Source organism: Ceratotherium simum, chromosome 16 (genome assembly GCF_057802395.1).
Source record: "Ceratotherium simum simum isolate JZ-2026a chromosome 16, ASM5780239v1, whole genome shotgun sequence".
Taxonomy (NCBI): Eukaryota; Metazoa; Chordata; class Mammalia; order Perissodactyla; family Rhinocerotidae; genus Ceratotherium; species Ceratotherium simum.
In genome coordinates, this window is record NC_141915.1 from 53,231,442 (window position 1) to 53,303,530 (window position 72,089).

A 72,089-nucleotide genomic window follows, 5' to 3' on the forward strand; every position below is an offset into this window, starting at 1 on the left:
TTGATTCAAATAAAAAGTGAGGGCTTTTGGAGAGAGTCGTTCTCTTTGATATCAGATGGATTTTAGTCTATAATTTTCCACTCTGGCTTATGTGAATGTCTAGGCTTGATTCCATCAACTCATTTTATCTCTGATTTCATAAAAAAGCATGTTTTCTGTTTATCTTTGTCCAAACTGATTGCAGTCTGTGCTTTCTAGCTCTTCTAACAATCCCAGCTTTCCAAATTTCATATCAGAATGCTTGTGTGGCATAGTAAATCCACACTTGTCTTGACAGGTTGCAAACTGCATATTCATAGTGAGAAAATTAAGTCACTACTCCCAAAGACACCCACTTAGCTGTCATTTAAAAACAGATCATCACTGTAATTTACGGCAAGCAAGTGAACGGGGCGGGGGGGGGGGGCGGGGAAGAGCAGTTAACACAAATAATCGCTGAGCTACAAGTTTTCAAAAAAATCAATGGGTAGAGTTCCCCCCAAACATTTAATTTTCATATACAAGCTGGTTGCTCAACTGGAGAAAGGTTAGCATTCAACACTCAACAGCTCGTTTGAAACCAACCAAAACCAGAAACTTGAACTGAATTCGCTTATTGCTACATTCTCTATTTCTTGAAGCTGAGAAGACTGATTGCATTTCAAGGAAAGTTTGATAAATAACCATTTGACCACAGAGGCCAAACATTTTAATATTGCATACCCACCAACCCAACATACAGATGAGAACATTGAGGACCATCTTTTGTTACTACTAATGGTCCTTGTTTTTTATAGTTTGGCCATGAATTTATAAAGATATATTCCACTTTATTGTATCCATCATTACACCTAAGAGATTTCCAACATCCAGTAAATAAATAAATAAACAAGTAAATGATTTTTATGGTCACAAACATTTGCTTTCCAAAAACATTTGCAAAATTCTGCTTGTCAATTTCTCAATATATATTTAAAATCTGTCCTATCTCAAATCCTTAACACTCAGAAAACCAAGGCCTGAAACAGGTATTAATTCTCTACCCCTCCCCTCTACACACACACAGCAATAACTTTTGCAAATGAGTACACTGGTGAAGAAAAGAGAGAAGGTACAGTCTACCGCATTTCATGAAACAGATTCACTTAAGTTCACTGTTCATGGGGAATAAAGTCCTAAAAAATAACCTAAAAGGCTCAGGTGAAAAGCAATACTTTTGGTTATTCATTTGTTTTCATTTCCAATTCCTCATCAGTTATATAACTTTGGTCTTTTTAAAAAAGAATTTATTTGTAAATAAGAGTAATGAGTTGGCAATTGGATTCAGGTCTGGCCATTTCACCTGAGCAATGAAAAATTAAATGCCACAGAGGCCTGTAAAACTGCCTAACTCTCCCTTGGAAATCCTCTTGTTTCCTTCTGGGATTGTCTAATTATAGAGTAATACTGGAAGTATTCTTCATTCGTAGATTAATTAGTTGATGCCTAAGCAGTTCTTTGAACATAAAAGGCAACATGTAAATCTAAGTATAATTATTCATCCTCATGCTAATGACCATTTAATTAGTGTTTTCTTCTGGTTTAATGGTCCATAAAGAAGAGGGCAATTTGGGGAAGGGGCTTCTACCATTGCTATAGGAGAGGTTTAGGATTGTAGATCTAACTAGAATGAAAAACAATGTTCAACATTCGAATAAAGATTTTAAAATTGGAAATTGACTCTCTCCTCTCCTGGTGACTAAGAGCCATAAGGGAACTGAAAATGAAACACACCTTTTGCAATCATTTGCATATTTCCAGAATTAGGAATCATGGTTCGAACTGGGTTAATCTGATGTTTTGTGGCAAAACCAAAGACCTATCTTAGGTGACGTTTATAGAGCAGGAAAGATGTTAAATCTGGAGTGTTTGTACACATTATGAAGGTTCTTCTGCCCTCTTAGTAAAATAGGATACAGGTTTTCTGAAAAGGAAATCATGTCCAAGTTGAAAGTCATCAGATAAAGCCAAGTGTTTTGCAAAATACCTGTTTTAGACCTTATGTGGCTTTCTAATTATTTCTCTCTTTATTGCCCCTATTAGATTATACACCCAAAACCAGGTACCTTGTCTTTATCTTTCTATTTCCAGCCTTATCTAGCCAATAGTCAGTATTCATTAAGTGGGTCAATCAATGAACAAATAATAACTAGAAATATACATATACGACTAAGATGAAGAAATGTGCCTCTGGGTATAAGAATTATTCCCATGAACTTAAAAATAAAAAAACTTCTATATTAAAGAAAATGTAAACAGGTCTGTTACATGTTGTCAGTCCAGAAGTCCCTGTTCTGATGCTGAATCATTAACACAAACATCAATACTCGGAGATTGTCCAGACAACATTCTCAAGGAACCTGGCACTGCAAGCAGCTGTATTGGTTTATCTAATCAGTATCTGCATCAAGTGACTTCTTTAAGCCATGGTTTTCTTAGTTATGAATGAGATGGTTGTGACAGTTAAATGGAATGATCAGAAATCTAACAAAGTAATTATTCACTAAGCGTCAGCTATCTTAACATCAGTTGACTTTTCTTTTTACAGGAACTTTCATTCAAGAAAGAAAATAATAAAAAACCTTGCTGAAAATATGTGTAGCCTTACTCTCCTGGGACAAGAATTTCCTTTGCCCACTGATAATTCAAGTAGCACAAAAGAAATACTGGAGTTCATAGTATCGATATTTTGTGGTAATAAGAGGCACACCCCAAACCTAAGCTTTGGGGGATGCTGTAAAATTAAACATTCCAAAAAAGTTAAAAAAAAAAAGCAAAAGCAATCAGAAAGATATCAAGTCTTATTAGCTTTTAATCAAAAGGAGAAAAATTAAAAGAATACAAAAAGTTTAACAGTGAAACACACTAGAGTATAGCTGGAGGGAATATAATAGTAATGCTATTTGAAATTTTACTAAAAGAAGAGTCATTTAAATAATAAATGGGAGATGATTATTTTAAAATACCCGGAAGTCTACCCTGTTTTTCAGAAGGATGTTTTTCATGTTCCTTTTGTAACTCCTGGAAGAATTTCTAAATCCAGTTTCCTCAAAAACCCCCACACCTACAGCAGACAACACAGAAGTGTCAGGCGTTCCTTACCAAATAGGCTGGCAGTACAACAACATGCATTTGACCAGGTTACAACACATGTGTCTTCAAGAGGCTCTATTGGAAAGTTCCTTGCGAAGGATGACCACATGAAATCTGCATTGGCATTGAACCCACAGGTAAAGCACAGGATTGCAAGACTCCTTCACCCCGCACTTTTGTGACAAGCATTTTCTCTGGCCTCCATCTTCTCTTATTTCTTGATCTGCTCTAATATCACCAATGTCTACAGCGTCTGAAAGATCTTGGTCTCTGCACCTGAAATCGTAAGAGAATGGAAGAAAACGTATCTCAATCTGAGGAAAACATCAGTTTTTAGAAGGCCTGAATCTGTTTAAAACAAGGTAGGAGAAAAACAGATACTGCTAATACCAATAACTTAAAACTTAGATCAAGAAAAAAGCCTTCGCTTAATAAACCGTATTTTTGATAAATCTGAAATGTTGTCTAACACTTTTCTTCGGTTCCTTTTCTGAATATGAACGCTTTCTGTATTTGCTCAAGACTATGAGGATTAAAAAAGAAAATCCAAAAACAGAACAAAATTTTTATCTCTGATGATTTCTTTGATTCTTGAGTTTTTTCCTCTTTTTTGAAAACTGGAAAAGTGAAAACCATACACGCACGACAAACAAACCTAAACAAGAGACGCTAGATTCTGCGACATTTACCACTTTGTAGATCTATTGGTAAAAGAAGATAAACCACGTCATCGCCCGCTGACAGAAGTCACAGGCATTACGCACTGGAAGGGAGTTGGCTTTTAACATAGGAAGCCAAGGGAAATAGAGTGAAAACCTAAGTAGATCATCCTCAAATAATTAAAATACAAGTGTATTTCATGAAGACTCTGATTCCAGACAGCTGCCCTCACCGTCCTCCTCCCCTTTTATTGGAATCTCTGAAACCATTTCGCTTGGGGGAGAAAGCAGATTTTAGTAGAGTGGGAAAAATGCCAAACATCCATGGCAACTCAGAATTTTTCCACTTTCTTTACATGTTCAATTGAGACCTTCATAAAATTATAAATGAAAGGACACATTATGAGCACTTTCTTTGAAGGAAAAAAAAGGGTCTTGCCTGGAAGTAAAATTTTGGAGTCTATATCCTTCTTCTGTGGAGAACACTTAGGAGCTTTCTCTGCCAACAGCAAGACCCCTAAAAGAGCTTACCTTTGCCTTCAGAATTCAAAAATGTAGAACCACCAGTTGTTCCCCTGACTGTGGGTGAGACGTTGAGCGCCAGGAGGGGGCTGGAAAGTCTTGGGCTCCGTCCTGGTGTCCCTCAGGGACTGAGGTCAGTGTGTCTTGGCGCCTTCTTTCCAGCCCCCTCTGCCCTCCCTTCTTCCCTCCCCCCACCAGGGATTCACTCCTGTTTACATTGGGGAGACTGCAACTTCTGTTTCTTAACGTTTAAAAGAAGTTTAAAAGCTTATAAAAAGGCTCTTAAGATTTCTTGGACACCAAATGCCTCTTGCAGAACAATATTTTGATGAGTTAAGTGTAAATGAATCAGAAACCTATGTATTAAATTTCCCTTGACATATACATCAGTTTAAAAAATTAATGGAAAAAGTGCCCAGGGCTCAAAGTGTTTGGGGTTTTCTCAAACCCAAAATGCTTGAACATGGAGAGTGGAAATCCATTTGAATCAGCCAGGTTTACTGATCCCCCCACCCCCACTGAGAACACCAGTTATAATGACGAGAGTAGCATATCTGGACGGTGACCGGCTGGCTGGGGACATGTCACGTTCCTGCTCATCATGCTTGGGTTGCAGCAGAAGCCAAAGTCTGGGCTGATGTTGTGGAGATGTCCGGCCACTGTTGAAGAAGGCTGACTCTAAAAGCTGTCTTTTTTTTTTTTTTTTTTTTTTGAGACGAAGGAAACTAAATAAACAATCACAGAAGATCATAAATCACTGACAAGGATATTTAGATTTGAAACAGTCCTAGAAAACAGAATGTGCTACAGTTTGTCCCTCAAAGATTAACTCAGTTCTGGGTCCTATAATTGTGGATCCCACGACTTCTGATTTTAAATGGTACAAGGGTCAAAACTAGAGAAACTGTAGTTTTGGTGGTTTTTTTTTTTTTTTAATGCTGATTCTGGGTCCAAGAAAACACCCACAAGAACAGAAACAACCAAAAATCCTGAAACCAGATTCGATCCCTAAAATCATCCTTCTTCTGATTTTTGAAATTAGTTTTTCATTTCTGTGGATTTTTTTGTGGGAATGGATGACCACACTAGGTGAGCGGCTAACTGGGAAGACTGAGCCAGGTGGGCGAGATTTCAATGCTGTCCTCGTGTGTCATGTAGGTGACCTGATCTTGCAACTTGAGCGATTGCTAACTTTCTGCTGAAACATGTCGTGTGTCCAGTGCTCCACAAGCACCTTCGTGCTACCCAGTAATCAAGAGACTTGTTTTAGGCGTCGTTATCTCCAGCGCTAATCGCAGGGCCCAGCAAAGAGGATCATGGATCTGAGCTCAGGTCTATCTAATTCTCAAGTTAACTCTCATTCTACTAAAGCACATGAAAGCTCTCTGTGAACCGCAATGAGCTACCTCCACAGAAACTGACTTTACTACTATTTTCAAAATTCACACCCTCTATCCCCTTGAGCAGACTTTGCAGTCTCCAGTATTTCAGAGGAGGCCTATAATGACCTCTAAGTCAGGAGGAGTGGGGATGCGAGAGAGAGCTTTCTCCGGATGGATTTGTTTCTTGCTCATCCTTTCCCAAAGAAGCACTCTCTCAAAATCTTGGCAGGGCCTTGGGGGCTGGGGAGGCGATCTTTAGAGAAATATACCTTTTAAAGATAGCATTCAGCCTTATTCCACTCAAAGCATGTGCTGGATACAAGTTTGTTGAATGAGTGAGTGAGTGAGTGAATGAATGAGTGAGTCTGCCAACGATGGCCCTTGCACAGGAAAGTTGCATAGACCAATGAAAAGTTCAAAGACCAGCAGAGACAGGCATCGTGCAAATTCCTTTCACCTCAAATATCGGTCCCCTTACCACAGACCCCTCCTCCACACAAAAGAGTATTAGCAGTTCATAGGAAAGAGGAGAAGCTGTACAGCAATGAAACATCTCAAAGAGAGCAAACAAAAGATTTCTGTCTTTTCTGTACGCCTTTCTGGTGGCCACCAGTTCTTGAAAGCTCCTAAGCCTTTTCACAGAAAATATATATAAGACAGAGGAAAAGCAACCATAGCAACAGCTTCATGGGACTCGGCAGACACAGAAAGACCCAGAAAATATGGAGGCGCTAGGATAACCTGATAACAAGTCGTATTTCCTCTCAGTGAGATTTGGGGACTGGGGCAAATGTTCTCAACAGGGCAGGACAGACATCAGAGATGACCAACTCCAACACATTCTCTCATACTCCTTTCCCAGGCAAACCTCAAGAATGTGCAGAAATAAATAGGTATTCCTACCACTAAACGATCCCTTTTCCTCCTAAGTAATTGAGAGCACATCATTTCCCCCTGGGTGGGCTTTTCTTGGTCCCACCTGAAAATTCAGGACCAAGATTCTTGCCTGCCCTCTAAGGTTTGCTCAGGTAGACGAAGGAGCTAGAAACAAAAAGCAGGCAGTCAGTGCATTACCAGCTGTCCCTTGATGATGTACAAATTTGGAGGCCGGGAGTTTATCCCCTCAAAAGTTCTAGTGCTTGCTCCTGGCTTTTTCTCTCATGCCTTTACATCCTGTCAAGGGAGTGAAAACTTATTTTAATTCAAGTTAGACCCACCCCTCCCCTAAGGGGAATTCTATGCAGGTGAAAAGCAAGCAGAAGAAAACAAAAGTTACACTTGCAGGCCTGGAAGATAACCCCGTGCGAGCCCCTCCCAGTTGCTCAGTCCTCCCTGTACTAATCGCAGCAGATAGAGCCCGACTGGATTCTAATGCGCACATTTGCTCTGAAGAAGAGCCGCAGAAATGAGGTCTAGAAACTCAGCTGGTGTGTGACTGACATCGTTTGGGACTTGGCCCCATCCCCAGTCCAGGACCTGACGTCAGACTGCACAAACTTGTTCCCCTTTTCCTTTGATATGGAGCCTGTGCCTACACTCGGCTCTCAGCGCTAAAGAAAACAGTCAGTCCTTTCGGACTCTGCCTTGCCCCCTGTCCTGACTGCTGTTAATCAGCAACACGCCGCTGCCACAGTCTCACTGCAGATCAGAGTCGGTGTCATGGCGGCGAATGGCAGGGGTTCTTTCTTCTTTGGGTTTGATACATCCTTCCTTCCGCTGCTCCTTGCAATCAGCCACTAGGGGAAGGAGGGAAGCTGGCAGGAGGGAGAGTGGGAGACTTCCGGAAATCTCTTTCCTCCCTTCCCTTCAGAGGTTGCCCCATAATGACCCTGGAGACTTCCACCTGCCCCCGGTGAAGGACTTGGTTACTCTCCTGGAGCCCTCCCAGGCATCGCCCCCTTACTCACTTCCTCTTCTTCCTGCCCCCAACCTCTACCCCTCCAGCCTCCTGTGGCTTCACAGCCAAGTTCCCTTCTCAGGAAAAATGAGATGGAGCTCAGCAGTAGCGAGCTTTCAACCCTTCCCTCCACATCCTTCTTGTCGCCAGACGCACAGACTCAAGCAGTTGCTTTCCACGTATCGTTTGTGACTCTAGAAGCAGGAGAGTGGTTTCAAAGACAGCATGTAGCATATACTTCTTTCTGTTAATAAACAATATTCAAGTGTGCTAGGGGACAAGTGTCTTTTAATTTATATTTTAAAACCGGTTTAGAATTGGTTTGTTTTTAATGTACAGTCTCTCTGTCTGCCCCTGGGGTGAAACTGTGTAAACTTCCAACTTGGGGCTTCTGCAGGTGTTTAATACAGCAGCAGGAGGGACCCACCCACTCACTCACTCGCTCACCAGTTTTGCCAGCCCTGGGTTATACAGCTCATTTCCTCTTCGCCAACCTCTGCAGACCGGAAGCAAAGGCTGATTATCGTTCTCGATTCTCAGCTGACACGTGTACCTCTACCTGCATGCAGCCTGTGGCTGGGTGAGACCCCAAGCAAAAGCACTGGTATTTAGAAAAAGTTTGTTTGCTCCTTTTTGCTTCTTTTATTGGAAGACTCACTATGGCTGGGAGGCAGGTGCACACCTGGGCAGTTGGGGGCTTTTATTAGAGTACTTACAGTGTTTATGATTTTCGTGGCATCAACCCCCTCGTTGTCAATTAATTTCACTGTGTTTCAGGGTCACAGATCATACCTCTAATCCTGGCCAGTTATGTCACCAAGGTGGGTCATAAGGGGCCAGGAGTGAGAACGTATAGATGGCCCAGCATAACCACTACTTCTGTTGGAGAAAAACAACTCAAGGGGGATGTGCTACAAAGAGCAGACCATGTGAGAGGCAGGCATAATTGCGGTCGCTAAATTAGCATGGGTCTCTCAGCCAGGGGCTAATCTAAGCCAGACCTCATGTGATGTCAGGCCATGAGTACATCACAATTGCAATTAAAAAGAAAAGAGAAAAATCACCCTTGCTTCCCAAACATTGATTTTTGACTTGGTAGCTACTTAGAAATAATATGAGATACTAAGGCATCTGGAATAAGCGAGAAAAGTAATTGGGGTTACTAATCTTTGAAAGGCGAAAGGATTTTAAATGTATTTCCAGGGCCAAGCCCTTTGCAGGCTCCTCTTTGTCTCCCCGACGTCAGCCACATCCATCCCACCTCTGTTGCTACATCTTGGTGCTGCCCAAGATCTTCAGTCATGCATGGTCGTGCATAGACCCCCTGTGTCTACACCAAACTTTGCTTCGCTTGACTTTTTAAACTCTTTTCACATCCCACAACCCTTGATTCACGAGTGCAATTTGTCTTTGAATTTGCCACTTGGGTTTTTAAAATCAAAGTGAATATCAGAGACCCATTGTGTTTCTACAGCTCAAATCATACTACTACCATGTTGCCAAGAATTCGTTTCTATGGGTGAATGGGAGGCCTATTTTTCACAGTTTTCTTTTTGTTGGGGACTACTGCCTTGATAAAATGTAGGCCTTTTCCTGGCTAGGACCTAGTAACCCCTCCGGCCATATTACAATGATTTTTGAAGAACTTGGCCAAACATTGGGCTCTAACTGGAATTTCACCTTTTAAAATTTTGGAATAAGTACGCTATCAGCAGGACTGTGGACAATTTTTGATCATACAGAGAAACTCATTGTAATAGGATTTTTTTTCTTTGTTAATGTAATGATTTAATAAAGACATTTGGCACATAAATAAGACTCTCCTAGACCAAGCATTTTTAACAATGAAAGGATTAAGATCAGCCTATAGGGGGTATTTAGCAAAAGTGTCTTTTCTGGCTTTAGTAAAACTCTTCCAACTGTTTAGAGATAAATTCATTACTCTTAACTAAAAATCCTCCAGAAATAGATGTGGGGAAAAACATTCTTCCCTTCTTATGAGACTTTCTGAACAAGCTTGAAATTGCTTAGAAACAAAAGGCAGGAGGAAAAGAAAGGGCCATGTCTCCAGATAATGAGGTTCTGCCTTTGTGTTTTATCTGCAAAATAGCACGGTTTGAAAAGTCTGGATCCCATTTCATTTGAACTAACATAAATGTAGTGCCTGGAATTCTCCCAAATGAATAAATTCTTTGCCGATAATTTTTAAGTGAAGAAAGATCAACAGGATAGGGGCACGAGGGAGGATTACAGTCTGCAGGGTGTGTGTGTGTCTGTGTGTGTGTGTGTGTCAGTGTGTGTGCATGGGGTTGGGGTGGGGGTAATGGAATATAAACGAAACCCTCATCAGATGTGCCCATTGGTGTGGGAAGCAAAAAACAAGAGGGGTGTGTGTGTTTTTGCATCTAGCAGGACAATCGGGAGAGTTCTGGATGTGATTCTTTCTTTTCTCTCTCTTTTTGATGTGCCATCCTGAATTCTGTCTCTCTTTCTTGGAAAACTCCACTAGATTGATTTCCTCTAAGAAAGGAATTCCTGCTCAGTTTTCCTACCCCATCCTCAGGACAGCAACATGACGAACCTCCCTTCCTTACCTCAGTTTCTGATCTTCCTTCGCTGTTTCTATAGTCTGGTTTTTCTCCCCTGGATGGTGGCCAAAATGACGCCAATTTATGGCGAGTAAGAGAATACACCATGGACCATTTCTCTTTTTAATTTTCCTCCATTTTGTGAGGTCTTGCTGAGCACAGTCTACAACTTCTGCAGTGATCCTACAAAAAGCCGCAGGATCATCACGTTCACTCTCAGGATCAAGGTTACTGAAGGCCATACTGCATAATTTGCTTATATAAATCTCTCCATCAAGCCTTGAAAAGTCCTGCCACGAACACAATTCTCTCTTGGTTTAATGCTCTCCTTTAGCTTCTTTGTTTGAAAAATGAAGGAAAACGAAAAGGCCATTGAGTCTCCTTCGCTGACCACTGCAAGAAAGGTACAGAAAAAGAAAAAAAAATTGACAAAGCCAGGACACATGTCCCTCCTCCTTCCTTCCCCTCTCCCCATCCACAGGCAAAATCTAATAAAGATGATTAAATTACATGTCTTTTCCTCCCATTGAAATCCACTGCATACTATTCAAATATTAGAACTCAGGAAATAAGGCAGGACAAGGTCCCTCATGAAACCTTAGAAGGCAGCACAGGGGTCTGAGCTGGAGGTCTGCCTGGCTGGGCAGCTCTAATTAAGAAATCACCCTGCTGAGCAGAACTTAATCTAAATAAAATATAAAAAGGAATTCAGTGAAAACCATTACCTCCTCCCGACACACCTCAGTCCAGAGCCTCCATCCCCCTCAGTCCTAGGAGCTCTCCCTCCCAGCACTGAGGAGTTCTACATTGTTCTATGTGCCCACGGTACAATCAAGTATGAAGACTCAGCTCTTGAAGAGGCAGCTGGGTCTTGCGCTGGCCTCTTGTTGTTTGGCCAGACTTTCTCAGGGCCAGAGGCAGATTTAGTCAATGTTGTTTTGGTTTGGAGTGGGTAGGGGATGGGATTTGATCAAAGATTGATTAAAGAGTTGAACATCTGGCCAACTCCTCTGGTTTGACACAGTGAACTGCCAACCCACAGCCTCTCTGTAGGGTGACTGAGTCTTTCCTGCCCATCTATCAGCTGCTTTTGATGGACTGGCCACTTGAGAGCAGAGACCAAGTCTATTTAACTTGGTTTATTCAATATCCTTCTACAAGTTAGTCCTTTAAACCGTATTGAGTAAGCCTCAGACCTCTGCTCCACCTGGGTCCTGTTATCCTGGGTGACATTTGTTTAGCCTCATTTCCATCTATACCCCATAGAAACCTATTTTGTATTCTCGCTGTTGACCCCTATGAGTGTGTTATTCTCCTTTATACCTTTGTGATTTTGCTCTGGCTGCCAGATCTGGCCACAACAATGATTCTTAAACTGTTGAAAAACCTGTTGAAAGAGGTGGACCTGCTCCCTAGGGTGAAAACACACACACATAGGCACATAAACACAGGTTTTGGCAAACAGTCTCAGGGGGTACCTGAACCCTCTTGGTCTCTGGTCACCAATTTAAGGACCCTTGAAAGATTGTCCTTTTACTCATTTCTCCTCTGACAAAGACTCAGAGACTTTCTCCTTGGACCAAACTTGAGTCAGGCTCCTCGGAGTGCTCTTTCTCACTAGGTTCCCAGCTTGGGCATTGTCCTTGCACCATTTAGTCTAGTTTTAGCAAGAATCCTGCTGGATCAGTTTTGCACAAGTCCCCCACCCTTGATATCTGATCAAATTCCTCATCTCGCACCCTGGGTATCTTATCACCCTGGCCAGCCTGCAGCAAAAATCCTGTCAAGTTGGTTTACACAGCATCCCCCACTCTTGATGTTTCCTCTTAGTAATTTTCCACCAACTGACCGCCACCCTGCTCCTTGGCTATAAATCTCATTAGTTCTTACCATATTCAGAGCTGAGCCTGATCTCTCTCCCCTACTACAAAACCCCATTGGAGTAGTCTCTCTTGAATGAAGACTTCCTTACCATCTTCAATAAGCGCCATGAGTAATTCTTTCTTTAACACCTCCTATTTCAGGAAAACCTCTACTTAGCCTCCAGGAGACCTCCACAAAGCCTTCACTGACCAACTCAGAAACAGTTATGACAGAACTCCTGCCTCTGTGCTCCCGTGCTCCTGATGACCCTTGTCTGTAAGTCTAGTATATCACAGATCAGAATGCAGTAATTATTTGTTTGCATATCAATCTTCCTCTAAACTAGGGGTACAAATTTTCTCTTAAAAGGCCAGATAGTAAATATTTCAGCCTTTGTGGGCCATGCGGTCTCTGTAGCATCTAATCAACATTGCTCTTATAGCAAAAGCAGCCGTAGGCAAATGTAAATAAATGGGCATACCTGTTCCAATAAAGCTTTATAGGCACTGCAATTTGAATTTCATATCATTTTTATGTGTCACAAAATATTCTTCTTCTTTTGTTTGTTTTTTCAAACATTAAAAAATGTCAAAACCATCCTTATCTCACAAGCTGTACAGAAACAGATGGAGGGGGCAGATTTAACCCACAGGACATAATTTGCTGACCCCCGGTCCAGACTGAGGAGAGGCTTTCAAAGGTAAATCTTATTCATTTTTGAGTTTCATTATCTAGTCCCTCAAAGGTAATTCATCTTTGAGTTTCACTGGCTAGTATTAACTGATACATAAAATGAGTGAATAAATAAACAATTAAATGACCAGCTGACTATAAAAATTTCCTTGAGACAGATACTGAATAGAATAACCATAAATGTGACTTGTGGGACAATGTTGAGGTTCTACATTTCTTCATGATTAGGGACATAACATCTTAAGTGGTTAACTACTGTGGCTCCAATCATAAATTCTGCAAGTCTAGAATTATTCCATAAATTACTGGGTAGATGCCAAAACCCTCTAGAGCAGTCCAGTATCAGTATAGTCAGAAAATACCTCCTTTTAAAGATAAGATTTCTTACACCACTGCCTGCTTTGACAGAATCCCGGCTTCTTTGAGCCTCTGTTTAACAATCTCTTAACCTTTATGTGGCAGGCAGCTTCTGTGATAGCTCCCAGGGATCCCCTCTCCTAGTAGTCAAGCCCTTGTGTAATCCTGTCTTCTTGAATGTGGGCTGGACCTAATGACTCACTTCTAATCAATTGAATGCACAGGAAATGATGGGTTGTCACTTCCAAAATTAGTTTATTTAAGATGGTAACTTTGGTTTTGTCTGCTGACTCTGTTGCCTTCCCAGTTTGCACACATTGATGGCAAGCTGCCATGTTGGAGAGGCCCATGTGGCTTTCAGCCAACAGCTGGTGAGAAACTGAGACCCTCAGTCCAACAACCATCCAGGAACTGAATCTTTCCAACCACCACATGGGTGAGCTAAGAAGTGAATCTTTCTCTAGTTGAGGCTTCAGATAAGACCACAGACCCTACGCCAATGCTGTGATTGCAGTCTTGTGAGAAAACTTGAGGCAGAGGACCAGCTAAGCCATGCCCATATTCCTGACTTACAGAGACTGTGCAATGATAAATGTGTCTTATGTTAAGCCACAAAGTTTTGGGGTAATTTGTTACACAGCAATAGATAACTAATACATCTACCTAAATGACAATTGGATCTATATTTACTCATTTTCCCCACCAAAATGTCAAGTTCCTCCAGGGCAGGGGTTAGTTACATCATATTTGTCTTGCCCCATAATACATGTTTAACAAATGTTTGTTAAATTGACTTGTATTTTAGGGGCTGGCCCTGTGGCTTAGCGGTTAAGTGCATGAGCTCTGCTGCTGGCAGCCCAGGTTCGGATCCTGGGCGCGCACCGACGCACCGCTTCTCCAGCCATGCTGAGGCCGTGTCCCACATACAGCAACTAGAAGGATGTGCAGCTATGACATACAACTATCTACTGGAGCTTTGGGGGGAAAAATAAATAAATAAAACTAAAAAAAAATTGACTTGTATTTTGAGTTTCATTGAATTCAGTTAATTTAAATAACAACAGTAATATTTAAATATGTGTCAGTTATAGGACAAAGCAGACAGCTGGTTAGGGCAGAAAGTTTTGGAAATTTGTGAGGGGAAAAGTTATTTGGATTTGTACCCTATTGTACCCAGTTTATGTTTCAAAGTCTTTCAGGGAGTTTTCATTCATTTTCAAAAGACTTCAAAGTTGGTGTCTCCTAAGTATGCAAAAGAGATCTTTGCCCTCATTGACTCAACCACACCAACTTGCCCTTTGGATAATCAGTCTAGTTATTTAGGCATTTCTCCTCCCTTCTCTTGCTCCACATTTTCATGGGCAGTGAGAAATACTATGAGGAGAAAGGAAAAGATGGAAAAAGAGAGAACTGTGAAAAAGTTTTTAAAAAATGGAGAAGAGGAAAGAAAAAAGCACAGAGGACAGACAAGTGGTCAGAACACCCAAGCCAGATGCAGAGAAATGATTCAAAAGAAAATGTCTGATTTTCCTGTCTCTAGTCATAAATATTTTGAAAAGGAGCTTGGCATTTATCAAAAAGGAAGAAAAGAAAAACAGAAGTTGTCTTCCAGAGGACCCAACACTCTTGGAATTCAATGACCTAATTCTGTGTAAGTTTGCAGTGTAAAGATTGCCTCTCTTGTCTGAGTCTCATGGCATTGGGACCTCTGTTTTCTCAACAGCACATGCCACACCACTATCAGAGGTTAGGAATAAAGAACAGAGGATGTGAGGGAAAAGTCTGGATACTATGTTTAGAAAACATATTTTTAAATCACTGTAGATTCTCATTCTCTATCGTACTGGTTGCTTATCTTAGCAGTTAAGTCAACTTTTCATTACTTTTGTAGACATTATATAATATCTTCTTCCCCCTGCCCCAGCCACCAGCTGTTAGCCAGTCTCATCCTAGAATGGGGTGGGGGTTGGGTCAGCTTGAGCTGAATAACTTTCCTGCTGACATTTGAGGGAACCAGTTTCCAGCCATTGAACAGACTTAAATTTTCTGCAATTATCATAGAACCAAATAGATCTCAAGAAAGAAACCTGAGAGTGTCCAAAGATCAAAACTATCTGAACTAGTTACTTTAAGCCTAAATGTTCTCATTTGTAAAGTGGGGACGATAATAGTATGTGTCTCATAGGGTTATTTTGAAGGCTAAATATGTATAAAGCCTCAGTCTACTGCCAGGTTAATCAACTTTAACACTAGTGACATTTCAGGTGGGATAATGCTTTGTTGTGGGGGCCCATCCTATGCATTGTAGGATGTTTAGCAGCATCCCAGCTTCTACCCACTAGATACTAGTAGCACCCTGCCCACATGCCACCACCCCTCCATTGTCACAATCAAAAATGTCTCTAGACATTTCCAAATGTCCACCGGGGGGCAAAATCACCCCTGGTTGAGAACCACTATTCTAGTGCTTGGCCTATAGTAATTGTTCCATAAATATTAGATGTTATTTTTATCACCTTTAAAATTATTACTAACAGCAGCATCACCTTGCTACCGTGACAGCTCCTCTCTCATTGAATCCTTGAAATAGTTGCTGCATTTCTGCATCCTTTCAACGGAAAGGGCTGAAAAGGGGCAAAAATCATTAATTTGATAACAATTCGATAGGAACCCTACTATCTCCTGTGAAGTCTCCTTTCCTAGAAGGAAAAACGGCCGCCATTTTTTTCAGCTCCAGGAATTAGGTTCATTCCTCAGCCTCACAGTTAGTTTGTGGGATGCTACAGATTCTTCCGCTGACAAGAATTTTCCAGCTGTAGGCACTACCAGGGTAGTTGACTCTTGAAGCTGCTCTTGGAGATTTCCGAGGGTACCACCACCGTTACCTGGGAAAGGAAGGAGAGAGATGTTCAAGAAGGAGAACTCTTCAACAGAAGTTACTCTCTGCTGTTTTTTGTGGTTTTGTGCTTGTTTGGGTTTGCAAGTGTGTTTTTTGCCCAAATTGTTCTTGCATATTCTAACAGTGTTTACTTTAGATGTTATGACGCCACGTTGTTTCGAAGGTAGAAATGTTTTTCATGGCATGACTTGTGTTAAGTGTACAAACTGAGAGGTGAATGTTGGTGACTGAATAGAGTGCAGTATTCCTCAAAGCTTTTAACCAAATACATGTTAACAGCAGAGGAAAGTGAAAAAAGATTTCTGGGGGTCTGGGAGTGGCCGGCTGAAAATATGAAATTTCTTTCCACCTCCTATTTTTATGTTTAGAATTCATGCACATTTTACTTTCTATGCTAAGCTATTTTTTCGTTTGTTTCAAAGTAAAATTTGCAAATGGACTCTCCATGCTGGGCCCTGTTTAGACGGTCACTTTTCCTCCTCCTCTTTTTAAAGCAGGCACAATGCACTTGCAAAGGAAAGATCGCGGCCTTAGACTCTGATGGACCTACAAGAAAATTTGTTTTAATTAGCATAGCAAGCACTCAAATCCTACATTTATCCCTTCTTCTTAATTCTGCCCCTTCCACAGCACACAGCTTTCTCTTCCCGTCACGTTAGGTGAATCTTTTTCTATTCCCCATTCCTACCACCCACCACCATGCCAACTTCCTCGTACCCACTCTACACTCTGCTCAAACTTTTCCCCTTCCTAGAGGCCTGTCTCTCTGTGACCTTCAAGTTCTTCAAAGCTGTCTTGAATCTAAACCACCTATGAGGGTTTCTCTGATAAATTACACTCCATGACAGCCGCCCTCCTGTGCATTCAACGTACCTTGTCAATTGAAGTTCTCAAGAGAGAAAAATGCTTAAAAAAAAAATTCACTTTAATGTCAAGCTTTCTTCCCTCTTATTTTAAATTTTTATAATTTTTTAATCTAAGGATGGCTATGAAAGAGTGATGTCTGTTTGAATCTGACAAATGTGTTTGTATTCCACAAATCACATATTTCCTGGTAATACAGACTCCATATTTATGTTTTACAATAAAAATATAAACAAGAGCTACTTATAATCTCTCCTAATGGCTCAATTATAAGCTCCTTGAGGGAAAGAAACTTATTTGCTTTCCTCTTAGCATTTAACTCAGAGATTTGGACATTTAAGACCTTCACACCAAAGACCTTGGACATTTAAGACTGAACCTAAGAATGAATGAGTGGTTGTATATTTCTGATTGATTTTCATGAGTTTTAGTTGAATATTTTGCAAAAGCACCTATTTATGATACATTGCCAATATTGTGATTGTACCATCTGCTTGTTGTCTTCCAATTGTTGGCTAGTTCTAGGCACGGTCATTGAGTCTTCCTTGTTTACACTTGACCTCATCCATGTCCTTCAGAGCACCAAGCATAGGGTTTTGTCCATAGTAGGTACATTGGAAATGTTATGGAATGAATGTCATTCACAGCATAATACAAAGAGCATAGGCAAAAGAATCTAGAGAAAATGTAATCAAAGTAAATAACACCCAACTTGCCCCAAAAATATGTGTAAGGTTAGATCAAATGTTCATAGAGGGAGGGAAAACCACCTGATGAAGAGTGATGGGCAAGGCTGGAGATTAGGATTCCAGGACCTAGACTGGCTTTGCAAATACTGCCACCTTCTCTTCTTTCCAGGGTGCTGGGTTGATGTCTTCTGGACTAAAAACTGGAGTATGATATTTTTTCTAGGTATTTGTGCTTTATTAACTTCTGTCTCCCAGAGATGGGAAAGGTTTGCATTGTGAGGAGGTGGTGGTCTTCTGGGTTGTCAAGAACTTAGTTAAAAATCATAACTTGTGTTAATAATGAGTGTGGCCACAGGCCAACGCCTGTGGATTTTTTCACTTATAGATGCTACTGGGACTTCCAAAATGAAGACAAGCCAGCAGTCACCACAGTCAGAAGCAATAACATCAACTGAGGACAGAGTGTGCTGGTTGATAGAAGAAGTAGTGGGAACTGGGATTGTGATGGGGACCAAGTAATCAAGAGAAACTGGAATTATGACTTTGCCTAGACTTGGTCAAATACCAGGGACTTTGAGCACTTTCCCAGCACTCACTTCCAGCTGGGAAGTTAGAGAGCAGCACTTAAAGCTTATACGCTGGACATTACCTTTACAGGAACAAAAGTTCACATGAAGCATTGTTTCATGGACCCTTTGGACCCACTCTTAACAGTCTCAAGCAATTTGCTCATGACATCTTAAAATCCAATGTGAGTCAACTGGAGACCATGTTTAACAGCCTCTATCTTCTGACCAGTTAAAGATACAAGTGGTCCTCCAGTCAACAGAATCCATCCAGGCATGAGACAAAGACAACAGCTTTTGGGTGAGGCATTTGTTCCTCTATTTGACTAAAGAGTAGTGAGGATACATCACCTTTATCTGAACAGAACTCTGTTACAAATATGTGATAAATGACTGAAAAATCTTCAAGTGGACCTCTCAACTTCAGATATGATCAATTTTTCCAGAAGGAGTGAAGCAAAGCTGCAATTAAGTGGGCAAGTACTCAAGAGAAAAGCTCTCCTATTAGTGATACTTAGTGTAAAGGGAGATATGCCATAGGAGGTATTCTATGCTGACCTTGTCTGGTGACCATAGTTAAGCTGGCACTTAACCTGGCATCTGTAAAGCAGGTCCAATGACACCAACTACATGATATTGTTATAATGGTTGAATGACATAATGTACACAAAGTGACTGGTCAAGTGCCGGGTACACAGTAAGCGTTTAAAAAATGCTCAACCCATGGGAAAGACCAACTCATCTTCAGACCTACGCTTGGACTCAATTTCCACTATCAGCTCTAACGGAACAGTGCTAACGAAGAGGACCAAGCCTGCAGAAGGACAATAGGAACTTTCCTGCAAAGCCAATCTACAGCTCATGGAAGGTGACCAACTAAATCTTTGCCATGTGAGTCTAAGTGATGCGAGGAATGCTCCCTGTGGGACTTTTAAATAACAGTGATTTGCCTACTGCATAATTCCCAGTACTGAAGTTGCTTCCTTCCCTTATAATAACTGTCCACTAGGTAGCTTGTGGCCAGTGGGCTAAGAAACAGAAGGCGGTTGGTGTCAGCCTCCTGAGCTGCCAAGTGGAGATATTTTTCTCAGGTTTCTGGGTGGGTTTTTAAGCCAACACCCTTGAAAGGGAAGCAGAGCCTGCATGCCACAGGCATCTGAGACACAAGGCCTACACAGTATTTTTGAAAATTCAGTATCGCTCACTGACGATAAAGGGGCATTCACTATGGGCAAAGGCACTCCACATGAGTGGGTGGAGTTGGGGCTACCAGGCAGGCCTCGGACTGAGTTTGCAGCCAATTTTCTTTTTCCACCATCTCTAGAGTTGAGTAGGTGCCAAGACAGCTAAAAGCTTTTGGAGACACCCATAGACACAGATAGTGAACCCCCACACCTCCAACCCCCATCTTTTCCATGGAACTTAGCAGCAGCTACCAGGGGCGTCATCACAGAGCATTAATTTTTTCCCTTGCCTGGTTTCCCACATTCTGTGACCACCTCCAAGTGTGCCAGGGAAAATATTGAGAGCCTAGGTAAACGAAGGGGAACCCAACATTCACCAGTCTGGCCTTAAAATAGCCAGTGGAACGCCCCCATCCCAGAGAGTACACAGGCGCTGACTGTTAACCAGTGTGCTCAGAGCACCCGCCCACCCCACCCCACCCCAGCAGCTCACCCCAATGCCGTGAAAGCCTATCTCAGAGAGAGAACAAAGAAGTAGCCAGACTTTGCTGCCTCATTTTCTTTGACCCTCCCATTCCCCCCCACCCTGTGACTTAGATGAATGCTAATGGACACGAAGTGACCTGATGCAAACCAGTGCATGCCTCTGGGCGGGGCGGGGTCCTTGGTGAAACGTATGTCTGGGGTGGGGTGGAGGGTTAAGCAGAACCATCAGGGAGAGCCAAGGGGAAGAGTGTTCCTGGAGGAGAGTGGAGGCCTTGGGAGCTACAGGACACAGGACCCAGGGCTGGGCACTTGGGCAGCAAGAAAAATGTCTCCACACTGACTGCTGGACAGCCTGGGAAACGGCTCGAGAACTTGCTGCTGTGTCGCAAGGCTGTGTATTCTGAATGGAGTGCATGCAGCGGGGAGAGGGGCCCAAGAGGAAGAGAGGTAGACGAAGAGAAAGAAGAAGGAGGGACGATACCCAGGGGAAGATAAGGAAGAGTGTATAGTATACACTGCATCGGCATAGCTTTTCAATGTTTTCTAAGTGCTCTCCACGTACAGTTGCCAGATTGATCAAATAAAAATGCAAGATACCCAGTTAAATTTGAATTTCAGATCAACAAAAAATACATTTTTTTGGAGAGACACATTTTTAAAAAATTTGTTTTTTTATCGTAAAGTTAACATCCAGTTAAATTTGAGTTTTAGATAAACAAAAAATAATTTTTAGTATAAAGATGCCCCATGCAATATTTGAGACATAATTATACTAAAAAATCATTCAGTGTTTATCTGGAGTTCAAATGTAACTGGGTGTTTGATATTTTATCAGCAACCCTATTGCCATGTCTTGCCCCCTCAACTAGAATGAAAACCCTCAAGGGCAGAGACTGTTTCTGCCATACCCTCTCTGCAAAACCTGATGTTGCCCATTCCATGTGCTGCTTTGCTCTATAACGTACAGACAGGCATAATAACTGGGATAAGTATGCACGTTCTGCAAACTGACTGTCCTGGTTTCACCTATTATTAGCTGTGTGATCTTGGGCAGTAATTTAATCACCATTTCCTCCATTTTCTCATCTGCTAAGTGGGAAAAATGATAGTTGCCTGCCTTAGAGAGTTGTTATAAGGAAACAAAATAGGTAAAGCATTTACTATATCCTAGGTTCATAGAAAGTACTCAGCAAATGTTAGCTAGTCTTATCACTATTATTATTAATTATTATTATTATTATTGGATACTTGACCAATAAGGGAACATAATGAAAGAAACCAGCTCGTAGGTGTTAGAGACCTGCCTGAGCTGACCACTGGGTTTCTTCAACCAGCTTTGTGACCTTGAGAGACTACCTTTCTGAGTTTCTTGTCCTTTGGGTTCCAAGATTCCTTTCAATTCTAAAATCCCATAATTTAAATAGATTGAATGGATGAAAGCCAAGCGGAATAAAAACTATGTCAATAGAGATGTGTAAGGGGAGAGAAAGTAGAAGTGCAATGGGGGATGTTTCACTAGACTAATAATAAAGCCTATCCCAAAATGCAAGGCTCTGGCTTTCTCAGTGCTCTGATCTTAGGCAGCCTGGGTTTTTGGAGACTTAGACAAAAGACAACCAACGTGAAAGCAGAGTATTTCTGCCTTGACTTGGATTTGCACCAAAAGGAGCCTCATGTAAGGCTGAGGGGGCGAGCCTTCTAAGTTGGCACCATTCCGGCTACAGTAAATAAATTCATGAGAGTGAACAGTGCCAACTCATCAGAGAAACCACAGTCCCACCATCCACGAAGACTTTTGTGGCCCTGAGTTAGTCTTCAGTGATTTGCAACGTTTCCAGATAATTTCAAATCTCACTAGTGACCTTTATAGCTATTTCTCATCACCTCTGAGAAATTATCACTTAGCACAAAGAAAATATTTGTCCCTCTCATGTTATTTTGAGGAAAGTATGGGCACCAAGAGGCCAGGGATAGGCAGATACCCTGACAGCAATGGTTTCCTCCCTCACGGCTCTGTCCTATAGCAGCTGATGGAGGGGGATGGAGGAGAAGAAGGTCTGCTGGCAACTCTACTAACAATAGGGACTTACTTTACACTGGGTTCAGGAGCCTTTGGGAAATGATACAGCAAAGAGAAGATACAGTCTTCTACCCAAGAATATTCACAATATACCTGGGAGGCAACATCATTCTTCAATACAGCAATGACTTAAGAGGCTGAGCATGGCAACATACAGGCGCAAATAAATATAAGGCAGATGGAGTTCTTTTGTGCTAAAATGACAGAGAATGAGCCACATGGGACTAACCAAGATGCGAGCTTTCAGTAGGTACATGGATAGTTGGGGAAGAAGGTGAGAGTCTTGAAAGAATTTAAAAAATGTTTTATGCAAAGATAGGAAGGTTTCAAGAGCATGCCAGGGAATAGGCATGAACGGGACCCTAGTTAAGGAACTAGGCAGGAGACAGGTGAAGTCTTCAGCATGTGGGCTGGGTTCTAGACTCATTAAATTAGCTCACAGGACAGATTGCACCTGAACAATTGGATTTTCTATAGTTTTTCCTCTTGTGATGTAATTGAAGGAGATTTGCAAAAGTATCGACTGATCTACCAATTGAAAAATATTTCCTGGCCGGCCCCATCGCTTATCGGTTAAGTGTTCGCGCTCCGCTGCTGGCGGCCCAGGTTCGGACCCCCGGCGCGCACCGACGCACGGCTTCTCCGGCCACGCTGAGGCCGCGTCCCACATACAGCAACTTGAAGGATGTGCAGCTATGACATACAACTATCTACTGGGGCTTTGGGGGGAAATAAAATAAATAAATAAAATCTTTAAAAAAAAAAAAAAGAAAAATATTTCCTCCACCAACTTGAAATTCCATCCACTGAATCATTTTGATTATGCATTATGGGAGAGTATAAATTGGTTCACTGTCTGTGGAAAGCAATATGGCAATACCCTGAGAAGTTACAAATCACGTTCTCTTTAAGTAGCAATTCAACTTTCAGGAATTTATCCTGCAGATATATTTGAATGTGTACCAGGTTATTTATTTCAGCATTGTTTATAAGACCAAAACTTTGAAGCAACCTAAATGCCCATCACAAGGGAACTATTTAAAAATCAGTTACAGTATTAATACATGCATAGAACAAATGTGGAAGTTCTTTAAATACTGATATGGAACAATTTCTAAAATAGGTTGTTAAAAAGTAAGGCCTGTAAAGTATGCTGCCATATTGTTAAAAATTATAGGAGACTCAAGGAGGTAGAACATAACTCCTCACCCATTGAGCATGTGCATTTGGTGACTTGCTTCCAAAGAGTACAGGAAAGAAAGAGAGGAGAAATAACTACAGTGGAGAAACCTGGCAAACAGTACCTGGGCAGGTGATCAAGGTTCACATCTTCAGCGATAAGTCAGGTGGATACCATGTACCCTTGATACGGCGATGAGAAGGGCACTTCACCACTGAGGTCATCCTCCCCAAAACCCATAACCCCTGGCTAACTATGAGAAAAACATCAGTCAAACTCAAATTGAGGAACATTCTACAAAACTCTTGACCAGCCTTCCTCAAAACCGTCAAGGTCATCAAAACAAGAGAAGTCTGAGAAACTATCACACACAAGAGGAAGCTAAGGAGACAAGACAACTAAGTGTAAGGTGGTATCCTGAATGAGATCCTGGAACAGAGAAGGGACATTGGGATAAAACTAGTAAAATCTGATAAACTATGGAATGGAGTTAATAGTACTGTACCAATATTGATTCCTTAGCCCTGACAAATGTACCATAATAACATAACATGTTAACTAAAGGGGAAACTGGGTATATAGGAACCAGCATATATAGGAATGCTGTAATAGCTTTGCAACTTTTCTTTAAATTTAAAACTTTTCTGAAATAAAACATTTATTAAAAATCAAAAAGGGGTAGAGATTATATAATTGCTTACATGTGCATAATACATCTGCGGAAGAATAGGCAACAAACTAGTAATTTCAGTTGCCTGCAGAGAAGGATCTGAGTTACTGGAGGAGAAGGTCTCACTCTGTGCACTTTATATTTTAAATTATGAATCATGCAAATTTACTACCTCTTTTAAAATAATAAAATTTACATTTTACAAAAATAAAACAGAATTTTTAATCCAAGTTAAGTTTGTTTTTAAAAGGCACCTCAGGTTTTAAATGCACTCTTTTGGGGTCACACTAAACCAGTAGCCCCCAAAGAATTCATTAATTTGGATTAATTTCTCATATGAATAAGTTGGACAGCCCCAAAGTGCAAGGCTCCAGCGAGAATGGTATGGGGGGCATGGAAGTTTTGAGGGAAAGGAGAGCACTGGGTAATGGTCTGAATGTATGGTATTGCCCAAGAAGATCCTGAGCACTCAAGTGACAAAATGAAGGTAGATGGTACCGGAGGATGCTGGCAAATGGAGAGAGAAGATGCCCAGAACGGGTGACTGGATGCCCCAAAGATAATTTTGCTGATGTGAAATATATCTGAGATTAGCTCTCCCTCTGCTTCCCAATAAACTCTATTCTCTATCTTCCCAGGTTTACAATAAGCCTTTCTCTGCCTCTTGCCTCTTAACCAAGAGAAATATACTAAACTGTTGGACTTTAAAGAACACTCTGGACCATGTGAGAGCTGACTCCAGAGCCATTCTTTCCTGCTCTTACCCACCACCTTGCTGTTTCAGCCACTACGTGGCAAAAACCAACAGGGAGGTGACAGTGAAGTGAATTCAAATTTGACTCCATGAGAGAAACTGGGCTTCAGGCAGAGCCATAAGCCCGAGAGAAAGGGCACAGGATTAGCTGGTCACTGAGCCAGCCAGGGGCGAGGAGCCAGAAGGACACCCACCAAGAGAGGCAGGGAAACGGTTAATAACTCAAGGTGACAAATTAAGCCAGCTACTCAGGGGCTCCAGTTTGGCTGATTGTGAAGTCAAAACAGAACTGTCGGAAACTGGGAAGGCGCTGTCACTTTTACTGTATTTTTCCACACGTATTTTTATTTTTTTTTAATTTGGAAATGTTCGTGGGGAGCTGGAAAACGCAGGCGGGAGAACTCCTGGGGTCTGAGACGGGAGAAACTGTGTCTCTGCTTGGATCTCAATCTAACTCAGATCAGCGGCTCCGCAAGGGCGTCAGGCACTGGTGGCAGTTAGGTTGCTTAGCCTTGCCACCACCCTCCCTACCCTCCGCCCCCCACCCCGTGGAAACATCCTCACCTCCTCTCCTTTTCACTGCCCTTCAGTGCCAGCGTGCAGCCTCCTGCCAAATTACACTAACAGTGTGCTCCATCCACCAGCCACACCAGCCTCCTTGTTGCTAAACCCAGCAGCTGCTTAACAGGGAGCAGATGGAGAGAGACGTGCAACACCCCCAAAGTGTGCACCAGGGAAACCTGGGGCTTCGAGGCAGAGGAGAATGAAAATAGCCTGCACTTATCCCAAGTGATATGTCGGCAAGGCCCCTGCTTTCCCAATGCCTAACATGTGAACAACTAGCCCGTGGAAATTCACTAAGAGGAAAAGCTAGGCTCAGCATGTTGAACATGATCGTGTGTCCCATTTCGGGGAGAGTGAGGAAATCAGCACACACAGTGTCAGAGGCACCGTGAGGTCTACCTTCGCTTTGGATCTTATAACCCGGGAGCTTCTTGTTCTGACCTTCTGGCTAGACGTATTTACTGAGCACTTACTTTCTAAATTATAGAAGCAATCTTGTCACATGTGAACATTTAAATAACACTTTCTACATCAAAGGGTATGTCCTCAACATAGACTAATCTTGTAGATTGTTTTAGCTCCTCATAGAGCTGACAACTTGACTTTAACATTAAAGATAAATGTTTGCCACCCCCGCCCCACCACCACACACAGACACTCTAATGTTTCAGTCTATAGAAACATCTCCACTTGGCCTGTCTACTCCAAGTTTGGGTTTACTATCGTCCATTCTAAAGAAAACAGAACTGTTTTGCTGAGCGAATTTTAGACAAGAGAAAAATGGATAGAATGTAGCGCACACATGAGTAGCAATGTGCACACATGCGTGCACACATGCATGCACACCCACACACACACCTCCTCTCCTCTTTCTCCTCCAGCAAGCATCGCACTTGCTTCTGAGTCCCCCAAAGGGCACTGGATCTGATAACCCCCAAACAGCTGCTGTTCAAATGGCTAAGCTAGTCAAACGCTTTCCTATAATTTAGCCAAAGCTGTAGTGCTTAGGTCTCGGGTTCCTTCGTGACAGCTTGGGGCTAATGCCCGGTGGGTCATCCATCGCAGACCTTAGCCACCCAGTTGCAGTCCCTTGACCCATCTCATGGAATAGTGCAGAAACACAATTCTCCTGTTGTTCTCCAACTTGGGGATCGAGGGAGGGGGAACATGCGTGCACACAAAACCTCCCTCGAAAAGATTAGTGCAATTATTAGCCAACAGTAATGGCTATAAGCCAATTTGCTCTCAAATCCTCCTGAGCACCAAGTCACCTCAGAGTCTCTTAAAGCCCCAAACACAAGACTGTGTGTTCTCCTGCATTTTGCCACGTTGTTTGTGAAGGCTGCTGGGCTAGTGCTTAATGCTGCCCTTACTCACAAGGCTAATAAGCAGAGAAAGAAACAGTGCACAATGCATGCGTCTGAGCCCTGGGTCCCCATGTCCCCCTAAGTCTGTAGAAGGCAGATGTCCGGGACCAGACATCATTGGCTACTGTCTCACCCAACGTTGTTTGGGCAAAATGCTTGCTAGAACACAGCTGTAGATTGCGACTTGTGGTTAGTGTTAATTGTAGAACTCTCCAGCAGTGACATGCTTTCTGTCCCTTTCACCCTATATGAATAACATCATCGACCCCTGTGTAACACTCTGCTGCCCATTCTAGTCTCCCATCAGGAATTAGGGCTATGTGTTCAGAAAGGAAATTAAATGCTGTTCCAAGACTTGGTAGACACATCCTTACACTGCATACATATTTCAAACCATAGTCTCAGAGAAAATGAAGTCAAATGTTAGCCGACTCGATGTATATAAAATCAATGATATATACAGTCATACATCACAAAAACAGGGATATATTCTGAGAAATGCGTTGTTAGGCATTGTCGTCGTGCAATCATCATAGAGTGTACTTACACAAACCTAGATGGTATAGCCTACTACACACCTAGGCTCTATGGTACTAATCTTATGGGACCACCATCGTATATGCAATCTGTCATTGACCAAAATGTCACTTTGTGGCACACGGCTGTATTGATTAAACATAGATGATGATGGGAGATGTACAAATGAAAAAAGTTAAAGGATAGAAAAGTTGGTGACATATTTACATAATTCCAAAGCAATCGATTGATTGACTGAATTTAAGTTACTGATAAATGAGACGTTAAAATGTTTTGTCAATTGAGTCAAAAGACAGCTAGTCCAATAACTTTGTGAATATTCTTCTCACAAGAGTGCATACATGTGTAAACAAATATAAAGGTGAACGTTACCTACAGGGCAGGGACCTATTCCATCATTCTTTTATTCTTCAAACAGTCACAGAATCCCTACTATGCTCCTGGCACAGGTTAAACCAGATGCTTGGTAGGTTTCTCTTAGAGCAGCCATATTAAAAGCCCTGTTATTTGCAGAGAAATCAGTGCCGTTTGCAAAACGCAGGCACAGAAAAAAAGCCTCAATAAATAAAGCAAATAAAGAGGACATTTTCTATGCAATGGCAAATCAGGGAAACTTTCAAACATCTCCTGTTTATTATTGAGAAGATCTAGATATGCTAAGCTGTGAACATGTCTATGAAATACATTTTATGAGATATTAAAGATAACCCCGTTCCTACGAATGAATACCATGTCTTTGCAGCATTCAGTGTCCTCATCTTTCACGCAGCAGGCTATCAGAAAAGTCTCTGTTGAAAGATCTAGAGGCTGAGTCTGAACTACCAAGTCACAATGACTCAATATCCTCCGGTACGATTATTTTATTCTCAAAGGCACACACCTGAACAGAAAAAGCAATATACCACTGTTTGTACACAACTTTCATGGTATGTGTTCTAACACACATCCTTTCATAGTGTGTGTGCTAATACACACACACACAGTCTTTCTCATCTGAGAATTTTAAGGCTTTTGTTAAACTCCAGAGAGACTTCCTTTGTAACAATTGCAAGATAACTGAAACCCCTGATGAATCGTCTCTCTACTCGCAAAATGGAGGTTAAAAATATATAACAGTAAACGGGTCATTTGGAAAGTACCTAAAATCCTGAGGTTAAATGTATTATACAAACATAAGAGAGCCTAATCTTATAAAATGTATATACTGAACCACTAATTCGTATTGTTCACTAATGAAAAGATAGAGGTGAATAAACAGCTGCCAGAACAATTTTCTCCTTAGGATGCCCAGGACACAGCACCTAATATAATCAATCTGTCCATAGGCAATCTAGGCATTTTCAAGGCTTCATAAAGCAAATATTTAAAGTATGCGTATCACATTAAGTTGTGCCTGTCCACACACAAGCACAGGCACAAACTCATTCAAACCTTATACTCCTCTCTGCAAAACTGATGTAATTTCATTCCAATCTATTACTAGCTTATATTCCCAGTAACGGTGATTGTGATCCAGGAAAAGAAGAATAAATAGCACAGCAAAGAATAGCTAGGCTCTGATAAAGCACAGAGCCCCAAAACCCTGGGGTCCCCCCATTCATCTTTAGTTACTTGTCAACCCAGAGGCCTGGCCTATAGGAGCCCAGCTCCCCAGCACCTGCGTGTGGATGAACTTTCTAGACAAGGGCACTGCATAGCAACTCACAGGATGAAACCAGATCCATAGCTGGTGCCCGCTGCTCACTTGCCTAAGCTTCTTGTCTTCGAAACCAGACAAGGCCAACAGTTTCCCTGTTCACTTATGGTGAATCTTGCAAATTGAAAGCAGAGGAGAATTAAACAGGAGATTAAGGCAGGAGGTAGAGACCAGGTCAGGAACAAGAAGATTCACGGCAAGAAAGCTTGCCCATTAGAAGAATCATTCATATGTTTCTTCATATACCCATTGCTAATTATCCCCCCAAATCAAATGAGCCCACTCAACTCATTCCTACACATCAATACATTCCTTTGTAGAGTTTGGCCTGCTTCTCACGCAGCAGGCAGCCAGACAAGACTCTGCTGGGAGATTGCAGGTCACCACCAGTGCCTAAGCCATGGCAAAAGAAAAAGAAATAAGAATCACGATGGAATCATCTGTGAAAGTTGCAGAAAAAATCAGATTCTGCTGACAAACAGCTTTTTAACCCAGGCAGCTACTCACCTGGATCTGGCATGGGGATTGACAAAATCAGGTCAAAATCCAAAATCCAAATGAGCAAATCCAAGGGTCTGTACCCTGCCATCTTTTCCTGTCCCTCAGTCGTCAGGTGTGGTTTAGCTGACCATGGCCCTGATAAATTCAGCAAGATTGTAGAAACAGAGAAAGGGGTCTAGCTTGACTAGGCCACTATTCCTCAGTCTCAAACCACCTTTTGGAGCCGAAAGTGCCAGTGGTGGTGTGCAGAATGCTCGCTCCCGACATGGAATGAGCCCACAGAATACCTCAATCTGATCTTTTATAGTGCTTTGTTTATTACCTGTGTGTCCTTATTTCATAAGGGAACTGAGAGAGAGAGGGAGCAGGAACGATGAAGATGACTATTAGTAGCAATCCAAAGACAGCTTTTCTTAAGCTTCATTCATAGCAGCAAATGTGACCAAACAACCTAGCAATTGTTCTCTCAAATGTCACCTTTCTGTATGGGCCACTGTGCCGATAAAACTCAGCTCTCTCTTTTTCGCTCCCCTTGGGCCCCCCCTAAAAAAATTGCTGTGTTATCCTCCAAATATCTCCAGAGAAATTGAACCGACAAGGAAAGCTTTTCTTCTTCTCCCTGCCCCCATCCTCCCAGTTTTTCTTTCTTCTTCACACAGCTTGAACAATTTGGCTCTGTTCTGGGTGCATTCCTGTGGCCCATTCTCTTTCAGTCCCCCGTGCAGGGCTGAGGACGGTGGACCAGGAGAACACAGGCCCGCATTCAGACCCAGGACGGCGCTTGGGGGGGCGGAGGGAGAGAAGTGAACCAAACGTACCTGTGATTGTTGCGCCACCAACTTAATACCTGGGCAGAGGGACAAAGGCTCTTTAGAAAAAGCCCAGGCTGTGGGGTAACCCATTCCCCCACCCTTCAGGAGTTCAAAAGATAACAGGAGCTGAAAATAAGGCACTAACGTAATTAAAGTTTTCCAAGTCATTTCAGGAGCTATTACAAATGACGACAGAGAACTCACTGCTAGCCCTTTTGGACGGACAATCTCTGCTCCTAGGTGATGAGACTCTTTCTCTCTTTGTGCGTGTGTACACGTGCACATGTGTGTAACACACACATCCATCCATTCCTGGACAAAATGATCAATACTTTCAGAGCCCTACACCTTTTCACGTAAGCAGAGGTGTGACCATTGCTTGGAAAGTCCCTGATTTGAGGGGAATCTACAAAATGAGGAAGCCCTCTCAACATGAACTCTATTTTATTCTTAACAAAGGGTAAGTGGGCATTTTATCATTTTTATTCATGTGTTTATTTCTGCTTGGGATCCAGAATTTGCACTTGCCCGTGGAAGAGGGTGGAAGTCCCAGGAATAAGTTCTGGGGGTAAAGAAAGGGGGACTATTGCAGTGCAGACAAATCACGAGGTGGTTCGAGAATCTCTCCTCAAGATGGGGGGGTGGGGCCGTGCCCTTCATAGTCAGACTTCAAAGGCCAACTGGGGACTAGACCTCATGGTCCTCAGTTCCATGGTCCTTAGCCAAAGTTCTTCATTAAGAGAAAGAGTTTTTATCCAGAAAACTGGAGAGCAGTGACAGAGAAAGCCAGCCATAGAAGGCAACTGGGAAATAAGAATGGGACGAATATGCACTAGAACACCCAACAGGATTTTTCTATCTCACAATTAAAAAACAAACACACACTCAGAAAACTGCTCTAAATCGCTGCTTTATTGTTTTTCAAGAAGACTGTAAGCTCCATGACAACAGGGACTGTATCACTGAATCCCCAGCATCTAGCACATATAGGGACTAAATAACTCTTTTTTGAGTGTTGAAAAATTCCAGATTCACAGGGAAGAGAAAACCCAACATGTGTGGTGTGCTGGAGCCAGCTCACACCCACTCATGGGGGCTGATCCTGTAATTTACATGAGTTTTGTGAGCCAGTTGATAAACACAACCACTATTAAAAGTTAAATTCTATAAACCTACAATTAAATAAATTATATTAAAAACAAAGGTAAATACGCTTATCACATCCTTACTATTTTACAATGTCTTATTATTGTTTGTGCTCTTGGGGTTATTTACATCTATTGTGTCTATATGGTGGAAATACTGTATAATGGTGACAAATGCCCATCTCTCCCCCACTCTGTGTTCAATGATGTCACATTTTAGCTTAAAATTGGCCATGGTGGGAAGATTAACACCATAGAAATCTAAAAATGCTACAAATAAGGGTTTGATTTATGGTTTTGTAATTGTCTAGACTTAAGAGAATGATGAAAAAATATTAATAATGCACATAAACATATATCATGTCTATAGTTGTTACATTGTGAGTAGCCAAGAAAAATATATGAAGGAAATATTCCAGTAATCAAAAACTGTTCTCTAAGTCAGTGAAGAAATGATATCATTGACTCAGAAGTGAGGTTTCAACGTAGTCTTCATTCTTTCATCTTATTCCTTAACAAAAATGAAAATATCAACCAGCATTCATGTTGGAACTATACTCTTTTGTCAATTGCAAAAGAAAAGTCAGTGAAATATTTTTTGAGGATCAGTTAGCTATATGGAATTTACAACAAAGGGTATTGCATATTTTATCATTATTTGCAAATTTGTGCTATGCATTTATATCAAGATTTATAATAAACTTATGTATAAAGATGAATACATTTTTTTTAGAAAGCTGGTTGTTAAACGTTTACCAGCTCATCACTGTCAAATACCTTCATTACATGTAGAGACAGGGGGTAATTTTAATGATTTATAGGATGATAATTAAATAGAAGTATATGGATGTGTGTGTATGTGTTTGGTTCATCATTTAGCTTTGGTTTAATAGAAGCAGATCACAAAATACCGAAAGAAGACTACTGGTAGAAAAATGACACAGTGCGAGCTGTTCCTACCTGCCCTCCTGTTTCATCAGAGCTGCTACCGACAAGGCTCATCAAAGGAGACGTAAAGGAGGCCAGAGCCTGCCCTTAAAATTTTCCTACATGGGTAGTGTTTTGCAGTTTCCAAAAGGACTTTTGCACAAACTATATCATGTGAGCCTCATCAGAGCTTTGTAATAAAGGCAAGACCAAGAGAATTCCCACTTAACTGATGAGCATATTAAGGCCCAAAAAGCTTATGTAGTCTACCCAAAGTCACACAATTGAGGGTGACTAAGATAAGACTAGGACACAGGTCCTCTGATTCCCAGCTCAGTGTTTCTCAAGGGAGGATCAAAATACCTCCTTTGGAGCAGCTCTTCTGGAAAGTTCCATCCCTCTTAGACCTGAGTTTAAGCAAGGAGGTGGTGCGGCGGGAAAAGCGGGCACTTGGGAAGCTGAAAGTATTGTTGTCGACCTCCATCACGTTCGGTAGCTGTATCTCCTTGGGCGAGGAACCTACGATGTCTGAGTCCAGGTTTTGATCTGTCTGTCGGCCCCCTTACAGCCACTGCACCCCAGGTCAGCAGCCAGCTGGCCAGAGAATCAAGCTCAACAGACAAACAGCTACGGTGGAGTCCAGGGCCCAGAGCTTCATTGACTAGGGTGCTGGGTTCCATATTTTCTTTTTTTAAAGAGCAGAACGCTTTTTATTTTTTCAAGCAAAAATCCTATATGAAACAGCAAACTGTAATTCAGAGCAAGAGGAAAGTTTCTGTGGTTGAATGGGGATCGTGAGCAGGGAGTGGCCAGGTATGGTTACAACAGCGCTCTGCTCATGGAACCCTTAAAGAGCCACCAAAGAACTCTAGTCTCCTTGATGCGCTTAAAAAAACTACATTAGCAGTTAATGTTCATGAGGGCAGTGTACGTCTCTGTGTGTCTGTGTCTGTGTGAGTGCTGGGGGTATGTGTGTGTGAGTGTTGTATGTGTATCTGTGTCTAAGTGCTGTGTGTGTGTGTCTGTGTGAGTGCTAGGTGTGTGTCTGTGTCTGTGTCTGTGTGAGTGCTGGGTATGTGTGCATGTGAGTGCTGTATGTGTGTGTGTGTGAGTGCTGGGTGTGTGTGTCTGTGTGAGTGCTGGGTGTATGTGTGTGTGTGAGTGCTGGGTGTGTGTGTCTGTGTGAGTGCTGGGTGTCTGTGAGTGCTGGGTTTGTGTGTGTGTAAGTGCTGGGTGTGTGTGTGTGAATGCTGTGTGTGTGTCTGTGTGAGTGCTGTGTATGTGTGTGTCGATGTGAGTGCTGGATGTGTGTGTGTGTCTGTATGAGTGCTGGGTGTATGTGTGTGAGTGCTGGGTGTGTGTGTGCGTGTGAGTGCTAGGTGTGTGTGTGTGTCTGTGTGAGTGCTGGGTGTGTGTGTGAGTGCTGGGTGTATATGTGTGTCTGTGTGAGTTCTGGGTGTGTGTGTGAGTGCTGGGTGTATGTGTGTGTCTGTGTGAGTGCTGGCTGTGTGTGTGAGTGCTGGGTGTATGTGTGTGTGTGTGTGAGTGCTGTGTATGCGTGTGTGTGTGAGTGCTGTGCATGCGTGTGTGTGTGTGACTGCTGGGTGTGTGTGTGTGTGAGTGTTGGGTGTGTGTGTGTCTGTGTGAGAGCTGGGTGTCTGTCTGTGGGAGTGTGTGTGAGTGTGTGCGTATTGGGGGCAGCGGGTCCCGTGTTCTACGCTGTGGGTCTCTTCCTGAAGCTGGGCCAGATACCTTGGAATCTATCTTGCCACTGGTTACAAAAGAGCAAAACGAAAGAGTGGGCGCCCCTCAGTAGAACTGAGCAGAAGTAAATAAAGCTCTAACCAAACATCGCACTACGGGAAAGCAGGCAGGTGACTCTAGAACCGTAACGATGGCTAACAGTGCATGTTACATGCCAGGCGCTGCCCTGAGCACTTCAAAGGTACTATCATTTTAACTGTTTTACAACATCCCTTTGAGATAGGTTCTCTCATCACCAAAACTTCATAGATGAAGAAATTCACGCTCAAAAGGGTTAAGCAACATGCTCAAGTTTTCACTGTTTGTAAGTGGCGAAGCTGAGATCAGGGCTGGCTTCCTGGGTGTGCGACCAGTGCAATAGCCCAGGGGGAGCAGAAGGGCCCATGCTTGGGGTTTAACGCTCTGCAGGCACTGTCTTAAAATTCTTAATAATTTTATGTTTGCATTTGTGTTTTGTAAGTCAAGTCAGATGGAGCATGCCCGGGGGCCCAGGGCCTCTGCTCACGTGTGGTCCTGCCTCCCAATGCCTACCGGCCTTCCTGGGAGGGGTTCTAGGCCACCCACTTCCCACCCCTGCTGCTCCAGGCCTGCCTGTCCTCCACCTCGCCGTCCCTGCCCCTGACCACTGCCTACCACCTGGGGCAGCACCTGGGTCCCGTAGACAAGAAAAAACTCATGTTCTGTCATCACCCTCTGCACCCAGGGGGGGCCTGGGTACAGAGAGACAGGGTCCAGTGTACACCCTGGGTTTCTCCAGCGAAGAAGGCCCCAGCCATTCCCACTTAGGGGGAGGGAGGGAAGTCTCTCCTCCATCCCCAGTCCAGATTCTGAACACGTCCTGGAACGGAGGTTGCAATCTTTTCGAGGTCACATGTCCACTGTGGGTCTGGGCTGTGGGCCCACGACTTCCCCTCTCCTAGCCAAACCCTCGAGTTTTCATTTTGCAGTCGGCCCCATGCATTATGTAGCTGGACCTGGCTAAGATTCAAACCCAGACACCTCAAGTCAAGAGATGGTTATGAGGGATGCCTCCCTTTTCCATCCATGAAGGTCGGCACCTTTATTATTCTCTCAGCTCTTCAAACCAGCTTCTTGCTCCAGCACTGATAGCCTCCTCCCTTGCCAGAGGCCATGTGACCAGAAGAGGGAATGTGCAACTAGTAACCAAAAGGCCCCAGGTTTGTCCTACGCTGATCCCTTGGGATGAGGGACTTTCCCTTCTCCCGAAGGTGTATATTATATGCCCACAGGTACTCTCTTCGGGTCCCATTCACACTGTTCTAGGAGCACTAATGAGGGTAAACCTCCCCCAAAGGATAAAGGGGAAGGCTCCCCAGGCTTGTGAAATAGCCTGTAATATTGGAAGTTAGTCCAGAGAAAGAAAAAGCGCAGGCAAGGAGCCCTAGAGGAACCTCTTTCCCCCGGTGACCGGCTTCCTAGAATCATGCGAGATGTTCCAATTTTTTCTTGAGATGACCAGCATATAAATTCCCAAAGGGCAGGAGCTCTGCCTCTTTTGCTTGCTGCTAGCACAGGACAGTGCCTTGCAGATAGTAGATGCTTAATAAATATTTAGGGAATCAACCCCACTGGATGGATCTAATCCAGATGTAAATGCAATATTTATCAACTCTGTCACTGGCGTTTGTACCATCTTTAGCACTAGATTTTTAGAGTTAGGACTGAGGAGGAAAATCCCCATCCTCTTGTCCCTTCCTTTCTTCCCCTTATATCAGTCCCTGCCTTAACCAATAGCAAAGGGGCCGGGGCCCCTTGGCTCCTTAACAAAGCCAAACAGGTGTGAGAGATTAGCTCCCTGGATGGAGCCTCTGTCCAACAAAACAATGTCAAATTTCCCCCTAATAAAGTCCAGAGCTGTAAGCAATTCCCCTTGTTATTAAGCAGGAAAGAAAACACAGTCCGGCTCCTTCCCAATTAGCTCGGAGGACCCTCCGATGAGCCGAATTTAAACCAGAGACCTGCCATGATCTGGCTTCCAGTGCAGACAGGGCCTGCCTTTCCCAGCAAATGGAAACTCACTGGCCCAGGTTCCCAGCCATCTTGGCACGAGGGTGCAGACAGCCCCCAAGCCCCCACCCCAATATCCATGGGCTGTCTCTGCCTCTGATTCAAACCATCTTTGCGACTCCCTGCCAGATCCCTTACTTTGATTTTCCATATGGAGGCTCTGTCTCCTTTGCCAGGTTAGTGTTTATAGGGATGGGCTTTTTGACAGTTTCGCTGTCAGTGAAAGAGGGGATGGGATCCCTCCCATGAACATGAATCACTTTCTTGCCATCCAAAAGAGGGGGAAAGATCAACATCCTGAAGCAATAACAACAACAAAATAGAAACCCCAGAGGGATCTAGCAATGGGATGTCTCGTCTTTCCTTTCCTTCCTGCCCACCATTCCCCAACCCCAAACTAATAGGTCATGGAGTGGAAAATTGAGACTCCAAAGCATTTCCAAAGATGGCCCACAGCTCTGTTACTTCGTGTTTACACGTGGGGTTAGAGAAACTCAGACCACTAGAGTCATCTGCCCTTCCCCCACCCCATCTTAGACGTGGTTGGAGGGATTCTCTTTCCATCTTGAACATCTTACCTGAATAGGGGATATTTAGTTTTTATGATAAGCTCTAAGCAAAGATTATGATTGCCACACACTGTCCTAACGCTTTAAAGCATGACTTTAATTCTCACAAGAACTCTATGAATTTCATAAATGAGGTAACTGAGTACTTAAAAAGTTACTAGTCCAAAGCACACAGCTAGCCATTGGTAGAACATTTGAACCCAGAGTCCAAATCCAGAACTGTGGCCGACTTCAGCGCTGTTTGTCAAATATTCCTTCTCCCTCCTCAGCTCCCCCTTCTGGGCACATGGTGGGATGACATTTCCTGGGCTCTGATGTTGGGTGGCCCTCATGGCCAGTACTGGCCAATGAGTTATCAACAGAGGTAATGTGTATCACTTCCAGGCTGAGCCAATGTGCATCTCCCCAGAATGCACTATCCCTTCTGCCATGCTCACTGGCAATGTTCCAGAAAGTTCTGTCAGCCTGGGTCCCAGAATAAGGATGCAATGACAAGAGAGCAACACCCTCAGCTTCTGGTGATAGATACGTAGTAGGAATAAGAAATAAATTTTAATTGTTTTAATCCAGCAAGATTTGCGGGTTATTACTATAAAAGTGAGGAAGGTGGTTGGTTTTGGAGGGAGAGGAGGGACAGGGTATGTGAAGGGACTTCTGGGGTGCATTTTCCTAACTTCCTAAGCTCCATTTCTTTTTTTTTTTTTTTTTTTTCTCCTTCAAGATTTTTTATTTATTTATTTTTCCCCCAAAGCCCCAGTACATAGTTGTCTGTCATAGCTGCACATCCTTCCAGTTGCTGTATGTGGGATGCGGCCTCAGCATGGCCGGAGGAGCGGTGCCTCGGTGCGCACCCGGGATCCGAACCCGGGCCGCCGGCAGCGGAGAGCACGCACTTAACCGCTAAGCCACGGGGCCGGCCCCGTAAGCTCCATTTCTTAACTTGAGTGCTGGTTACAAATATGTTAGCTTCGTAGTAACAGGATAAATATTTATTTCATTGGGTTTCTGTATCTGTGTTTTATTTTACACTAAACAGTTAAAAAATATGTCAGGGTTGTTTGTTTCCACACCATAACAGCCCTGACTGATACAACGTGGCCAGTCCTGACTGATACACCATCATGGTCCCTGTGATGAAGTGCTTTCTTATGTCTCGGTGATCCCCTTCCACTTGGATGTCAACAAATTTCTGTCTTCTGAGATGAGAACTAAAACCTTTGTTTTTTTCTGGTAAGTCTAAGTCTTGGAATGAAAAGGACAAAGTAGAAACATGAAATGAAACATAAAACATAAACATGAAACATGAAATGCATTAGCTGGGGCAGAAAGTCTTCAAAGGTTCCTTACCAGGAATTTCCTTAGGGATTATGTGCATTCCAAAAGGCATGACATGATTGAGTCTGAAATAGAGAATCCGAATAGTGGAGCTCATCTGAACCTTCTCTCTGACTCTACTTCTCTCTGTTCCAGCACCCTCGACAGAGCCTCTTGTGGTTACTTTATTTTTTTTTTATTTTTATTTTTTATTTTTCCCCCAAAGCCCCAGTAGATAGTTGTCTGTCATAGCTGCACATCCTTCTAGTTGCTGTATGTGGGACGCGGCCTCAGCATGGCCGGAGAAGCGGTGCGTCGGTGCGTGCCCGGGATCCGAACCCGGGCCGCCAACAGCGGAGTGCGCACACTTAACCGCTAAGCCACGGGGCCGGCCCTCTTGTGGTTACTTTAGTCTCTAGTGCATAGTAGTCTCGTTAATTGTACCTACAGAGGGAGGCAAATGGAATAGATTCATGGGACATTTAGGCAGGAGGGTTCACACTAGGGAGAAGACGGTCCTGAAGGTCTTTAATTTGTCCCTGTTGGAAAATGCCCAAGAGATATTCAGAGGAATCTTCTAATTCATCCAGAGATAAGCCAGGGTGCAAAGGGCAGAGGGAAACTGTAATGACTTTCCCCTGCCATGACCCTAGCTCAAGCAATAAAGCCTGGCTCTTGCAACATCAGGGAGCTTGAAAAGATAGGGAGTCACTAAATATTGTGCCAAAACAACTCCCCACACCCCAAACCATGTTGGCCATACAGAAGCAGGATGCTCTCCTCTGGAAGGCCATTGTGGTGTTCTGTAATCCATTCCACTCATATGCACTGCCTCACCCCCAGATAAAGCCGTCACTGCCTGGGGAAATGACAAGGACTACTAAATGAAAAGAAAAGGCTGTTTTTTGTTTGATTTGAGTTTTGGTTTGTTTCGTTTATTACTGATCTAATGTGCAAAAGCTCTCTGCAGGTTCAACTGTATTTTAGAACTCTGCCTTCTTGAAAGCCAATTCCCAAACCAAACCCAACCCCAGATTCTTACCACCCACCTGCAGACAAACTGCTGAGTGTTCACTCCAAATTCAGCTCTTCCAGGGCCCTCTGTCAGCACTCGAGTCTGTTGACCAACAACTGTTTCCCAAGCTTGGCACTTGCTGATCTAGCTTCATTAAGCCAACACAAGACGTCTATGTGACTGATTTATCCCATATAATAAAACCAGGCTATTACTCACTGGGGCAACCTGGCACATGATCTGGTGCCTGCTGTAAGTGGTAGCAAACCAGCAACATCATAAACCGCCCTGCCATTTGAGGAGAGATAAATTGCTAATCTGTGGTTGTCATACCATAAATGAATTTTCATGACTATCTGGGGCAACACTAAACTTCAAGGTCCTGTAATTATAATCCATTGATTTTTTATTGTCACCTGCTAAGAGAAAAAGCATAAAACATTATCACTTTAACACCAAGGTCCATTTGGGTGTGAGCCCTCCCGCTGTAAATTACAGGTGGCAGCAGATAGAGGCACAAGGCAAGGCAGTTATGTCCTCCCTCCCCCCCACCTGGAAGCACGCCAAGAGAAGTCCTCACTAGGGATGAATCATTTACAAAGGGAGCAAAAAAAGGGCCACCTTTTCCAGGCACAGGAGTCTCGCTTCTCTCTCATGGCATTTCTCTCTTTCTAATTTATAGCTTAGTTATTTGTAAGAGATTATACAACATACTGGTAAAGGGTGCAGACTCAGGAGGCAAAATTCTTGCATTTGAATTCTCGTTCCATTTTTTTTAGTTGTGTGAGCCTGAGCTACTGTGCCTCAGTTTCCTCCTCTGTAAAATCGGAATGTTAGTAAGAGTTTCTACCAGCCTCGTAGTGTTATTCTGAAGACTGAGTGAATTAATTCATGTCAAGCACTTAGAAGGATTCAGTGCTTGTCACATATCATTATTACAACATGAATGAAAGTATAGGTGGCTGTCATTCCTCCCTTCTAGACTGTAAGTCACTTGTTAGTAGAAAACTTGTGTTAAACATCTTCTTATATGCTTAGATATTTAGACTGAACTCATTAAAGGCAAATCCTGGAATTTACCCATCGTTACATCCCATGGGCCCAGCGATATGCCTTGTATATAGGAGGTATTTAATTACAATGCTTGCAGTGCCTTGTACATTACAAATATCAGAAATTCTTACTGAATTAACAAATGAATGTTCAAAAATGAGTTTTATTCACTTTTCCTTTAAGTGATCATGTGCTCTATTGAATAGATGGTGCTGTTGAACAGATGGAGACTCAGGGAGGGGAAAGCTCCTCCCCTGGGCGTGAGGGGAGGTAATGACATGACATGAAATTGAGAGGGGAAGAAAAATCCTGTTCACTTAAAAAGATACTATATTCTCCCCTGGCTATGTATCTTTCAGTATATGCATTTGACTCTGGGGACCACATTTAAGAGGGGCCCCAACAAACTGCTGTGTTTTAAGAGAGGTGATGAGAATATTGAAGGTTCTGGAAAGCATGTGGTCTGTGGTAAACTAATTGAGTGCCAGAGAAGTGAAGACTCCTGGGGCAGCAGGGGAACTGAGTTCAGGGAACTGCAGAATTTGGAACAATGCTCTCTGTCATCCTCCAGAGACAACAATCACTAAGGTCTGTGATCCTGCCTCCAAATATTTCTTGAATCCAATGCTGCCCCAGCCCCTGGTTCTCCTGGTTCACTAGAGAGTTATACTGATAACACCCATATTCCTTACTTTAATGGCTCCTCTTCTCAGCAGCAAAAAGTTCAAAACCCTCAGCATGGCAGTCAAGGTCCACATCAACCTCACTCCAGCCCACCTTTCCAGAATCATCCATTCCATAGCACACCTGCTTTGTGTTTCAGCTGTGCTATGGGATGGATGATTTAGTTTGGGGATGGATGATTATGTTTTCCTTACTACCCAATGTACTCTCTGCAACTTTCTCAGCCTAGTGAAATCCAGCTCTACTTCTCCAGGCTCAGTTCTGAGGTCCCATCATCTGCAAAGCCTTCTCCCACCTCCCCTAGCAGAACTCAGCGCTCTTCCCCCTATGTCGTCCGGAAACTTTGTGCATCATGCTCTGTGACCTTTTCCATTGCTCTACTCTGAACCCCTTAAAGGCAAATCCTGGGATTTACCCAACTTTATATTCCATGAGCCTAGCAGCATGCCTGGCACATAGTAAGAATTGAACAAATATGGATGAATAGAAATTGGAGGCAATTTCCCATTTAGTAAGAGAAAGATGTTTTAATTATGAGAATAAGCCTCCAAATGGACTACACTAGACAGGCACAGAGACTGGTGATTCCCATGCAGGGATGTTGTAGAAAGGATTTCCACATTAAGTACAAGGTTGAATCAGGGGACCTTTAAGAACTTTTATCAGTCTCGTCTTGAGATTCAAGAACACTATGGCGTTTGCAATTTCAGCTCCAGACCTTCAGCCACTTCACTTGAAAAAGAGACACAGAAGTCCTGGTCCTGGGACTTGCAATCCCACAGTGGCGTTTCTCCAAGAAATGGATGGTTTTCACCTGTGGAAAATGAAATAAATATGAACGTTTTTTTAAATCTAGAGCAAAAGAGAAGGAATGTCTAGCAATGATTATAACCTGGAATGTCTAAGACTTTTCTCCAAAAAGATCCAAAGCAATGAACTTGCTTCCTATGTTTGAAAAATGCCTTTATACCCTATGTTCTCATAACTGCAAGAGGTAGGGAACAGGAGGAGGGCTAAACATGGCCTTCCAAATGTGTCAGAGTTGTGATAAGTCATGTTTAAACTTTACCCAAAGTGAAATAAAGTGTCAACAGAAACTGCTGCCCAAACTCTCTGATCAGGTCAGGCAAACAACCAATCAAAAAAAATCAATCAAATGTGAAAGGTGGCTAAAGGGGTGGGAATGCTTAACTCTGTGATTCCCAGAGGACCCAGGTCTATTTAACATGTTTTCTGCCAGCTGTTGCTTCTCCTCATAGCATGAAATAGCCAGAAGTACACCAGAGGGTATTGTTTTGTGAGCTGGCTTGGCCGTGAGCAGGCTAAGAACTCAGTCGCATTGGCCAATGATAAAGGAAGGATGCTGGGAATGGTGGGCTCAAAACAGATGGGTCAAACCAGCCCCAGGGCCAGTGCTTTGGGATGAGAAGCGGCCAAAACTCCAAAGAGGAATGGAAAATTCACCTTGATCTGGAATACTGAAAATGCTCAAGGAGGTCGGCTTGGATGAGAGGAGCAAAATTTCTAAGTCAATGTGACAGAACGACAGCAGTGTGCTTCCACGTGACCCATGCTGTTGGATACAGGCTGCATTTCCCTGGGGGGAAGGGATCAGCAGGAACCAGACAGGAGCTCAGGCCCCAGCCAAGTGAGCTAATGTTTAGGACAGAGTTTCCAGCGCAAAGAAGAAGTACAGTGTAAGTCAGGAATTTGGGAAGCAAAGGTCCAATCTTATGGACTGAAAAAATATGGTGAAATAAAATGGGTTTGGTGGACAGGAAGATGTTGGAGTCCCACCACCCTCAATGAACCTAATTCTAGACCCCTAGAGCAGATGGAACTCCTAATGTAACTTCAGTCTTGTCAAGATTGGTTCAGGAACCAGCTGGGCTGATCCGCCAGTGGTTTCAGCTGGATAAAGCCAGAAGCGGGCAAGGATTTGACGTGACAACCTGCTCACAGGCCTTCCCACTCAGTGATAATTGCCTCCAGAGCACGCCCTCCTCCCCACCCTCTTATAGTTTAACATGGGCTAAGACTGGAATAGAGGATAATAAAACTGTGCAAACCAACCAAGAACTGGATTCAACTAGGAGCACTCAATGTGGAGGAAAAATTGGTACAAACTCTCTGAAAAGCAACCTAGTGACCTATATCGAGATTTTAAAAAATGTATATATGCTTTAACTAGATAGCCACAATTCTAGGATCTTATTCTTAAGGGGAAAAGATGCATTAAAGATAAAGAAGGAGGAAAGTAGGTGAAGGGGGCAAAAGAGAGTTGGAAAGGATGACATTTTGAATGTTTATCACTATTATACTAGGAACTTTACATGGATCATCTCATTTCATCCTTACAAAATCTACAGGACTGGGACAATGATGCTCATTGTAGCATTGTTTATAATAGTGAAAAATTGAAAACAGCCTTGTTGTATAACTCCTGAGAGTAACAGTATGTGCCCCCAGAATGCTTTACCACTAGATCCTTAAAAACGGTTTATAAAGAATTCTGTACCAATAGGAGACAATGCTCAGAGTATAACGTTGATAGAAGTATACAAAATTGTATATGTAATAGAATTACCAAAATACTTATACATTTTACTTGTTTACGTGTGTGATATAGCTGTACATTACTGTATCCGCATGAATATCAAAAAGTTAACAGTGTTATAAACGGGTGGTGGGAACACGAATATTTATTTTCTTCTTTATACTTTCCAATGTTTTCTAAAATTTTATAATGAGCATAATTAATTTAATAATCAATCAAAATATTTAATGGAAATAGATTTACCATATATTTTTAATGCCAATATCTGAAAACACATTACTCCTTTGCTAAAATACCACCATCAAAGGAGTTATAGCAGCCATATTTATCTAACAATGACAAATTACAGACAATTGGAAAACATCTAAAATATGTCAGTAACTACTCTACTGCTATCAGTCTTGGAATATACTTTATACATTCTCATAGCAAGCAACATTGCAAGTAGTGTGACCCCAACATCAGCAAATATATAGTCAATGTATTTCTAGTCTGAAAATAACATGACCTGCTAACATTCTTTGTTGATGTTGAGGATACTTTAGGACTGGCTTAGAAAATGATTAAAACCATATATGTGTTATTCTCATATTTAAAAAAAAATCTAAACGGTAAGTTGCAGTTTGCAGTATGTTTTATTAATTGATGGCAGTCCTAACATCATAATCCTAACATAAAGAGTGTCATAAACATTTTAATAAGAACATATGGCAGGGGAAATTGATAGAGCCGAGCCTTTGAAGGGTGATATTCTTTCTCTAAAACAGAGTCATAAAAGGCATGGGCAGGGCTGGGGAGTTGAAAACAGACTGTGGTTCATCACTGAGAACCCCGCCCCAGCCTTTTTCTTAGGGAATTGAAGGGAGGGACGGGGTAGGCGCTCGAGCTTCGTTTGACTTTCCTTTCTCTGATCAGGAAGATGCAACCTTCCTTCCCTCTGCTAATCTTGAGGGCCAGAGGAGCAGCCCACTCATGCCCTCATCTGTAGCCTGTGACTCTATGTCAGAGCAGGCTAGAGAGGTGCTAATCAGGCACATACAAAGGCAAATCATATTTAATGCCAGGAGACTTAACTGGTTTGCAGTTTAGCAGCTATAAATCATGGATATTCCCAGACAATCCAGATGCGATACTTTTTCATTATATTCAAGAGTTTAGAGTTAGGCAAATATGGTGATGTTATCTAGAGGACTCCATCCTGTTAAATATTCAGGTGTGTTTCTGAGGAAGATGATGTAATATCGTGCTTAGAATATTACCATCGATAAGGTAGCTATTAGGAGTAGAAGATCGCCTACACATTACAATATGAAGAGGGATGAAAGAGACCCAGAGACAAAAATGTTTTCTTCCTTCAGGAATTATCACACCTGGGGCTCCACCACTGGAAAAGTGGGCTAAGCATTATTTTTTCCTCAAGAACCCCCATTTTAAAAGGCTAATGGAGTTGCTAGTGATAGCACAATGAGTCGTTGACATTCGACTCAGAAATAACCAATTTGATTGTGTTCTCCCGTAGATGTAGGGGTCCAAAGTAGCCAGAATATGGCTCAGAAAAGCAGGGGAAGTATCCAGAAGAAAAGAAGGCGCCAAAAGAGTGCAAATGATGGAGGGAAATGTAGACTGTGGACAGGAATGTTGAAAATTGCATAATTCACAGTCTCACCTTGGATGGCCCTGGGTTTGGTGCTTCAAAGCAGAAGGATAGATGAAATGGTCATTAAGGTCCCCTTCAGTTCTAGAGTTTCCTCATTCAATTAGCATATCCTTGAGGAGTCTCTCAGTGCCCTCCTTCCCACTTCCAACACTTGTGAATGGACAAAGGACCTCACCAGAAAAGGGGTCAGACATATTTTGAAGCCAATTCGATAAAGGAGGTGTTTCCTTTTACTCCACAGCCAGCCAGTCTTGTCAGCCTTAAGCAAAACCAAATATAAACATTGAATTTGAGTCTTCCCACCGAACAACAGGAAACCTTTAGCCCAACCACCACCACCATCCTATTACTCTGGAGGCGCTAGATCAGGATTTCTCAATCACAGCACTATTGACATTTGGGACCAGATGATTCTTCGTTGTGGGGGCTTTCGTGTGCATTGTAGGATGTTTAGTAGCATCTCTGGCCCCTATTCACCAGGTGACGATAGCACCCATCTCACAGTTTGATGATCAAAAATGTCTATGGACATTGCAAATGTCCACTGGAGGCAAAATTGTCCCCAGATGAGAACCACTGCACTAAATGGACAGAGATCTTCATCCTCAAGCAGTAGAGGGTACTTAAGCACAATCCCATCCTATTCAATCCTATATGCCAAACTTTCAGCATGATTTTAAACCCAGGAGTAACAGAAATGGATGTCCCTTCTTGGTCTATGCAGAAGCATAAACAGTAAAAAGACATTTCCCCTAACTGGGACAGGCCTTCCCAAGAAGACTATTGGCCATTTGCTCAAGAGCCATCAGGTTCTCTGCACCTTTGGTCCTAACTAGGAGATCCGAGTAGCATTTGTCATCAAGCCGTCTATATCTTTATCTAACTGCCTGATAGTGTGGGAAGTTATCTTCTTCATAGAGGACACCTCAGCCTACCCATGGCAGAACAACCGAAAACATCCCCATGATTCTCGATGGTGTGTTGCCATTGTGATCCCCGGCTGGGTTTAAGATGTAAAGGATAGTGCGAGGACTCTCTGTCCTATCCTGGTTATCACCTTGCAGACGGCTCATCTGGAGGTAGAACCTGCCTCTGTCTATTCTGCAGACTGGATGAGGTACCTTGGAGTTAGAGACCATAAAAGTCAAAGCTAGAAGGAACATAAGAGACCACCAACCGACCCCTCATTTTACAGTGAGTTGGCATGGGTCACGGGCTATTAACTAGCAGAGCAAGACTAGAACCCAGGGCAGCGGACAATGGGCTATTCACAGCTGAAAATGGACTGATCAGGTTCACAGCAATAAGAAAAAAAAAGTGTCAAAACAAACAGAAGCCTCAAACCAATGATGTCCTTCCTGCTTGGGCAGTTCTAGCTCTCTGAGGTATAATAATAACACTCTCAACTATATTTTTTAAAACATCTTTAACTTGAAAAAAGAAACATATTCCATAGATCATTTTTTGAAACTCCAAATATTTAGAATGGCAAGCCTTCGGTCACCCTAAAAGCACTAGACAGACTGGTGGAACAAGGGGAGGCGACGCTTGACTGTTTTTAAGCCAATCAGTTCTTCCCACTTGCCCGATCCTGTCCCCCTCCCTACACTGTCCCCTGCTGTCATTTATCAAGACTGGCCTGATCCTGTGGAATTCCACTCATTCTTCATCAGGGCTTTGACCTCCTCCAACCAAACAAGCAAGGTACATTCTGGGAGAGCACTAATACCAGGGCATGGGAGGTGAAGAGGAGGAAATAATCGATGCTCTAGGACTTTCCCACACTTAGGCGAATCAATTTTATCGGTGTTTGGACACTGGATGTCAAGGCTGGTCAGAGGGAAGCCAAAGGTTCTGTGGGGAAGGGGGGCTGATAGAGGCTGCTGTTGTGGCTGAAATCGCAGGACAGCTTCTTGGAAGTGGCTGACTCTAGTGGCCAGCTCATTTAGAGAGACCTGCATATCCAGATGCTGAGGGTCCCTCCTTCTCTCTAAAATGTGAAAAAGACCCCAAACAAAGGTCCCAACATGCCCTCTCTACCTTGGAAAGCCACAAGGAAATATGCATTCCTTCTAGAAAAAGGCAGGTGCCAAGGGCATTGGGCCCCGCCTTCATGAGTAAATCAAGACTGTTTACGTGGCCGCCTTCTCTCAATTATCCAAGAGCTGATTATCCCACTGGTGTGGTGTCCAAATCTTCCGCATTTTCTCTTCCTTTGCTTGCTCGCTGGGATAGTGATGATTATTGTTCTCATCAGAAGTGAGCAGCAGGTGAAACCCAAACCAGTCAGGCTGCTACCTGGTAGCATGTTTGAGCAGAGAAGGAGGTTGAACCTGCTGCCTTAATGAAGACCCTAAGCTTCTCATGCTATCCCTCCCACTTTCTCATGTGCACCAGGCTGTTCATCCCTCTGGGCCTCTGTTCACGTTGCTTCCTCTTTCCCTCCTTGACACCCACTGAGTGAGCGCCCATCCTTACATCAGCACTCAGGTCGTGTCTCCTCTCTGAAGCTGTCTCTGATATGCCCTACTTAAGTTACCTCTCCCTCAATTCCATTCCCACTGTGACAGAAAAAAAAAGTGACTGTAATGTTCTATTGCACATACTTATTAATATTTAAGCTTCCCTGGAGGCAGACTCATCTTCACCTGATCCATCTTCATATCCCCACGCCTTCGGATGGTGGGTAGCACATACTAGACATTCCATAATTATTTGATGAGCACATGAATTTGTAGATTTAAATTATCAAGATTCTCTTGGGCTAGTCCCAGTGGCCTAGTGGTTAAGTTTGGCACGATCCACTTCAGCAGCCTGGGTTTGGTTTCCGGGCGTGGACCTATACCACTCGTCGGTGGCCATGCTGTGGCAGCAGCCCACATACAAAATAGAGGAAGATTGGCAGCAGATGTCAGCTCAGGGTGAATCTTCCTCACGAAAAAAAAAAGAGAGAGATTCTCTCTACTCCTTATAATTCCAGAAACCTGAGCCATAAGTGGGTGCTGGTGCTTCTCTCAACCAATACGCTGATTGCTCCACATGAAAATGATGTTTGCGTGGTCCTTCAGATATTCTGTCAGTTTCCTCTCTCCTAACCCCTGGCTGCAGCTCAGCTCAGTTGGCCCAGTGCTGACTGCTATGGAATTTCTAGTACCTGCGTGGCTGGACAGGGGCACTGGCACCACCGCCCACAGTTCTGCATGCTGCAATCTCCTTCTTCCCACACCAACCCCACTCTCTCTGCCCCAAGTGACAGGACTGTTCAAACAAGAGAGAGGGCCTAGGAAATCTGAAGTCCCAGTGACTCACATGCCAGCTCTAGGCCAGACCTACATGACCTGGAGACTTCATATTAAATCAGCCTCTTCCTGATACCAAATGTCCCTACAGGTGACTGGTATAGCCTTTGGTAATCTGAAAGTGTCTTACATACCTGTATGAGGCAGTAAGCTATTGTATCCTAGCTCTAAAACCTCCTAAACCCTTCTTATGATGCTAAGGAATACTCTGCAAATGATATTTCATCTTTGCTAGCTGCCTCTTAATAGGTTCTGGCATAAGGAGGCACTAGAGAGAGATTGAAAGCAGAAGAGAGAATGCATTCCTCTCTTCCTTTTTACTTGCTGTTCCTGCTAATGCTGCCTAGCAGCAACACTTCATCCATCCCCACAGCAGCAGTTGGATGCAGCCTCCATCTCCCGGAGCCAGCCTCAAAGAGCTTTCTCAGAGGTATAAGCCCCAGCAAGGCAACATCACTCCTTCCTCAGAGATCTGAATTCGAGCTCCACAAGGCCCTTCTTCTGAGCCCCTCAGATGCCATCAGCAGCCATACAGAACATCCTCCTTGGAGGTTTGGGCCCAAATTCCTCTGGGCCCTTCCTCTGATCTCTTAGGTTTCACAGCCCTAATCTCTTCCTGTGTTTCCCCAGCCATAGTGGGGTAACTTTTTCCACCAGCTACTATCATTTGTTCCCATGTCACTTTTTCAGTCCTCCAACAGCTATATAACCAATCCCCTATATTAAATCCCCTCTGTTGAAATACCTACTATGGTTTCTGTTTTCCTGCCTGTAACCCTAACAAACACCATATCCAAGAAGTCTTTCTGCTTGTTGCCTAGGGAGAAATCTCAGAACCAGTCCAATATATTCTTAGCTCAAAATGGCAGCAGAGTCTAATAGAGGAAACAATTTCACTGTGGGTTTGATACTAGTTGTCTGAATAACTTTAAACAAGTCACATAACCTTCTTGAGTCTCTACTCTTCAGACCATAAATGGGAGCAGATAATCTTAGCCCCTTGCTTTGTCCTAGAAATGCAGCAGAACTATAGAAAGTCTAGGGGAAAGAGCTTTAAGCCTGTGTTAGAAAGGCACTATCATCTGTACAAAACTACTTTGAATATCAACAGGCTGTAAAGACATTTCCTAGTTTTGATCTTAATAGGCTCTGCAAGACAGCACCTCCCACCTATATCTGCCACACAGGAAATACTCTAGATTTGCTGCTTTGTGAAAGACTCACACCTTAATAGGAAGAGGTTGAAATCTCCCATTTCCTTTATTGATAACAGCGCAGTCACTCATTTTCAAAATAAGATTTATTCTGGATGTTGCAATGCCAGGTTGACCATCCTCTGTGCTGAGAGAAGTAAGTGTTGGGGGGTGTCGGTTTTGAGGAAAGGATAGGAAGTAGAGGGGAGGGGAGAAGTGGGTAAGGATAGGGATAATGTATTTCTTTCATGTTTGGAGTCATGCCAAGGTGTTATGTTCCTATTAAGAATGGCTAGGTCCAGGGGCCGGCCCCGTGGCTTAGCGGTTAAGTGCACGCGCTCTGCTACTGGCGGCCCGGGTTCAGATCCCGGGCGCGCACCGAAGCACCACTTGTCCGGCCATGCTGAGGCCGCGTCCCACATATAGCAACTAGAAGGATGTGCAACTATGACATACAGCTATCTACTGGGGCTTTGGGGAGGAAAAAAAAAAAGGGAATAAAAGGAGGAGGATTGGCAATAGATGTTAGCTCAGGGCCAGTCTTCCTCAGCAAAAAGAGGAGGATTGGCATGGATGATAGCTCAGGGCTGATCTTCCTCACAAAAAAAAAAAAAAAAAAGAATGGCTAGGTCTGGAAGAAACTTGAGGGATTAGTGGAAAGTGGGGGTGGGGGAAAGAGGCAGCACCACCGGTTGCCTAAAATTGGCCCCAAACAGGTTTCCTCATTGTTCTGCCAATTGGTTTTGCAATAAATTGGAGGAAATTTGGCGAGATATTCAACCAGGGCATGGGCAGAGCATTGGGACCAAAATAAACAACTGTGAAGAGCTTGGCAGTTTCTCATTGGATGTTTCAGAAGTGAGTTATGAGACACCAAGTTGAGAGTTAGTTCTTCTAAGTTTACACAATGAAAATTAAGCCCAATGATGACAAGTTTAGCTCTTAACATTTGAGAGTCAAACACTAAATAGGAAATTCATTTATGAAACACATAAAGAATTAGAGGAAAAAAATAGAATCAGGTCAAATATTTAAGATGATTTAGATATAGTCAACACATTGAACTTAAAGAATTTAGCCTAGAAACTCTGCATATAGAAATTATCCAGGCCTTCTGGTAGCTGGAGGTATTTTTTTTTTTTCAGGAAAGAGATATCCCTGAGGTCCAGCCATTGCTATGTTTTCTCGAATGAGTATCTGTGAATGAGCAGAGGTTCTTAACAATTTGAGTACCATTAACCCTTTTGGAAATTTGTTAAAACCTACAGACTCCTTCTTAGAATTGTATGTTTAAGTGCCTAACTTGAAATACATAGAATTATAAAAAAATAAATTACACTGAAATGAAGCTATCCGAATATTTAGAAAACAAAATTGTCATGTATGAGATATATGCTTCTTTATTAACACATCTGATAACAAGTAGACTGTGGGTCTACTAACTACCATAATTTTGAAGTAATGATGAGTATAGATAATATTTTGAGATCTTCACAATGCTGCAGAGTGATATGAAAACATCTGCCATTTCTATAGATGACAAATTCTCAGGTATGGCCAAAAAAATTGCATATATTCATAACTGGAAGAAATGCTAAATTGCAATTAGAAGTTAGAAGAAATAAAAATGTAATTTTTTCCCATCCTAATATAAGGACTCGCTGAATTCTATCTATAGATCTTCTGGGGGTCCATGGACACTGAACTAAGGATCTGTGGCCAAATATTAGACATATATATTCACATGATTTCTAAATAATCCTTTTTCCTATTTCCCCAAAGGATTTACTCTATCCATCCTAAACAAATGGTTTCTTGCTAGTGTAAATCAGGTAATACTACACCCTTACCAAAAATTCTCACTAGCTCTCTTTTGTCTACACTATGCTCTAAGTCCTTAGCATCATATTTATGTAAGTCAGAGCCACAATAGGAAGTAGATGGCATACTTGACAAAGGATAATTTGAGAAGAGTTTATCTACAAAGGGACTATTTACAAAGGTGTGGGTGTAGGAGAATCATAAAAGACAGTGCAGTAACCTAGGGCTTATCATTTCTAAACCCAAAGGGATGAGGAGAGGCAGAAGTTACCTGGTCCTTAAAGGACAAGTTGAGTTGCCCAGCTTTAGAGGACCAATGACTTTCAGTTGGAGGAAGCAGCCAACCCAAGCTGACTTCTCATGAAAGGAGCCAATGGAACAAATACTCTGACTTTACTCTCCTCCCTTCTTCCAATCTCCTGCCTGGGTTCTCCACTGGGTGAATCCAACCAGAAGCCAGAGGGCACGGGAACCCGTTATGTCCTTCTAAGAACAAGATGGACAAGCAGGGGAGAGTGATCTGGAGGGACAGACAAAAAATCCAACACAGTGCTGAAGACGTTTCAAGTTCTGTTCCAAACTCCTCCTCCCTTCTCTTCCACCCCTCACTCACAGATACCCTCCACAATGGACATTCCAAAGCTTCCCAAATGTTTCAAGTTCTTTGAGTTGTCCGTCCTTTAACATAGTCTAGACTAGTATGCCATTAGCCTCTTTCTCTATTTAAGTTCCTGGTTGAGTTCTCACTAAGTATTCAGGATCAAGATCAAATGTCACCCTCTCTCAAAAACTTTCTCCAATATTCCAAGGCAATTTTAGTCAATGCTACCTCTGTGTTTCCCCAGAAGATTGCATTACTCCAACATTCCCAAAGTACTTCCCTAAGAACATGAGTCTTGGAAGGTGTTATTAGGTGGAACATGAAATACCAGTTCACAAGGGATCAGTGGTCCATAGAACACATTTTGGGAGATGATATTTTACTCCATTGCAGCAGTCACCAAATTCCTGTAGACTCTAGACAGAAAATTCCCAGAAGGAGGGGACAGATTTATCTGAAGAATGATCCAGAGAGCAGTGAAAGTGAGATGCAAACATAGGAAGAGTTTGTGCCCTTACTGGGCACAAAGAATATTAATCATATATGCTGCATAAATACACAAAGAGCAAGATTCTTTCTCTAGGTCATAATCCTGTCCTCAGAGAATATACACCAAAAAATACACATATTCAAAACAAGAAAATGCCAGTCATGTGTAGCTTTAATCAGAGCAGGAAGCTGAGGCCAACCAGTTTCTAAGGAGTAAAAAAGTCCCAGATCAGATGGGACAGAAGCAAGAATTAGAGAAATGAGGACAAAAGCTTGTTTGTCTTATTGGCTATTCTATGGTGATATTTTAGTTTTCAAAGAATTATTTTTGGAAACTCAACCATTTCGTGTAGTTCATATGCTTTTTGTTTTTCTTCTGATAAAAATCTATTTTAAAATACAGTGATATTTTTGAAAAATTTTAGACTATCTTGGTCTAAAGAAAGATGTAAAAATTATTCTCCTCTTCTCACACTCCCCAACTCCCATAAGGAAGAAGAAACAGCATCACCGTGGGCTAAGTGTGACCACTTCAGCAGTGTCACCAAGAGGGAGGTAGAATGTAAGTGGTCGAAAGTTGGAGGTCGTTGACTTCGCTGTCTCCTCCCCACTAGACTTTTATCTATCAGAACCTTTTTATCTCTTGTCCCTAGTCAATTCAGAGGGGGTTGTTTGAGATGTTCCTAACGCTGTGGTGTTCTCACTCCACAGAAATGCCCAGCTCCAAAGCAGCAGTGTCTGAGCCATCTTGGTCCCTCATTGACACTATTTTTCATACAATTCCTTGTCTTTGAGGAATCACTTGATGCCAGTGGACTGGAAATGCTCACAACAACCTATGGATGTTTTCTTTAGCTCCTTCAGTGTATGTTATGGATACCATGCCTTCAAGGCTGGACTGTCATGGAAAAGTTTTAAATCAGAGGTGATTTTCAGGAAGTATGTCCCTGCAGCAACCTGGAAACATGACGTTCAGACCTGTCACATCCAGTTACGATCTCCATCAGCGGTTGGTCTGGTGTTGGCAAGGACCCGAGAGTGACCCATGTGACCCCCTCGCTAAACTACAAAAGTAAATTAATCTCTTCCAAATGCAGCTCCTTACATTTGGCTATTAGGGCCTGAGCAGTCCAGATGGCTGGGTTAATTGAAATGAAAACCATTTTTCTTGTGACCAACTCATAGTTTCAAGTTGAACAGACCCAGCAATGGCTTAACCTCTTTTCTACTCAAGCTCATAAAGAGGCAACAGATCTCCACAGGCCTGAGAATGCATGCATGTCCTTGTTCATAAGAGGAGACAAACCACAGACAATGTGCACTAATGAAAATCCTCTGGGGGCACTGAGAACTTGGATCACTCGGTTCCTGTGGGCAGGACCTGACTTCTCTACACCCTGAATTTTCTATCCATAAAGCACGCTTAGCAAATTTCGGGGCTTGGGAAGTGATATGGCCATAGGAGAAGCCCAACAAGGCTGAGCATTGATCTCCCCTTGGCGATTATCCATCCCCACTGCTCCCAGGGTCATTTGCTTCCTTTCTCTACCCATTTATGCATTTCCAATCTATCATACTTGCATACAAGGAGCTATAAAAATTCTAGATCTGGGTCTCTCGCATCTTTCATCAATTTTTTACTTAAGGAAATGGTGAACCAACCAATGCCTGGAAACTCCAACGTATCAACCTCAAGAATAGACTGTGTGTGTACGCGCGCGCGCGTGCGCGCGCACATGTGTGTGTGCATGCTTTCCAGATTGCTTTATTCCTACGTGATGGCTATTAGAGCTACAAAAAGTACAATCAACTTTTTGTCACTACATTACCTTTTACTCAGGACCGAAAAAGACATAATGACTAAATCTTATCCATATTTGTTTTTCTTCTTAATTAATATTGCAAAGTGTATCAGTTGAATGTTTTCGGCTGCAAGTAAAAAAATAGCCAATTAAAAGTGGTTTAAATGGTAAGGACACATCAATAAGTCATGTGGTAGGTGGCTCCAGGAGGCTTTAATTCAATGGCTCAATAATTGGTCTCTCTCAGAGTCTCTTGGCTTTTCCTAATGGTTGCAGTTTGTCTGTAGCAGCATCAAAGACTACTTCCTACATGGCAACATTCAATGCAAAAAGGAAAGGCCTATTTCAATGAATTTTTTTGTGCAATATTTTCTAAGAGCCTCCGGCATATTCCCATCATCTTTCATGCGCCACGTTTAGAACGCCCACCTCTAAGCCAATCACTGGCAAAGGGAAGTTCAAGAGTTTCACGATTGGCTTAGAACAATCAAATTCCCTCCCTTAGCATCCTCCTAGTCTACCTTCCCTGACACATTGCTTCCCTAAACCTCAACCATATCAGGGTTCTGTTAGGAAGACACAGTAGGGACTGGGTAGGTAACCAACAGATGCCTAGTTACAGTATTTTTTCATTGCTCAAATTTATCTGTTTGAACACAAACTATATAAACTTTCTTAACTGAATGAGAGATTACAGAGTTATCTGTAATTGGAACAGAAATCTACTGTCTATATGACAGATGTGTGGAGGTCTCTTATTATAACTTCCTAGAAATTTATAGCAAAATTTCCAATTATCTCTAACTTCTTTTTTTGTTTCACTATATCTGGAGTATTAAAATCCTAACATTCTTACAAGCTTATTTTTACCCCAAGGATCACTCTTTTTTGGTAGCCAAACTGAATTGCCCACCAAAGATTTAAATATGTACCATCAAGTGACTAAAGGCCCAATCACCTTTCATCAGTTTTGTTTTTCCCAATGATATCTGGCAAAGAAATCAAGCGTTGCTGAGATTGAAATGAATGTAACTAAACTCAGCTTATAAGGTAGCAAAATGTTTTGTGTGTGTGCATGTCTATGTGTGTGAGCAAGTGTGTGTGAGTGTGTATAGGGTGTGTGGTATTCATCTTAAACTATCCAAGCTGACAACACATGTTTGCAATGTGGCTTGTCAATATGGTTCTTGATTTAAATAAAGCTGAACAATGCAAGTCCACTAAAGATAGCCAGCAGCAGGGCCCCTGAACTCAGAGTAGTTTAGATACTTTCACAGGAACCGGGCAAAGTGTATATTCAGTCAGGTGTAGCCTTACTCTGACATTGAAATCAAAACCAACTTTACAGAAAAGGGGAAAGCAAATATATTTACAGAAAATAACTCCAGAGTCAAAGAAAGTTTCATGCCAGCTGAAAACACACTTGTAAAGCGAATGAATGCCAGTTTTTACGCTCCTTTGTCCCTCTATAGAATTCCTTCTATCAGCATCCTCCACTCTCCAGCCGCCAGTGATTGTACATTGACTCCCAGAGAGCCAGGACTCCTTTTCCAAATATGCAATTATATGCAATTAATATCTCAACCTTCCTTTCCTCCCCCGCATCAAAGCTTACCCATCCGGTGTCTTGGTCCAAGGTGACCCTGCTTGAGGAGATGCCAGTTAATCCTAGAGATGAAGTTAAATGGCAGTGTGTGCTCATGGTCAGTGAGATGACACTTTTGCAATGGGGCAGCTGCTTACAGGTCATTCCTGAAAGGGTCAACTCTCCAGGAAGATTAGAGACATCTCAGCATGGGAGTCAGGGAGCTCTATTCGGGACAGGGGAGATTCTTCCCAGATCGGACCAGAGTGACGGCCTCTGACTCAACTTAGGCTCCTAGCCAGTTCTGACCATGAGGATGGAGGTTTGGTCACACGGCAGTCTTGGGTTCACGTCTCTCCGCTTTTAAAATAGACAAGTGATCCAGCCTCAGAACCTGAAATGCAAAAGGCTCAGAGTAAATCCCAGACTGCAATTCACTCTTCCCCCACAGGCCAAACGAGAACTAATTTTAAACAAACCACCATGACCGAGCTTGAGGGAAAGGCCCAGAACGCTAAGCAATGGAGCCGACAAAACTCCACCCAAATTGTTTACTTCTCCCCGAGGCATTCAGGGACGGAGCACTGGGCTGGGGTTGGGATGCCGTCCATTCCACCCTGAAATTCCCTTTTCAGGTTAAGATTAGGAAATCCTTCCCCACACCGGTCCCTACTGAGCCAGAAGCTCCCACCTTCATCCTTCCTTTCTGTTTTCATTAAGAACTCGTCTGGATTCCTATAATAGATGAGCCGAAAAAAGATTCCTGCTAAAAATTGTCTAGATACATGTTTAATTCTTGGGTTTCTATGTCAGTCCAGGTTCTCTAGAGAAACAGAACGAATAGGACATTTTATATACATATAAATTTTATATATTTACATTTATTTTATATAGATTTTTAAATGCATATTTTAATATATTTTATATAAAAATATATAAATACATGGTTTTATAATACATATTATATGCAAATGTATATGCATACATATATATATATAAAGAAATTTATTTATTTTCAGGAACTGGCTCATGAGGTTATAGGGACTAGAAAGTACAAAATCCATAGGGCAGTCCAGCAAGCTAGAAACTCAGATGTGGACTGATTCTGCAATCTAGAAGCAGAAGTTCTTCTTTTCTGGGAAACCTTAGTTTTTGTTCCCAAGTCTTTCAACTGATTGAATGAGGCCCACCCACATGATCGAGGTAATCTCCTTTACTTAAAGCCAACAGCTTGTAAATGTTAACCACACCTAGAAAATACTTTCTCAGCAATATTTAGATTAATGTTTGAGGAAATAGCTAGGTGCTATAGCTTTACCAAGTTGACACATAAAATTAGCCATCACAGCTTCCAATGGCTTTGTTGGTATCTGAACCTCTCTGAAGTTCTTGTATCCTAAGAAGCATTAGGGTTGTTCAAACCTCTTAGCTATGTAAAGTCACAGACTTTGTGGACCTGGGATACATGGGTGCAACTTTACTCCAAGCTGGGCAAGGCCATCCCTGAAATGGGGATCTCAGTGTCTAAATAAAGTAATAATGAAATGACTCTCAAGTTGCAGGCTTATGATGTGTTAGGCAATTTGCTAAACAGTTTAGCAGCATCATTTGACTAAAGTTACATCACTGAAGTGAACGCTCACATTATTCCCTTACAGATGAGGAAAATGCAAGGCTCAGAGAGGTTGAGCCACTTGTCGGAGGTTACACAGTGCTTTCAGTGGAAGATCAAATTTGCACCTGACCATTCCACCTCTTGAGGCCTGCACCGGGTGCTGTAGAGCAGCACCTCCAAGACTAGAACAGGAATGGGTTAGGAATGTCTTCTCTCTTCCTTCTCTCCTGCCCTCTCTTCTTTCCCTGCTTTCTTCCCATCTACCTTCCTAAAATTGATATAAATGTCTACTCTGGGCACAGCCTTGAGCTCGGCAGTTGGCAGTTGGAGGAAGGGAATGTTAGGGAGGGCAGGCAGAGCTGAGGTGCTGAGGATTTTCAACTAACAACTAATCAGGGTAAAGCAGGAAGAGAAGTTTTGAGTTGCAAACCGTGTTTTCCCCAACACTTAAAATTTGGCTCTGAACAGAGTTAAAATGTTGCCTCCAGCCAAAGGTGTCCTGGGAGCATCTACCGTCACTCACAGTCGCACTTACCCAGATCACATTTTTGATGCAAACTTCCTCTGAGTCCCAGGCTGGAAGAGACTAAAGATGCTGCCCAATCCGTCCCTGTCTTCAAGCAAAAGTGCTCATCACATTCTAGATCATCATGGAGTTAGAGTCTAGGCCTCGCCGATCACATATCCGCCTGCCCGTCAATTACACATTGTCTTCGCAGTTTTTGTCCTCACCCAGTCTTAGGTAGGACCCACACATCCACTGCGTGAGCACTACGGTGCTGTGCAACATTCAAAATCGGAGACCTGAAAACACTGCTCCACGGAAAGGCTAATGGAAACAGAGTCTGCAGCAATCAACCAGGAATGGTTGTATTTCACACACATTAGGCTGCTTCTATCACAGCTTTTTCCTCCACGTGAATCAACACAAATGAAAACTGGCTGATGCTCTGGTCCACCGGAGACTGAAAAACAAAACCACGAAATGGAGACTGCCCAATTCTAATTTAATTCAGAAGAACAAAGAGGGAATCACTCAGCAGACTTCAACTCCCCAGTCAAAAGATTATGCCCATGGAGCCAATAGTTGTATGAACCACCTACCCCACCTACTGCCTCTTAACCACAGCAAGTAGATGAAAATGGCTCATACGGCCTGGCCGTGGTGAGTGACATTCTCGTTATCACTCTGTTGTCCATGTTGACCTTGTGATTTTTAAATGTAAAGTCAAATGCACGGTAGGAAGAATGTATTTCACAAAATAACTACCCCACTTCTATGTGAGGCTTGCATTTTGTCCCTCTCCTTCGTGTCACTCGAGATCCTACTCGAATGCTGCTGTCTCAGAGAGATCATTCCTGGCCACCCACTCTAACATGGCACCCTCTACCCCCCAACACTCACTACCCTCCAGATCTGCTTTATTTTTCCTCCCTCATTGTATCATGTTTGTTTTTTATTTACTTCTGATCGGTCTCCTCTGCTAGAATGTAAGCTCTCTGAGGACAGAGACATGAATCAGTGTAATCATAGCTATGTTCCCAGCACCTAGAACAGTATCCATCACATAGGACAGGCTTGGTAAATATTTGTTGAATGAATGAATCAATGGATTGGTCCAAAGATCAGTCACTTAAAAGACCATGCCAAGAATGAACAGTCTTGGGGTTTGATATGTGAAATTTCTCTTATTGGAGAGCTATCCTGAAAATTCTTGATCTTCAGTGATTCACGGTTTCAAATCCCACGTGCTTATGATCAGACTGGTGTTAGGGAGTATCTGACTTAGCTGATTAGAAAACCAGCTATGGATCCTTTCTACGTGTCACATGGACAGAGATATCCTTGAAGAGGTATAGAGTAGAAATTTTGCCATCAAGAGTTGAAAATCAGGTTACGCAGATCCACCTCCTGGATCTGGCACTTCCTAGATGAGTAGCCTCAGGATCTTCACTTTAATATCTCCATGTTTTAGTTGCCTTGTCTGTAAAACAGGGGTGATGCGATTCAGACCTACTTCAAAGGTTTACAAATACATGTAAGTCGCATTTCCTGCACACAGGGAACACTCAATAGGTACTAGTTAGTGTTAACATTATTATTTTGAAAAAATAATGAAAATGTATTATTCCATTTAGGGCCAGTGCTTGGATGAGGCAGTGAAGAACCTAAGGCTCAAATGTAAGGAGGCGCTCACCCTTGGGAGTCAACCGTGCACCAACACTGAGAGTGAGTATCTCCTTACATTTTGTGCTCCAGGTGCGTCACTCACCTCACCTTAGTCCTGGATCTGCAAGAAATGGACAAGCAAGAAACAAAACTAGCGTCAAAAAGTTTTTAAATGCATCTTGTCTCATGGTGTAACGAAGTTTACAGAAAACACATAACTCTCAAAGGAAATGTGATACAAGAGAAGAGCAAGAGCCAATATAACAGCAGGATTAACATTCACATTATAGCAAATGTAGGGATTCTCAGAGGTCTCTGGACAAAATCTGCATCGACAACAAGACCAGTGGTTCTCAGAGCTAATCTTCAGACTTATTTGAGGTTCCTTGGGCTTCTACCTGGTATGTCTGTAGGTTTGTCCAAACATAAGTTATACAAAGAGAGGTCTTTTAGATATACTCGTAACGGCCACATTTATTCATTGGAACAGAGTATGTTGATAAATGGCATACCAATGACATTATACTTCAAGACTTTGGACAAGACGAGACTAGTATGAGGGAGGGACTTCAAGAGGAGCACCAAATCATCAGATGCTCAAATTGTCTGCACACATTTAAGGAAAATGGCTAAAATGGTTCACTCCTGCCTATCATGATATAATTCCTGCCATGTTGCATGGATAAACCAACCCTGCTCTCTAACCACATCTGATTACCCCAGGGAATGATCAATAAGTCAAAGATAGCCACATACAGACTGGACATGAAGAAGGTTAAATGTCTCTTGTGCATGTTGTTCCTAAATTCTGCCCAGTAGAGCTGTCCTTACAACATGATGGCATGTAAGCCCAATCGAATCTTTTCTTTCAGGAAGTATGACTATTAGGCAGACAAAGAGTAGACTAGTCTGTGAAGTCCAGTTCTCCATGAGGATTGATATACCTCACAGTCCTGGATCTACTAAGATCCAGGGAGACACTGTGATGGAAGAGATAGCATCCCTTTCTCCCCCGAATCCACACCAATCCTTGCATACATCCCCATTACTGGAAGTAACCTGTGTGAAGGTCTTTCCGAGCCTGACACAGTCTCATACATAATCTCCAAATGTTTTAACACATTTTAGTAATGATAGAACTACCAAACTAAAGGTGAGAAAAAGTCTGAAATACCAAGAACAAATGTTTCTGTCTGTCATTATGTGCTTCCAATACAGATTACTGCTTTTTGAGGAGTTAATGACGATATCCACAGCGATATTCACGATGTCATCACATTTTTAACTTTTTCTCTATTGTGTTTGTAAGAGAGTTGAAGCTCAGAGCTATAAAATAAATTTGTTGCTGTACAAGACTGCAACTTTATAGGTTTGCGTAATCACAACATAGTACTCTCACCTTAAGTTAATCATGACTTCCAATACAGATAAGATTTAGATCTTGAAATAAGTTCAAATTGAGAAAGTAAAATGGAGAGAAATCTGTAACTATAATCAATCTTTTAGTGATCAACTTTTAAATATGCCATTGGGGCTGTTAAGCCATGTAACTAGATCAAAGGCAGCACAACATATTCCGCCATTTTTATTTCTTCCTCCTCTTCCTTTGGCCAAAAAGTGGTGGTAGGTCATCATCCAATGGACTGTCCCTTTAAAAAGGGACGTCAGACTGTTCACACCCATGTTCCACACATCCTGGTTAAACAGCTGGCAGTGGAATTTGACTCCCAGGGAAAGGATTTAAGACATGATTTAGTCATTGACCTCCAGTGTTTGCTCTGACTTCTTACACGGGAGTTCGAAGTGGAGCCGTGAATTTTCCCAAGTTTCATTCAGATGACGAAGGTCCACCCTGCAAACAACAGTCTTTCACCTTCTGAAGACCTGACACCTATGAGGCAGCCAGGAAGAAATTTTCTGGCTCTGCTTTCTGGCACAGTCATTACCCAGGATCTTCTATTCCAATTGGTTGGCCTTCATTACTGAGCCTCAAGAAATTTGTATTTAGTGATCTGAATGAATTGGACAATTGAATCAGAAAAAGCAACAAGCACTCCCAATGTTAAAGCCAGTGCAGGTCTACACACCTCCCTTCTGGTCTCCCACACGGCTCTGCAGTCAATGGAGTGGACTGAACAAAGAGGAGCTGGTGTCATTGACTCTGGGGAAAAACAAAGTCAAGGAGAGAGGTCAGCGGACTTGACACAGTTTAAGTCCAATGTGCCCAATTTTTAAAATCTCCATTTGCCTGTCACTTAACTGTATATCCTGCTGCGCTGGTGGCGGAGACTACATTTAGGGATCTAAGTGCCAGCAGGAGATGAAGATACATTTCTATTTTGTCTTTAAGTACCGAGATGCCATGGTTCTTTTCGACCTTTTCCTTCCTGATGTGCAGGATGACGTATAGCTAAGCTGAAAAATCAGTCAGGCCCTCACATCAATGTCTGTGCCCAACTGGCTTCAGCTAAACATTCTTCAAAGCACAGCACGCAGGCTAACTGTCAATAGGCTGAAAGCCCTAAAACTCAGCACCTGTCTTTAGTATCCCACAAGTGAAAAAAGGAGGAGCAAAGCCCTGAACTGAAAGCCGGGAAGGGAGCATGTGTTTTCCTTGGGTTGGGGCAGAGTTGCACCAACAGCTGTGGTTAGCTCAGCTCCCTGACACTAAAGAGAAAAATGGCATAACTCTTCAGAGGAACCCCTGGAGTGTGGAACCAGATCATGAAAACAATTCAGCTGCTCTCACAATCTGAGCAGGGGCCTGGGGAGGGAATGGATCTAGGTCTACAGCCTGGGAAGTGGTCTGTCACAGCCAGCATTCTCCTGCTAAAATGCAAATCACATCATGTCTGTCTCCAGCTTCACAGCCTTCATTGGTTTGGGATAAATTCCAAAGTCCTTAACATTGCCTATCAGGCCTTTTCTGATCCGGCACCAGCCTATTTTCCCAGCTTTATCTCTCACCCCACCCCACACCCCCACTAGCCCTCTATGATTCCAGCCATTTCACTGATTTGCAGTTCCCAGAACCTGCCATGTTTTTTCTTGATACTTGGGTTTTGCCCATGCTGTTCCCTCTGGAACTTATTTTCCCCACCTTTCCTTTCTCTGGCTTATTTTTACTGGACTCAAAAGCATATGACAGAGAATAAATAATACCAGCCCTGAGCTGAGTTTTGGCATTATATTAATATTTTGTTTCTCTAAAAGCTCCAAGGACTAAAGAATGTGCAAAGCAACAAATCAAGTGATCCCATATGGTAAATAATTTTTAACCAATAAATGTTTAGTTTACTGTCGTTTACACAAGTTTGTTAAAAAGATAACCATCAATTACTCAAATTTTAAGATTTATTTCTTAAAAATTATCTTTTTATAATTGGTAGATCATCTTTTTTAAAGTCAGATATACATGGTTTTGAGCATCAGCTCTGCCATTTACTAGCAGTATGACCTTGGGCAAATGACCAACTCCTTCGTGCCTCAGTCTCCTCATCTGCAAAGTGGGGACTACCCTAGCACCTGCCTGATAGAGTTGCTGTGAGGATCCAATGAGACAATAAGAATGAAGTGTTTAGTGCTATTTACCAGGTGCAATGAACAGAGTGTTCATATCTCCCCCAAATTCATATGTTGAAAGCCTAACCCCCAATGTGATAGTGGGGCATTTGGGAGCTATTAGGTCATGAGGGCTCTGCCCTCAGCACAATGGGATTTGTGCTGTTGTAAAAGACACCCCAGAGAGATCCCTCACCCCTTCCACCATGTGAGGTTACAGTGAGAAGAAAGCCATCTATGAGGAAGCAGCCCTCATCAGATACTGAATCTGCTGGTGATTGATCTTGGACTTCCAGCCCCTAGAACAGTAAGAAATAAATTTCTGTTGTTTATAAGCCACCTAGTCTATGGTATTTTGTTACAGTAGCCCGAGCTGACTAAGACACCAGGCATGCAGTAGTATTCAACCAACTCAGTAAACGACAACTGGCACCACGGTCATGGTCATCTAAATGTTAAAATAGCTGTGCTGCATCTCTCTATGGTGGCTTCTGGTGCTTTAATGATGAGTTGGTACCATTTTGCAGCTACCAAAGCCACTGGGGGGGTTAACCTAGCCTAGATCACTCCCAAGAGCATCTGCCCACCACCTTCATCTTTGGAAGTAGGAAACTACAGGGCTCTTCTCACATGGTTATGCCCAGGAGGCTGAAAGTCACCAAGACACTCCTGGGGGTATGACCCACAATATAATTAAAGAGCGAGGCAGCCTCTTTTGCAATCCCTGACATCTAAAGGTACTATGCCCTTTCCTAAGGCTATCCTCAATCCTGTGTCCAACTCGAGGGAGGCAGGGCAGATGTTACTCTTCTCATAGTTGGAAATATGAGGAAACTGAGGCTCTTAAAGGGGAGCTGCCCCAGCTCACACAAGTAAACTGTTTTCCCCTGTCTTCAGATCACCCATCCCCATCCCCACAGCTCACGTGCCCCGAGCAGCAGCCCCTAACCTCAACATCCTCTCCCCTTCCCAGAGGCGCCACTGGCTCCTGCACACGGTTTAGTTTTCCCTTCTCCCAACAATGGCCGTCTTTAAGAGGCCCTTGGTGCCTGGAATTTGAAATTGTTTTTCTTCCCTCCCCTCCCCAGGACCAGATCGTTCCTCAGCTCCAAGCTGCCCAGCCAGTGCAGGCCTGACTAGCTGGCACCTCGGGTTGCATGGAGGATATGGATTTGTTTTTGCAGGACTGCTCCTGAGCGATGGAGTGCTGGCGTTGGATTCCCTGTGAAAGGAGCATGGCAGTTAGGCATGTATTTGCAGGGAAGTAAACTTCAAGAATAAACAGAAAACACACACACTCCACATCCTGCCAGCCCAGCCCCAGCCTCCCCAGTCCTGACAGGTGATCCATTCTGACTTCCTTGCAGAGACACATACCCAGCAAACTGCAAGCTTTGTAGCATGGCACCTGGGAAAGAGCACAAACTTGGATTCTCCACTTTCTAGCAGGGTGGGCTTGAAAAAGTTACTTAGCCTTGTGCCACAGGCTCCACATTTGAAAACCTGTCAATATTCTTTTGGTTCCTCCAACATACCAACGTCTTCTCCACCTCAGGGCCTTTGAATGTGCTCTCCCCCGCCCACCCCCCATCCCCTTTTCTTAACTCCTTCTCATGAGTGGTGCTCCTCATCCTTCAGGTTTCAGCTTAAACGTCATCTTCTTAAAGAGCCTTACACAGCCACCCTAAGAAAGGCAGTCATCCTCCACCCACCCCACAGCAAGTCTTTGCTATCTGGGGCGTTCATTTGCTTGCTTCAAATATTTGTCACAATTTCTAATAATTCTTATCTGCTTTGTCTTCCTGTTCAAACTTGAAGCTCCTTGAGGGCTGCTCTCTGCTGTGTCAGCACAGTGCCTGGAATGTGATGAGGACTCAATCCATTTCTGTTTAACTAATGAACAACTGTCCTTGCTTTGTCCAGGCTTAATTAGTTCAAGAGAGAGATCAATGACAGTCACCAGGGCCCAGAATCCCTGACCCTGTGGGCAATTTTATCTTCAACTGAGCTCATGTCAATGATAAATATCGGTGGCAGAAAGATGTGTAGCACAAGTGCAAAAGACCAAGGAAACTAATGGTCTTCTTGCCAGAAAGGACATCACAAACTCTTCATTGTATATTCTATAACTTGGGGCCAGCGTCCTATACCAATTATATAACACTTAGCCTGCATCTGCCTGGGGATGTTCTTTACCTGCACAAACGTGTGAGTATGTTTACAAAAACATCTACCTCATTGAAGAACTTAACAGCAGACTGAATGCAAAAATATTATCAGCACCAAGTTAATGCATAGGAATTCACAATTAAGTTCTATTTCTATGATACAGGTTTGTGGAGTGTCTGGGATTATAAATAAATAAATGACACAACTCTACACTTGATAGCTAACACTCTTGCTCAGAAAACAAAATATACAATTATGAAACTAGTCTAGGAAACTATTAAAAAGCAGAAAGTAGTATACAAAAACTAGTCAAGTGTTTTGAAGATCAGAGTGAACTAGAAGTAGGAAAAATTATTTAATTTATTTATTCATTTATTTTGGTGAGGAAGATCAGCCCTGAGCTAACATCCATGGTAATCCTCCTCTTTTTGCTGAGGAAGACCGGCTCTGAGCTAACATCTATTACCAATCCTCCTCCTTTTTTTCCCCCAAAGCCCCAGTAGATAGTTGTATGTCATAACTGCACATCCTTCTAGTTGCTGTATGTGGGACGCGGCCTCAGCATGGCTGGAGAAGCGGTGTGTCGGTGCGCACCCGGGATCCGAACCCGGGCCGCCACTAGCGGAGCGCGTGCACTTAACCGCCAAGCCACGGGGCCGGCCCAGAAGTAGGAAAAATTAAAAGAAAGAGTTTTGGTTAAAGTCTTGAAAAGAGTGATTGAACAGGGATTGGCACAGAAAAATGATAAAGTTTTAGAACTGGAAGAAGGATTTGTTTTATTATTAAGTAGAACCCCTTTATTACAAGTGTTCTTTTTTTTAATTGAAATATATTTGACATATAGCATTGTGTAAGTTTAAGGTGTACAACATGTTGATTTGATACATTTATATATTGTAATACGATTGCCAGGGTAGCGAATGTTAGCACCTCTATCATGTCACATAATTATCATTTCTTTTCTGTGGTAGGAATAATTAAGATCTAGTCTCTTAGCAAGTTTGATGATTTTAATACAATATTGTTGTCTATACTCACTATACTGTGGATTAGATCTCCAGGACTTACTTGTTACTCATTGTGAGTTTGTACCCTAAATCATCTCTCTCCTATCCACCCCCGGCCCCTGGTAACCACCATTTTACTCTCTGTTTTTACAAGTTTGGCTTTTTAAGATTCCACATGTAAATGATATCATACAGTATTTGTCTTTCAATGTCTGATTTATCTCAGTTAGCATAATGTCCTCAAGGTCCATCCATGTTGTTATGAATGGCAGGATTTCCTTCTTTCTCATGGCTGAATAATATTCCATTGTATATATACACCACACCTTCTTTGTTCATTCATCTGTTGACTGACACTTAGCCTGTTCCCATATCTTCACTATTGTGAATAATACTACAATAAACAGAGGAGAGCAGATATCTCTTCAATATCCTGTTTTCATTTCCTTTGGGAGAACCCCTTTATTTACAAGTGTGGAAAATGAGGCCCTGGAGGGTTTTTTCCCCTACCTGGTTTCTGTTACAGAAGAGGGTCAGGGAGTTAGGAGCCCAGGCGCCCAGTCTTTCCACTACATCATCCAGGCCATTTTAGGAGGAGATGAGGCAAAACCTCGGCCACAGCACGAAAAGGAGTGAGCAGGATGTGGCCGTAGCAAGAGGACTAGGCTAGATTGGAGAGACGTGACAGGAAAGGCTTGGAGGTGAATTGAGGGGTGGCCAGTGGCTGGTTTCCTCACAGAACATCCTTATTTTGGGCATGTTGACTTGCTGAGCGGCACCTGAGTCATCCCTCTTGAGGCTAGTAACCAACTCAAATAGAGGAGCTCACACATCACTCCTGTCGCCTTGGTCGTCGTGGGTGCCCACTAAATATTTGTTGATTTACTTTGACTCTGATGCTGGACCCATAAGTGTGCAATGGGGCAGTCTGTGTGTGTCACCACCATAGAGCGTTCTATTTATGTTGGTAAGGTTCAGAGCCGGAAAAAATAAATCACCTCATTTACAGATAGTAGGCATTGCTGCTATTGAATCCAAATGCCCTTGTTGACGTGGAAACAAGAAACAGTCAAGCTGGAAGAACGTGGCAGAGAATGGAAATGTAGCATGGAGGTACCATTTTCACCTCTCTTTGCCAGTTACAACTACACCCAATTATGGCACCACGGTTGTGGTCCCCTTCCTCTAGCTGGAGAAAGAGGCTCCCCAGAGAAATGTGGATTCCAGCTCTACTTTTCAATAGCTGTACGATCTTGGGCATGACTTTTATGTCCTTGAGCCACAGTCCCCTCATCTGTGAACACAGGTAAAGCACTCAGCATGATGCATGGCAAAGAGCAGGTATCCGGCAAATATTAATTCTCCTTTCCTTCCTGATAAAGTAGCCCAAGAAGAGATTACAAACTGCACAGAGAAAGAAAACAACCCTAGGTGGTCTCGTGGCAGGAGGATAGGAGTTTGGGGAAGACAGAGTACTGAGCATTGTCAAATCATGGGGCAAGCTTTGAAGCTTCCAGAGAAGAGGAAGGAATGGGGCCATGGTGTGACACAAAGAGCAAGTTTTGGAATACATGGATTCAAAGTCCACTTGAAGGCAAGAGCATCTTGGGCAAGTTCGATTACCTCTTTGGACATCTGTTATTTCAAGCAAAAATAACCAAGTTTTAATATTTATCTCTGGAGGTCCTTATAGCTCTTGGTTCAATGGTTTTAAACACTACCATGGCAAAAAGTAAGGGTCGGGGCAAGAGAAATCTCCTCCCTGGTTGTCCTTCCCATCATAGAGCAGAAGCTAAGTAGACAAGGAAATATATCAGGACCTCGCGGACCTAGTGGTTCTCAGGCTAGTAACAAAAACATGAAGGTGAAGTGCATGCACTATTTTCAGCCTAAAGGGTCTCCACTCCATCCTGGGTTCCAGCTATACTTGGAGGAAGTGGCATGTGAGAAGGGCTAAAGAGAACACTCTGATCTATTTCAAAGGGCCCTGAGATTGGTCAAGTAGGTAAGAAAATCCATTAAAACCGTCTATGGCTTTAACTATGCTTGACTATAAAGTGAGCCCCTGTTCCTAAGTATTTTTCTCTTGGCTGCCCTTCAAGGGTGAAGGCAGTGATGCTAAGAGGATGAAGTAGGAATTCCAAGTGGAAATCCATCATACCAAACAGCTGTCTCCATTGCATCCTGACCTCTGTTAGTAATGTGGCCTGAGGCATCGTATAGTTGATTTAGTCCCCTGAAACTTAAACACCTCCAAGATAGGCCAGGAACTTCAGAGACTTCAGTGGTAACAGACTAAGGAGCCTGAGAACCTCCCACTGCCCGAGTTGGAAAATGAAACGACGGATGTATTCTTTGGCTTGGGTAGGCTGACACTGCTATTCCTGTCCAAATTAGTTTGATCTGTAGAAGCTAGGTGTATTAGTTTCCTGGGGCTGCCATAACAAAGTACCACAAACCAGGTGGGTTAAAACAACAAAAATGTATTGTCTCACCATTCTGGAGGCAAGAAATCCAAAATCACTGTCTCAGCAGGGCCATGCTCCCTCTGAATGCACTAGGAAATGATCTGCCTCAAGTCATTCTCCTAGCTTCTGGTAGCCTCAGGCATTCCTTGGCATGTAGATGCATCAATCTAATCCTCTGTGTTCTCAGGGTGTCCTCCCTGTATCTTCCTTCTGTATGTGTCTGTGTCCAAATTTTCCCTTATAAAAGGACACTAACCATATTGGATTGGGGACCCACCCTACTCCAGCATGACCTCATCTTAACTAATTACATCTTCAATGACCCTATTTCCAAATAAGGTCACATTCTGAGGTTCTGGGAATTAGGACTTCGACAACTTTTAGGTGGACAAAATTCAACCCATAATTTATTATCAAGAGGTTAGGATTTGAAAGCAACATTCCCAACATATTAAAGACCATGAACAATTACTCCTTGTTCCCAACACTCCTTCATCAGAAGTGATACATTAAGATAGACGCCAATGCAGGCAGCTCCAACTGATAACTGGCCTATAATCTCTCTCCCTTCACCCAACCCATATCTTAATCCTCCATGAGCTTCCAGACACTGGTAATGCAATCTAGGCACCAAGCAATATGCTACTCAAATGAATCTACACTGAAGCTGTTTATGTAACTTGTGAATCTTGATTAAGTTGTATCCAAGGAAAAGTAAAATTTTTATCCTATTCAATGAAGGAGGGCTTTCTTGGGGAAGGAGTCACAGAAGGCTGAGAGACAGGTATCCAAGAAAAGCCATGTATATGAGTAAATCCCAACACCGAAAAATCATATCAAATCATTACCTGTTTCCCCAAATCTCCACAAAGAAACATTCAACCTAGAATACTTTCAGAGGGATAGAAAACACACAAAACCACATTTCATTTATTTCCACCTTTGCTTCACGTACAGAAAGTTGGGGGGAGAGTCATTAAAAAAGGCTCCCTTGCTGGTGTCTTCTAACATATTATTTCTATATTAGTATTATCAGGCTAGTTACCCAAAGACAGATGCCGAACAAGAAGCTGATCGCATTTCCCAATCTTATTTGCAAACAAGCATTCATTTCCTGCTTATCAAGGCACAGCGCGGGTACTTTGTCCATTCAAATCATTGTCTTAAGCCAGTGATGCAAACCACTGAGCAAGGTTCACCCCAGCCAGAGCCTGGATGCTCAATGTCATTGGACTCAAGGAGCAGATAATTAGTATTGAAAGGTGTGATTGCAGCCCAGTCGGCCAGGTAATCAGCTCCTGATTTCTCTTCAGGATTCTAGACCAATTGGAAATCTTAGCTCAAGAGGAGGCTGGAGGGAATTATCCTGGAAGTGTAGTATCCCTTTTCAAATATAAACACTGGACAATTATCCCAGCCAGTTAGCCCTTCCTTGCTCAGCACGCTGCGTCCCAGGCAATGAGCAGAAGGGACCATGCTCTTCCCAGGCAGGTCTGCCTCCCAGGCCTGGCTCCCCAGGGCTCTTCATCAGCTCACTCTCACATCTTCCAAGACTGTCGCAACCTTGGGATGTCTCTGCAGACTGAGCTTCTTCATCCTGCTGCTTGTTTTGCAAACATTTGGCTGCTTCATGGGAACCTGCCTCAACCTGAGGCCCGAGCTCCTTTTTGGCTGGGGTGGTGAAGGCTTCTTGAGAAGGGCTGGTCTCTTTTCCTACTCAGATCTGATGGCTTGGAAGGACCAGACTTTCTGCCACTGTGTCTTTGTCCTACCCCTTCAAAGATGGAATGCCAGTTCTCAGTTGTCAGAAGAGAACAGCCGACTTGGACATAAAACTTGGTTAAATATTTAAATGGGCATTCACATAAAAACAAAATTTTTAGGCAATTAGATAGAGCATCAAAGCAGGGCTCTAGTCTCCGTTTTGACCTGGGTGGGCCCTCCTCCATGGACAGGGATGCCCTCTGACAAGGAAGATACATCTGGAAGTGCAGTTGCCTCTATATCAAAGGATGCTTTCTCCATCTCTTTACAGTGCTTTGCTTTAACCAAACTCACAATGGCTAGCATGGTTAGACAGCAAAATAAACATGAGCGTCCATAAAATACTGGCTCTTCTAGGCGCTGATGGAGGCTGCACGGCCAGCTACCTGCCCCAGACTCAGAGGGAGGGCCCAGCACATAAACAAAGTTTGCATGCAAGACTCCATGTATTATCAACATCTCGTGTTCAGGCTCCTGCCAACCTCCCAGCAGACACATAACTCTACGTTATGTAATCTAGAGATCAGCAATGTTTTGGGAAAAGAGGCTTTTTGTTCCTGAGAACCTATCTTCCACCTAGGGCAGATGTCCTCTGAATCAGGCTGAGCAACTCTCAGAGGCCAGGCCCCCAGAAAAGGTGCTCAGAGCTTCAGGCCACTACTGCCTCTTCTCGCCTCTAGAAAATGCTGAGATCACAGTTTGGGTCACTGAAGAAAGGCCCTCTTGTCTTCAGCATAAGCCTCGTTTTGCTTCCATTGCGCCATATTTCTTTCCAACATTTTATTATGAACATCTCAAACATCCAGAAAATGTCAAAGAATCATACAGTAACCACTCATGAGACGTATTTTTAAGTTGTTACCCTCTCCTGCATGGCTCTTGTCTTCTTATCCTTTTCTCCGAGCCACATTTTTCAAGAGACTTGTCATGGGAAACCTGTGACACGGGAAATCAGTACTCGGTGGTCGTTCAAGTTGCTCCCCAGGGATTCTCCCCGCCCTCTTTCGGAAATGAGAAGAGCGAGGTTACAGTGAGAGGCAGACCTGGGTTTCGATCGCAACCCTTCCACTTACCACTATGCAAACTTGGACGTGTGATTTTACTGCTCTGAGTCTCAGTTTGCCTTCTATTTATTATAGGCATAGAGCTCACCCAATTAACCTAAGCTGAGTATTTATTAGATACCAGGAACTCCTCCACATGACACCCACTAGCTCAAATTCTTGCAGGACCCTCATGAGAGGGGCCCTACTGTTATCTCCCACTGTAGAGAATCAGGCTGGAAACCCAGGTCGGCTGCCTTGTGACGCCATTGTAAAATGAGCAACAGTGAACATGGCAAATTTAGTGAAAAGCTTTTACTTACAGTGGCTTTTCAACAAATAATTCAAAGATTATTATTATTATTAGCAGTAGTAGTATTTTTAGAGAAGACATCCAATCAGCATCCAATTATAGCTAACAACATAGCCAACAATAAGTGCTTCTCATGGCCCTGGCTTCCTATATTCCATTCTTTTTTTTTTTTTTTTTTTTTGCTGAGGAAGATTCACCCTGAGCTAAAATCAGTTGCCAATCTTCCTTTTTTTTTAACTTGAGGAAGATTAGCCCTGAGCTAACATCTGTGCCAATCTTTCTCTATTTTGTACGTGGTTGGCCGCCACAGCATGGCTGATAAGTGGTGTATGTCCGTGCCCAGGATCCGAACCTGCAAACCTGGGCTGCTGAAGTGGAGTACACCAAACTTAACTACTATGTCACTGGGCCAGCCCCTCCTATACTCCATTCTTTTAACAGTTGAAGCCACTACTGTGCCCCGGCACTAAGAGTGCCAACCCCAAACTGAGCATTCACCCAGAGAGCTGTTTTCTGGACAGCTGGCAAGGACACTTCTACAAAGCACTGCTTTGA